The following is a 72,089-nucleotide window of genomic DNA, read 5'->3' as shown; positions in this document are numbered from 1 at the left end:
AGTTCATGTTTGTTACAAAAAAAAAAAATCAAGCAATGCTTTATACTGCACAGCACGAGCAAGGAGGTGGCACCTCGCTTCCAATTTTCTTTGTCTATTTGAATAGAACCATCATATGCATCATTTATAAATTTGTTGTACTGTTCTTGCGTCATCTCTATTCTCAAAATGTACATTCTGAATTTTCTTTGTTTTGGAAATTTTGGGTATACAGTGTTTTTATTTCGTAACTTGATAAGACAGATGCTTGGGCTAGTTGGTGATAGGGAATCAACATATTTGTACAGCGCAAGACTACGAGTAGTTACGACGTAACTACAGAAGACGAGACAAGGACAGAAAGAGCGCTGACTTCAACTGAAATTCTACTAACGAAAATGCTGGAAATATATACTCATGACGGAACACCACAGCGCAATGTATTGCATCACAGCAAGACAATCATTTCCTTATATGGTTACAACGCCACAGCTCAGCACAAGTTCGTAATCAATTTTGTCAAAGCCAGAAACTCGCTTTCTTTTTTAGTCGGAGCAAGCGAAGGCAGGCTGATACATGGATCACCCAGCATTTGCATTTCATTGGCCTCCATAATCTCTCGTGTTAGCTGCTGACAGTGTTTGGCTACAACAGTGCACTTTTGAAGTGTTGGAGGGCCCTATTAAATTTAAAAGCTTGTTATATGGGCCAAGTAGGAAACCTTTAAACAGAAATATTTTACTGAGTACAACTTGCAATGTAGTCATATTGAAATCACACATTTAATAGACATTTGCTTCCACTTTGCTCAACCCAAGAAAGCTTAAGTCAGAAAAACTTGTGGAGCTTGCTCAGACTCGGACTTAACAAACATTTTTGGGAGCCGTACTCACTATCATGAAAACTTGTTCAACGGGACTCGCTCGGACTCACTGTTTTTTTCGACCACAATGCCAGTACTCTTCAACACCGAAATTTCACGTAATCAATGCTCTTCTTGGCACCTTTTCATATGGTGCTTTCGAATACGAGTTATGAGTGCTCGTAAACCAATAAGGTCATTTTCCTTGAGAGATGACAGCGTAATATATATTCATCACCAACTTCCGTTAGTTGTCAGTGGTAAGGGAAAGGTCAAAGCCTTCCACCATGTAATTCATGCCACTGATCAATAAATATTCAAATGGTATATAAAAGACACTGCTTTGAAATATGAGCATTGACGCAAGTATGAACGCTGATCTAGGTAAAGCAGATAGTAATGCTGAAGACGAGTAGATATGACCATAGCTTGGCAAACATACATCAAACTTAGATTTTCTCAGGAAATGTATCTTGCACTTTAGACTCGCCCGGACTCAGAATCGCCAAAATTTTCCAGAGACACTCATTTGGACGCACACTCACAGAAATGTTAAACTGGACTCTCTCATTCTGAGACTAGCACCTCGATCCGAGTTAGAGTGAGTAGACTATGAAGTGAGTTCGCTGATATCTACAAGAAAGAGACATTCCAGTTATAAGAGGAGAAAAGGACACTGTAAACAAAGCAAGTTGTGGCTGCGGGTTACGTATGGGAATGCCCCGTTTAAGGCACACCATTAGGTGCTGCTCGCCGTGTGAAAAATAAGGCGGCGTGCCCTGCGCTCAATACTACACGCCGCTCAGACACGTTTCCGCACCACGTAAGTTGGGCACCGTTAGCACCAAAACCGGAGAACGAGAAGAGGCCTCATGTAAGTAATAAGTGGAAGGCTGGGATAGAGCGGGAGGGGGGGGGGGGGCGCAAGTTGCGGCGCAGAAAAGGAAAAGCGGGGATGGGGGGCAAGTTGATAAGGTATTAAAAGGGCGACCAGCTTGCCATCCCTCACGAAAAAAAATCTGGTGTGCCAACAGCGAAGCAACGTTTTATTCGCCGCTATCTTCAAGTTCCTCGGAAAGGTGCGCCCACAGCAACCTCCTGATTTGGCTCATAGCGGGGTACGCCGCCCTCACAGGTTTCCTCTTCGCTTCGGCTAGTGATCGCCGTTGCCAGATCACGAAGAGGGTGATGGCGAAGACGAGTTTCGCGAAGGGACCGCTTGTGGTGAGGAGGGGGGCGAATGCCAAAGGAGTGCTCGGTCATGCGCCACACGGGTCGCGCAGCCACGCAGTCAAACAGCGCGTGGTTCAGGGTCTCTGGTTCCTGGCAGTTCGGGCAACGGGCGTTAGGGACGGTGCCGAGGCGGTGTAGCCTCTGCCGTGTGGGGAGGACATGCCATGCCCGTTTCCAGATGAAGTCTTGTCCTTCACGGGGGCATCACGGCCGAGTGCGGCATTCTTCGCTCGTTTCGCGCAGCGCCTGTCTTCTTCTTGGAACCCCGCAGGGGCGCCTGTGAAAGCAGGCGTTTGGTGTGTAGCGACACCACGTACCCGAGCTAACGGGGGAGTTTCTACTCCCTCCCACGCCTAGCCGTTTGTGGCTTTGCCTTGTCCGGGAAAAGGGAATCCTGGGGGTTGAGTTGACGCTGGGTGATTGGACCTTTGAGGCCCCCCCGGCAGAGGCAACACACCCCTTTGGCCCCGGCTTCACGTAGACGGCACCCCTGGGCTGACCCACCCAAGGGAAATCGGCAGTCGCCTTTTCCTATCTCTCTCTCTCTCCCTACATCTTCGTCTTTATCTCTCATTTTTATCTATTCTGTTTTCTAGTCTCTTCCGTTTACTTCCGAACTTCCTGGCGGCTAGGGTTAACCTTGTGAAGTTACCCAACCTTGGGTAGTTATATCTGGTTATAGCGGCGATGTATGACTGGCGCCTTCCAGTGTTCTACCTTGTAGCGTCCCCCTGTTGGGCTCGGTGGTGGGTAGTCACCATCGCCGCCAAACATGAAATGCACCACATGGCAAAATCTTTCCCCCTTCTAAATGATCGGTCCCTGAAAAGGAACCGCACCGATGAAAGCTCCAAACGAACTGGAAGCGATTGTGACCACTTCCCACGCTTTCTAGTCATACACTCTCTGGCAGATAACCTCTCTTTTGCAGGACTGTCGGTTTTCCTGATAGCTAAAACCCTTGCTAACCTAGTAGGCAAAAAGTACGATGCGAAGAAACTGATCCGGTGATCTTCTTGTTGAAGTAAGCCAGAAACAGCATGCAAACACTCTCCCTAAACAGAAGCAGTTCGCCCACCTGGACGTGTCTATCGCCCCCCATCGCAGCCTTAACACTGTTCAAGGCGTCATTTCACAACGTGATCTGATGCGAGAAACTGAAGCAGACCTCCTTGAAGGCTTTTGAGAGCAAGGCGTAGTAGCTATCCGTCGGATAACCATCAGGCGAAACAATGAAGAAGTGGTGACGCGTCATATAGTACTAACATTCAACCGCTCCACCCTGCTAGAATCCGTGAAAGCTGCGTTCCTTCACTGCAAAGTCCGCCCCTACATACCCAACCCTAGAAGGTGCTACAAATGTCAGAAATATGGACATGGGTCGAATACCTGTCGCGGAAAACAAACATGTGCAAAATGTGGTGATCATGAGCACCCAACAGAGAGCTGTACTTCCACGCAAACAGAGTGCCCTAACTGTCACGGGCCGCACGCAGCGTACTCGCGGACATGTGAAATTTTCAAGAAGGAAAAGGAAATTATCCAGATAAAACTAATGGAAAACATCACATTCTCTGAAGCCCGGAAGAAGGCGTCGCTCTTCTCCGAAAGAATGTACGCTGACGCAGCGCGCCAGGGGGCCGGGCGGCGTCTAGTGACGGTGGGCACGCAATACAGCTTTGCTGATGTGTGCACATCTTTGCCCCACACCAAGCAGCCACAGGCTGCGCCAACCTTTCACGTCCCGGAAGTCGAACTTCATCAGACCCCAGGGACCACACAGGCAACTGAGACACCTGTCTCTTCTCACAAACCTCCATTAGCTTCTGAGGGTCCACCGGAGGCAATGGAAGTGACACCAGGATCCTCAGCGTCTAAGATGCTGACAGAATCCCCCCAAGTGAGGCGGGGCTCCATAGATCGCCTCAGAGGGAAAAGACACCCGCCAGTGAAGCCTCCTAATAGAGGCAGCGAAGTATGAATTAGTCGCGCTTTATTTCTCATTCATAAAAATGGCTGCCAAAAATATCATCCAATGGAATTGCCGAGGCTTACTTAAGAACTTAGACGACATCTATGAAATATTTGCACAACACCAACCAAACATACTTTGCTTACAGGAAACACACCTAAAACCTACACACACTAGCCTTTTGAAAAGATATGTGGTATACCAAAAGGACAGACAGGGCACTGCCCATTCATCTGGTGGTGTCGCTATCGTGGTGCAAAAAGCACTTCCGTCTCAAAGCCTCACTCTGGTTACTGACTTAGAAGCAGTGGCAATACGAACCCTAATTTTTGGACGAGTAACAACAGTTGAACAAGGTATCTCAATGATCAAGGAGAATGGCTTTATACTCAACGCGCAAAAGAGCACTTGTGTCTTGTTCAGCCGAAAGAGGGGCCTCCATCCTGACCCCGACATTGACCTGCATGGTTAACCTCTGTCAGTGAAGACCGAGCACAAGTTTTTCGTTCTCATATTAGACACTAAGCTAACCTTCATCCCACACATCAAGTATTTGAGGGAGAGGTGCTTAAAAACAATGAACATTTTGAAAGTGTGTTCACGCACTACATGGGGTAGTAACAGGAAATGTTAATTAACTTATTTAAAAGCCTTGTACGCACACGCCTAGATTACGGTGCTATAATGTATCAGTCGGCAATACCATCAGCCTTGAAAATTCTCGACCCTGTCCACCATCTAGGCATTCCCCTCTCTACGGGTGCTTTCCGCACCAGCTTTGTGGAGAGCCTGTACGTGGATTCAAATGAATGGTCGCTCCACCTACAAAGATGTTCCCTGTCCTTTTTGTACCTTTCGAAGGTGAAAGCAGACAAGAAACACCCTTCCCATTTCACAATTAATGATTTGTCTTGTTCTGGCTTGTTCGAGAACCGTCCTTCGTTTAGGCAGACCTGTGCGCTGTGTGTAAGGAGCCTGGCCTAAGAAACAGGTGTGCCTCTTGAACACAGTTTGATGGCTCCTGCAACATATCTGCCACCGTGGCAGTGGCAGCTTATAGACTGTGATGTTTCTTTTGTTGATGTCACAAAGCACGCACCACTTGCACACATACATACATACTTTTTAGAACTACAACATAAATACACATGCCCTGAGTTCTTTACTGATGCGTCAAAGTCAAACACTTCTGTGTCATATGCAGCAATAGGCCATCCTTTTCCGAGGCCGGCGTTCTTCATCCTAATGCAAGCATCTTCACAGGAGAAGCTTACGCAATACTGGCGGTCGTAAAACACAGTAAACAGATAAAATTACAAAAGGCGGTAATATACACAGATTCCCTAAGCGTGGTGAAAGCCGTGAAAACTCCTAAAAAACTCAAGAACCCCATGCTCGTGTCGCTCTTCTCACTTCTGTGCACACTCTACACATCAAAACAGCATGTCGTCTGCTGGGTTCCAGGGCACCGTAAATACGAGGGAACGTTTTTGCCGACAATCTGGCTGCTTGCGCCAATGTCACTACTACCAATGCATCAACACCAGGCCCTGCACTTGACTTAAAACCTTTTATAAAACGAAAGCTCAGGGGGTATTGGGAGAGCATGTGGCATAAACACACAGATAATAAACTCCATGCTATTAAGCCACAACTAAGTTATTGGCTGCCACTATCAAAATCGCGACACACAGAAGTAATACTAACAAGGCTTAGAACAGGACACACACATTCTACACATTCATTTCTTCTGTCTACCGGTGATCCACCATATTGTGAGAGATGTGGAGAGCCCCTTACGGTTCTCCACATTCTCGTCCAGTGCAATGAGATAGATGCTCTAACAAAAAAGCACTTTTTACTGCCCTACCGACAGCAGCTCCCTCTACACCCTGGGATGCTCATAGGTAGGGATCCGCTTTTTAAACTGCAAACACTTTTTACGTTTTTAAAAGATGTGCAAAGCTTTCACCCGATATTTCAAGGTCATCCGTAGCACGATCTCTTAGAGTGGTCGTGGCTGCGGTGACTAGATCTTCATCCTGGTTTTATTATCATGACATTTTGCCATCAGCTATCACCACACGTCACGCCACTGTCATGATTTTATTACGCACGCAGTTTTAACGCACGTTAGAGCGAGGAATTTTAAGGCCCCTTTACAGCCACGCACCATATCATTGTTCATATCTGTAGTCAATTGAAATGGCGCTCTTTGGCCATCAATTGGCCCTTGCGCCACTAAAAACTACTCATCATGCTGCAGTCGCATGATGATGACCGGAGTCCCGCGCCGAGGTTTCTGAGGAGGGGGTGGTGCCGGGAAGCCAGAAGGGGCAGAAGTGTGGCGCCGCCTGGCACGACGACCCCTTGCGGAACTCGTGCGGGCAGGATCCATGTCGGCGGGTCCGGCGGGCAGCAGGGCCGGGCGGTGGGCGACGACGGCGATGTGGTCACGACGGTTACCGTGGCCCGATGACGTCGTCAGCAGGCGGTGACGACCGGGCCGGGCATGCAGCAGGCGGCAAGCGAAGAGCCAGGCAAAGAAACGATTGGTTGACTCTCACCGACCGCCTTCCAGCACCCGGAGGTCGCCAGGGCTAGCCAGGACGTCCAAGGCCTCCAGGGTCAGCAGGGTCGCCACTCGAAATGTCCAGGAACGGGTAGCGCCACCGGTCAGCAGCAGCAGCAGGTGCCCCTCCGCAAGGGCAGGCGCAGCCAGGAACGTCGCCTTCCCAAGGTGGCCAGGTCTCCGGGAGGGAACCCTTCTCGACCGTGGTCCAGCGGATCAAAGTGTCTCAGCTAATTAAGCTGATAAGAACAGACTTTTTATTCAAAAATACGTACACAAAAACATCATAACGGTTAGAAAAGATCTCAAATACAAAACTAGGTATAAGTGTATAAGTTAAAATCCGATAACGAAAGGGCTAAAAGTGTTAGTACAAATAAGTTAAAAATGGTAAAACTGTAAAGGTGTATGAATCTAAAAACACGAAAAAATCGCTTCTCTTAAAAACTTGGCTTTATACAATCACTGCACTCCGATGTGGTGGCGGTAAATGTCCGTGGAAGCCGCGATTGTGTCACTGACGCACAAGCGTTTCATTGTTCGCAGATAGTTCCTAGAACACAGTCTGCGGGTGACACGATCGTTCGCCGGATCCCACGACCCCAGGCAGCCGACGACGACAGCTTCGACAGAGACGCGCTGGAACCGTTGGAGGAGATGTCGCTGTAAGGGGGCGTACTTCTCCTCAAGCCTCCGGGCTTCCTGGAACGCCTGCAGTCTGTTGTCGAAAGGGCAGCAGACGTCCAGGATCAAGGCTTCCTCGCCTCGTGCCAGGACCAGGTCAGGCCGCAGGCCGGGAAGTTCGACCTGTTGGTTCTCCCCGATGACGGTGAACCTCCCTGGGGCAGCCTTCTTGATGCGTGCGACGATGGCGTTGTGGCGCTCCATCATTGCCCGGCTCTGCCGCATACAATGACAGAGTACGTGCGGCAGCGTCTCCTCCCTGTACCCGCAGCGTCGGCACCGTTTATCTGCTGCAGGTACCCAGATACGTGTGCCATTAAGGGGGAGGAGATTAAGCCGGGCTCGGTGGATGAAGCGCCACTCCTTGAACCTGGTGTAGCGGCCGGTCCGCATGAAGTGGGAGTTGGCGGGGTCTGCCGCTACACATGCCATTGCCTTGCCCTGGTTTGGCTTCGCCTCGAGGGACCAGTCCCGGCTCTGGCTGAGGATGGCCCGGAGAGTTTTCACAAGCTTGTTTCGGTTCCGCACGGACACCGTGGCCTCCCCACAGGTGATGCGGGCGCCCTGGTCTTGCAGCTCCCAGGCGACAGTTAGGCGACGGGAGGCTTTGCGGGCCTCCGTCCAGACAGACTAAAGTTGAGTCGGGGTCTGTCTGAAGTCGCCTTTCGTGTCACCGGGGAGGTAGGCCTCGATGTCCTCGTCGTCAGCGTCGCGTCGGAGCCGCTTGGAGACCACCTGGTGCAGCGCCTCCCTTGCTCGCTCCCGGTCCTCCGAGTCCGTCGACATCAGGAGCTTGAAGGCCCCATCCAACCAGCAGATGTCGCTCAGCTCCGCCGCCAAAGGGATTCCTGCAGTGCCGGCCCGTGCACTCCCGTACACGTAGTCGTTAGATGCCCTGACTGGCACGTACAGGGTCTTCTTGGTGAGGGGGCGGAGCTCGTCATCTAGGCGCTGCCACTCTCCCTTGCTTACGAGGCCCACCCGCATGGCGAAGTTTAGAGCTGGATATAAGAAAGTTTTAATAGCATCCAGCCTCTGCCACGGGGTGAGCATTGAGGAGAGTAGCTTCCTGCCCAGGTGGATGGCCTCGTCGACGGTTGTTTGGTCCGCAGGAGCACCCGAAAGCCCACAGGTCGCCCCAGGAAACCGTGCCCCTCGTAGGCCGCCAGTGCCGGAACCGGGACTGGCGGCCTACGAGGGATCCCGGCGAACTGGCGGCCTACGAGCAGGCGGGAGCAGAGGGCAACCAGGCAGCCCCGGGCGGTAGCGACGAGCAAGCGCCGCTGGGCAGGCGGCGAGCAGGCAGCAGGCAGGACCAAGCAGCGAAGCGCGCAGCGAGGCCCGCCACGAACGAGCGCCGCCTGGCAGGCGGCGAGGTGGAGAGCGGAACCAGGCAGCAGGCCGCGGAGCGAGCGGCAGGACCAGGCGAGTTGGACCGGGCGGCGACGGCAGCAAAGTACCAGGCAGGCAGGAACCAATCCAGGCAGCAGTAGGCAGCAGGCACCCAAAGCAGTGGTAGCCGTGAATAGGGCAGGGTGAGGGAAGGGAAAAAAGACGCCGCTGTAACCGGGCGGGTTCCGGTTGCTTCCACGAAGATCAAAAAGTGCAGGACGGTCAAGCCACATGACTACAAAGAGAATTTTATTAGTCTCTTAACAAATTCGGGAATACACTGATGCTTGATGCTCAACATAATACTCAGCCGACAATTCGGCTGGTTACAGGGGTGAGATAAAGCGAACATAAATAAACGGCTTTATAATTACAAAAGATGGATACGTACAACACTGGAGAACATCATCAGTAAACAAGGGAGTACTCAATTTCTTTTTTGTTAACAAACTTTTTTTTTAAATAAATTTAAAAACAAAGGCGTATACGAGCATACATATGTGCAATACATAGAACAAAAAATATACATTGATATATACAAACAACTATATACATATATACATGACAAATTTCGCCCGCACGGTGGCATTTAAAGTGGCCGCGGTTAAGAATACGCTGTCAGGCGCTGCGTATCATGTAACATGCGACACGCCCCAAGCTACGTGTTATGCACCTCTGCGGCACACCTACGCGCCGCGTGGGTAGAGTGCTCGTAGGCACTAAACAACGGGAACGAGAGGTGGCTACATAATGCCGGGGGGGGGGGGGGGCAGAAGGGGGCGGGGCCGCGAGCTGTGGCACAAAACTAACGAGACGGGGTGGGGCCCGTTAGTAAGGAATTATTGGGGCGACCGTTTGCCGTCCCTCAGGAAAAAAGTCTGGTGTGCCAACGGCGGAGGAACATTTCCTCGCCACTGGCTTCAAGTTTCTCGGAAAGGTGCGCCCACAGCATTCTCCTGATTCGGCTCATAGCGGGGTACGCCGCCCTCACAGGTTTCTTCTTCGCTTCGGCTAGTGATCGCCGTTGCCAGATCACGAAGAGGGTGATGGCAAAGACGACATTCGCGAAGGTGCCTCTATTGCGCCTGTGATCGGGAGGGGGGCGAATGCCAAAGGAGTGCGCGGTCATGCGCCACACGGGTCGCGCGGCCACGCAGTCGAACAGCGCGTGGTTCAAGGTCTCCGGTTCCTGGCAGTTCGGGCAACGGGCGTCGGGAACGATGCCGAGGCGGTGTAGTCTCTGCCGTGTGGGAAGGACGTCCTATGCCCGTTTACAGATCAAGTGTTGCACTTCACGGGGGGCGTCGTGGCCGAGTGCGGCAATTTGCCGTTTCGCTCGCTTCGCTCGGCGCCTGTCTTCATCGTGGAGCTGGTTGGCTGTGAAGGTCTCGATCAGTCTGGCTGGCGGGTCTGAGTCTATCTCACAGCCAGGAGCTTCCCGGGTGAGCATACGCATTGTCGCTGTTGCCGCCTTGTAAATGGGGGAGGGTGACTCAGCGAACAGACCGCGGTGACTGCCTGCGTCAAGCCAGCTGTTACGAATGCTTGCCCAATAAACGAGCAGATTCCTGCTGGCATACGCGCTTGCCTTTGCCAAACTTCAGGCGGTCTTGAGAGCAAGGATTTTGCCAGCGGTCTGAGCGTGGGGAAGGCTGAGTCCACCATCGCTTGTTGAGAGTTGCAGGATGTGACGCCTGACGGGTGGGGGCTTGCCTTCCCACATGAACGCGGCTATGCGGGAAACGTGGGAGGCGAGGGCGCAAACGCTCGTCCTGACCCCAATGGCTTTGTCTCGCAAGGTGAACTCATGGAGTTTGGCTCGCTCTATGAGGAGCTGTGCCCTGCTCAGCACTCTCGACCACGTGGATGCCGCCACTCCCTTGCAGGTGAAAAAGACCCCCAGCACCTTCACCGTTGAGACTGCCTCAATCGGCTCGATGACCTCGGCAGGAAAGGGGCCGAAGAGTAAGGCCTTGCTCTTCGCTTCGTTTAGTTCTGCTCCAGATGCCGCGGTGTAGGCACTAAATACCTGGCGGAATCGCGCGAGGCTGCGTGCATCTCTGAGAACGAGAGATATCGTCTGCAAAGGCAAGGATTTTAAGCTCTTCCTGGCCTGTTAGAGGCAGGCTCTTAATGAGGCCGTCACAGGCGACTGATGTGATCAGTGGCTCGATTGAGCAGATGAATAGGGTTGGGCTTAGGGGGCACCCTTGCCTAATTCCTCTTGTGTTAACCACTTCGCAGCACTGCAGGTCTGTGTATAATTGCTCTATGACCGCGACAAAGTCCAGTGGAAGACCGAACTCGCGTAGTGCGTCTAGCAGGTACGAGTGTCTCACCCTATCAAAGGCCTTCGCCTGATCGAGGGACAGGAAGGCCTTCGCGATGCCTTTACAGGAGGCGAACTCCAATATGTCTCTTGTCAGGGTCAGATTGGCGTACATTGAGCACCCTGGGACAGCGCAGGACTGGTGCGGGGCGATCATATCCGGCAGGAAGATTTTCAGTCTGGAGTTCAAGATGGACGCCACGATCTTGTAGTCCACGTTTAGTAGAGTGATCGGGCGTCATGTTGACGGGTTGTTTGAGAGCGCACCGTCTTTCAGGATCAGGACGATGCGCCCCGCACCGAAGGAGGCTGGCTTGACTCGCTTCCCAATTACTGTGTTGACGATGTTGAAGAGAGGGTCTCCCAGGATGTCAGAAAAGGTCATGTAGAACCCCGCAGTCAGGCCGTCTGTGCCCGGCGCTTCCTTTGGGGGCATCAACGCGATTGCTTGTCGGACTTCTTCGAGCGATGCTGGGGCGCACAGGGTGACACACTCATCAGCCTCCAGACGTTGCAGGTTTCAGCAAAGGTCCGGGTCTGCACGCGGTTCCGCCGGGTCAGGTTCGCTGAACACTAGCCTGAAGTGGTCGAGAAATGTGGCTTCTATCTCGGCTGGGTCTGACGTAGTTGTGCCGTCAGAGCGGAGCGCTTCCGTGATGCACAGGGACCCGTTCCCGTTGATCTCGGGCAGGTCGACCTCCGATAGGTTTCCTGAGGCGGCGCGTACTGTACGGGCTTCCCGGCCGGCCGGTCGTTCTGAGGATTCTGTCGTGCTGGACCTGAAGAGAGTGAAGGTAGTCTAGGGTGCAAGCACTGAGGGTGTCGGCACTTTGACTATACACATTCTTCGTAGGATTTCGTTCAAGCGAGCTGTGTTGCGTTTTTTTCTTGCGCTACCTTCTTTCTGCAGGAGGTTTTCCACGTCGACTTCAGGTCATCCCATGCCTCCGGGGACTCGCAGGGGGAAGCTGAGAGTGTCGCCTCCAGGCGGACCTTCAAGCTGGTGACGCTTTCATTGTCTTCTATGATCGCCCGGTCGAGGCGCCACGCGGTGTCCCGCCGTCAAGGTCCCGGCTGCGCCCTCACTGTTATAACCACAGGGGCGTTATCGACAATTCTTTCAGGCTGGCCGGTAAGGCAATTACCTCGCACGAGACAAGTGCAGGGAGCAGTGCGTCGAGGAGGTAGATGCGGTCCAGCCGACTTCCCGTGCCTCTCGAGGTCCTCGTCGGCACGAAGTCGTCCCCATTAAGGCGAACCCAGGCGTCCGACAGCTTGAGGTGGAGGAGGATCTTTAGTAGCTCCCTAGCGTGGTATGCTGACCCGCACCGGGCCTCTGAGGTCCCTCGTAGTGTCGATGACGCCGTTGAAATCACCGAGGACTACGTGGGGAAGGTGTTCAAGCAGGTATTCATGCAATTCCCGAAAGAAACGGTTAGTGTCATTGCGCGTCACGGGTGCGTAGAGATTGACAACGCGGAACTTCCGTCCGTCGATGAAGATGTCGAGGAGGAGGATGCGCCCGTCCGCTCCAAAGACGCAATGCGCCTTTTCAGGGCACCGGCCAAAAATGAACACGACGCCGTCGCCACACGACTTTGCGTTCGTTGAAGAAAATAACCCTTTCACCTGGCAGGTGCGGCGGAATCGGGACACGTCAAGTGGAATCCGAAAGTTTGCCTCTTGGACGAATAGCAGGTCGATGCCCTGGGTTTTCGCGTATGAAGCCACTGTGCTTTGCTTGACGCGATCGCGAAAGCCCCGCACGTTACATGTGGCGATGCGGAGGGGGGGGCATCAGATATCGCGGCCGGGCACGAGTGCAAGGGTAATGGTGCGGGCGAGGGCACAAGCGTTAGCAGCTACACAGGTAAGGGGGAGCATTAGCAACGAGAGGAGAGCGAGGAGGAAAGGCGCATAGAAAAACTGGAGGGGGGAGGGGAGCTGCGCAGCCAGCGAGGGCGCGGAGCAGCGCATACAAAGAACTTGAAGGCGGCAGGTTTGGCTAAAGACGAGGAGCAGACGACGCCACCAGTGTGAGCTGCGTCGCAACAAAAAAACAGAATAAAGGGAGCCAGAAGGAATGTGACAAACTAAGCAGGAGCAGACGACGCGAGTTGCGTCGCCGTAAAACACGAAGGGGACCCAGGTGGATCCAGTGAAAGGGAAAAAACCACGCCCGGCACAGAGGACGTGAACAGCGTCTGCTCACTCCAGGCGCAAAGGCGCGCGACCAAACCCCCCCACTGCCACCCCCGCCCCGGCACCGCATGGCGCCGAGGCGCCAGCAGCCTACTCGATTGTTTCACCACCATCCGCGGGGGCGTCGCCCTTGGTAACGGCGTTCTTACCCAACCTCGGGGTCTTCGCCCTCGGTGGGGCGTCGCTGTCGCTGCTGCTGACTTGAAGCCCGGTCCGCTGCTGCCTCGCCTCACGAGTGGGGGAACCCTCACGGGAGTAGCGCTGCGGCTCGTCTCCTTGACGACGACGCGAGCGAGACCTCGGCTCGCGGCCCGTGTCGCGACTTGAGGCCCGCGCGCCCCAATCGCGACCAGCCCCGTCTCTGCGGCGATGACGCTAGCGCGAGCGAGATCTCGGTTCGCGGCCAGACACCGGGTGAACCACGGGCGGGTCCGGTCGCTGGCCCTTGTGGGGCACAACCCGCTCGCGGGAAGGGTCTGACGAAGCGCGGTCGTCGACTTCAGGCAGGGCGTAGTGCCCGCGGCTCACGATGGGCCTGTCATCCCGGGCCGGGGCCTGCGGAAGCCCTCCCAAATCCTGTGCCGTGACAGGGGCCAGCACGTTGGCCGGCGCGTTGGAGACGGGGTGGCTTGTCTCCTCTTGCTCAGGAGGCGCCGGGGACGCGTCTTCTGAGGTAGTCAAACGCGGCCAGTCCTCGGCGCCCGATGGGCTTGCGGGTGACGTAAGGGACGCTGATCGCGTGGGGCCCATCTCGATATTGGTTGTATCTGCGCCAGAAGACGCCGAAGCAACGGAGGCAGATGCTCCGCGCGTCTCTTCCTTGACACATGAAGACGCCGCGCTGCTGCCTGAGCTCGAGTCTGAGTCCCCGTCGCGACGTCTAGAAGGGAGTCCCTTTGCTGTCGTGTGGGGCGAGGTCTTAGGCGCGAGGACCTGAAGATGCAAAGAGGTCTCGCCCGACCTCGGCGAAGGGGCGCCGGATGACTGGCTAGGTGCTGCGTTAGTGACTGGCAGCGCTGATGAACCGCGGGCAGCGGCCGCGTAGGAACGCCTGCGGAAACACTCGCGCGTCCCATGACGGCCCAAGCAACGCGTGCACTCGGCTGTGCAGCCCTCTGTGTCGTGGTCGAAGACCTCACAACGCTTGCAAAATGCGGTCGTGCGCGCGGTCGCCATGTGCCCGATCTTGCCGCAGCGCACGCACACACGGCGCATCCCGTGGTACTCGAACATCACTCGGTGGCCCGCGATGGTAACGAAGTGTGGCACCGGTCGACTCATCTCTACTTTCACGACTCGGACGCCGCTAAGCTTGTTAAAACGCGTGGTTACAGGGGCAAAAGAAGTACCCTTAATTTTATCGTACTGCGCAAGGGCGTTGCCAAGCGTCTCGTCGGACATGTACACAGGATACCTGTACACGTTTACAAACGTGACCGGCGGCCCGACGGCCTCCACCGGCACGTGCTGGTCGTTCACGCGGAAACCCTCCTCAACCATTGACTTCGTCGCCTGGTTGGCGTTCCGGGTGCAAAGAAGAAACTTGGCACCGCCCATATGCTGCAGCACATAAGCACTGTCGTCACCTGTGGTCAACTCAATGGCATCAATCAAATTATCTATGCTTACATTGCCTTCCGGCGCGGTGAACAAGAAACAGTTCTCCCGGGCTGGGAGCTCCGTTGAAGTCGCCATTGTGAAGGACGCTGGTCCCAGGAGGGCGTGACTTGAAGAAACTTGTAACGTGCAGACGGGCTGCACTCTAGTAGGATGTGCGGCTCAGCCGAGACGAGGACCGCTCAGTACAGGTAGGCGCCGGGAAGACGGCAGGGGGACTCCGGGGTGGCAGGCGTTGTCCAGGTCCTGGCGGCTGAAGGCATCAGGGGGCACCAGGCGGGAGCCGGGAACCCAGCAGCAGCAGGCGCGCATGGGCAGAGCGGAGCGGGGCTGCCACGGGGCGTCTTCTTTCTTCGGTCTTCAGAGGGGCCGGGGGCCGACGTCAGCGTGACGTGACCCCAGGTCTCGCAGAGTGACTCGTAGAGAACAGCTAGCTCGACCTATGATCTTAGCCAAAAGGCCGAGAAGCGATGCAATTCATTAGCACGTAATTAAAATCCATCCTTTCACACCTCGTACTTAGTTCTGGCCAAAAGCTGGGCAAACAGTAGCAAAGCGATTCCGACGTCCACCCATGCACAACCACAATTGTGCACCGACAGCGGCAGCGCTGGCTTCACGGCATTGCTTTTGTCCCTAGTCCGCTTGAAGTTTCTTGTTTCGCTTACAAACATGTTAAAACTGAAACCTTTTTCCCAGAGGTCGAAGCCACGCGTGCTTGCTTGCACGTGTACTCTCGAATGCGCCCATGACGTTACACCAAATGCTTGCCGGCGAACATTATCAGGCATGTCGCGAGGGATGCTACAGCACTTGTTTTAAAAACTGATGCATAGTGTACATGTCCAACTCGAGCACCAAAGCCTGGAAGGAAAAAAGAAAAAAAAATGACTGTGCAAAATGTGACTACGTCACCCATCCAATATGGCTTCTACGCTGGCTGCCCAAGCAACGCCTCTGCAAAGACGCCCACAATCATCGACAAAAAGGTGGTGCCTTTGACAGCTCCAGCGCGCTCAACGTATGCCTTGCAAGTTCCGACGTCGCGGAACACCGCACCGAAGTCGATGAAGGTCCTGCCGTGAAAGGCAGACCCGGGGAAGGCGTGCGAAACGTCTACAGCGTGCGTTGTGATGCCGCTGAATGAAGGGTCATGTGGCAGAGAGTGACAGAACGCGAGTTTGCGACATGCCGCTGCGATGTCGTTCAGGCGTTCAACAGGCCGGCAGGCTCTGCCTGTCGTGGTCGAAAACGTCCAAGTTTTGCTGATTCCGAGGGGTAGGAGTGCTATGGTGGCTGTACGAGGCGCTGGCGCGGCGCTCCTTTGATCGTGCCGGACATGAGGTGGCAGAAGGCGGTCGTCAAGTGGTCGCGGAAATCAGTGGAGAAGTGCTCGCCTGCGCTTTTCGTCGAATTCCGCTGAGTAAGGTGCGAGAAGACTCGCGACAGACGGTCTTCGGGAGACGGGTGGTTGCAGAAATGCGACCGTGCGTCAACGTGCAGCCATATTCGTGGATTATCGCTCGCTGGTGTTGCTTGTTTTTGTTGATCAACCTTCACTTGTGGCTCACACCCACTGTGGGGGATTGGCCAGTCTGTTGTCCTGCTTCTTCGACTTCTACATATTCGGCTTAGTGAAGCTGTGAAGAGTGATGAGTGGTTACAGAGGCAAAGCACAGGAAAGCGCGCCCGGGTGTGATCTCGCGCGTCCTAGGTTCCACAGTGCTTCAGGTACGTGCGTGGTGCGTCCGTACGTCTAGTGCGCAATTTTTTTAGAACTTCCAGCAACTGGCAATTCCATTCAGGTGAGCGTGTGAGGATGTTTGTTGTAATTAAGGAGAGCCAACGGCGGATGAGCTGGTATGAGATGGTGTCCAGAAATGTGTGTGATCAACAAGGTGATGCCCGCCGTGGTGGTCTAGTGGCTATAAGGTACTCGGCTGCTGACCCGCAGGTGGTGGGATCGAATCCCGGCTGCGGCGGCTGCATTTCCCTGTGCTCAGATTAGGGTGCAGGTTAAGGGACACCAGGTGGTCGAAATTTCCGGAGCCCTCCATTACGGCGTCTCTCATAATCATACGGTGGTTTTGGGACGTCAAACCCCACGTATCGTCGTATCGCCATCAACAAAGCGATGGCTGAGGGCGCCAGCGAGGTAGCTAACCGCGTGGCAACAAATTACAGCTACCGCTGGCAGAAGCTGGGACCCTGGTTAGTGGACACAGGAAAAGCACATCGGGGCTTTGCCGCTCCACCGTACAGCAGGTGTGTGCGGGGTGGGTCCTGTGGCATTCTTTGTGATTTTAATTTATGATGGGGAATAGTGAAGATGCATAGACCTGGCGAGAGCACGCGTCTTCAGGTTAAGACGTCGCGTGAAGATGTGAAATAAAAATGTTTTGGCTTGTCACTGCAACAGTAAACAGAAACACCAACACCCATTTTCTAGAGGCTGTTGTATTTTTTTTCTGAAATGGGTGAATTCGAAAAGCGGAAATAGCTTGGCACATACACACTTCAAGCTTTCCCTTGAAAGAGTAATAATAAATTACTCAAGAGTTTTAATAATATGAGTAGGGATGTTTTAAAAAAAAGTTGGAGTTATGTACATGTGAACATAACAAAAAAAGAAGGGGCTTTCCAATTAAGAAATTTCCACAAACATTTAGTTTCCCAGAGCAATCGTAAGTGAATGAACACAGCGCACTCCCGGCATGCGAATACCGAGCCGCCGCGAATACCGCGTCAGCCGGGGTGGCGTGACGCCAACGTTTTGGACACTCGCCGCACCCACGCCGTTTACCCCGATATCAGTAGTAAATCCGAACACTGTTTCTTTCATTGCATTTAATGTCGATCTCATTCCCGCAGGGGTGAGTGGGCCAATCTCGGAGATAGTGCAATACCGGGCCAACCCGTGGCGGAGGTGAAGCAAGCTTCAAGCACTCCGCCGCATCACAGAAATAAGTTTAATATCTTGGATCCAAATAGGATCCGTATCAGATATTAAGCTGATAAGAACAGACTGGAATTTTGTTATGTTTAAGACAATGCTTAGAATGTCTTGAGTTTGCCGGACGACTTGGTTGTGTTCCCGTACATGGCACCGGGATAGCCAGATGAAGCCGGACACGGATGGTCGCACTAAAGTCACCAGAGTATTGAACATCGCAGGACGCGCCGGAACAGCAGCGGGTTAGCCAGGGCAGGTGGCAGGCGACGTGGCGACGTAGCAGGGCAGGTCTTGTCTAGGTCAGCATTTCTCTAGCTGCGTCCAAAGGGAATGTTTATTGGCGAGTACCTCTTTGTATGATTACATCAGTCGAGGTCACCTGGACACCTCGAAACTCATATATAAACTAACAGAGTGCCCGTTAGAGGGGCAATTAAACGAGGAACAGAGACTGCGCCAGAAGGCTCTCGCGTCATCATTATAGACTATCATTGTGCATGATTTAACGATTGAAAATGAAAAGATTGACGAGCGGAGATCCAGTGAACCCAGACTGCGCCGAAAAAAGGCGCTCGCGACATCATTATACAGAGTTATATTATCACTAGAGAATAAAGCAAGAAAGAATATCTAGGGAGCGGAAATCCGTGTGTCAGAAGGGGGAGACCGGGGTTTGTATGTAGCCTGCCCTGCCGCATCAAAAAGAACCGTGTGTGCCAGTGGTGGAGAAACTTCTCGCCGCTGCACTCAAGTTGTTCCGAGGGATGTCGCCAGACCATCTCTCGGACGCGAGACACCGTTGGGTAGGCCGCTCTCGTTGGTTTCCTCCTCGCCTCTGCTAGGCAGCGGCGTTTCCAGATGGCAAGCAAAGTACACATAACAACTAACTTTGCGAACGCACCCTTGCTTCTGTTCAGTGCCAGAGGAGGACGGATTTTGAAGTCCCTTGCTACGAGTCGCCATACGGGCTTGGCCGCGGTGCACTCCGTGAGGGTGTGCGCCTGCGTTTGGTCGACTCGACAGTTCGGGCAGCGCGGCGAGGGAACTATACCATGCCTGTGAAGCCGCTGATGGGTTGGTAAGACCCCCCAGTTTTTGCGCCATGCAAAGTCCTGCGCTGTTCGGGGTGTTTCTCGCGCATTCTTGGACGCCTTCTTTTTCCACTTATGGGTTATTAGTAGCTCGTCGTCACTTATCTGGTGTACCGCGACGTCCTCCGCGATTCGGGCTGGTGGGACATCGTCCACGTCACAGTCAGGGGCCACCCTCTGAAGCATCCGCGTCGTGCTGGCGGCTGCCTTGTAAAATGGCGAGGGCACCTCCGCGAGGGGGCCAAGCGGTCGGTCCGCCTCAAGGAAGGCCGCGCTTGTGCTGCTCCAATAGCGCATAAGACCTCTCCCCACATAATCGCTGGAGCGAAAGAGGGCTCTAGCCGTTTTTAGAGCAAGAATTTTGGTTACTGTCACTGCGTGAGTGAGGCCGAGGCCCCCCTCACTCACTGGGAGCTGCAGGAGAGTGCGTCGCACGGGCCCTGGCTTGTTCTCCCATAAAAATGACCCGAGCATTTTTGACAACTGTGTGGCCGTTTTGGTGGGCATGACTGCCACCCTGCTCGCATAGTAGGCAAAGGCGTAGATGGTGGTCTTCGCGGCCACGGCCTTCTCACGAAGTGTGAGGTCTTTGGAGCTGAGACTAGTAATCGCCGCCCATGCTCGTTCCAGCGCCCGCTGCCACGTTGTCTCTGCGACGCCGGCACAGCAGAAGTAGATGCCCAGCACTTTAACCGATTCGAGGACTTGGAGATCGCCGAGGGCTCCGCGAGGAAACTTGCCAAACAGCAGTGCCTTGCATTTTTCCCGGTTCAGTTCCGCGCCCGAGAGCTCCGCATATGATGCGAACACCGTCCGGAACTTCTGGAGACCTCTGGGTCTCTGAGGAACAAAGAAACGTCATTCGCATACGCCATTACTTTGATCTCCTCCTCACCAGTCAGGGGAAAGCCTCTAATCTGTTTGTTTAGCGCCAAGTTCCTTATGAGTGGTTCGAGTAAGAGAATGAAGAGGGTGGGCCCTAGCGGGCACCCCTGTAGGATCCCTCTCTCGTAGGCAAATGTGTCAGTTGGAGTGCCGTTCACAATGACGTGACACGTCAAGTCGCTGTATAGAGCAGAAATGGTATCAACAAAGCTTGCCGGAAACCCAAAGTGGCGTAAAACTTTGAACATGTATTGGTGCCTGACCCGGTCGAAGGCCTTCGCCTGGTCTAGGGAAACGAAGGTGCCCGACAGGGACTTCGCTCTCATGTACTCGAAGACATCCCTTGTCACAGTCAGGTTCACGAAGATAGTGCGGCCTGGAACCGCGCAAGCCTGCTGTAGAGTGATGATGGTTGGCAGAAGGAGCTTCAGGCGTGTGTTCAGCGAGGAAGCTACAATCTTGTAGTCGACGTTTAGCAAAGAAATGGGCCGCCACGCCGACGGCTCCTCCTGTGGAGCTCCTTCTTTCAGGAGGAGTGCAATCTTCCCCTCTCCGAATGACTTAGGCTTAGCTTTGCGCGTGACCACCTTGTTGACAATTTCTGTGAGAGGGCGCTCGATAACATCAAAAAAGGTAACATAAAAGTAGGCGGTTAGGCCGTCTGTGCCAGGGGCGGAGTTTGGGCGCATGCTTCTGATGGCGGTGAGTACTTCCTCAACGGGTACCGCGCTGTCAAGCAGCGCAGCATCCTCCTTGCTTACGCGAATGAGATTCTGACAGAGCTCTTCTGTGAAACGCACGTCACCCGGTCCACGGCTGGGTTCCGTGCTTCGGAATGCGGCCTCGTAGTGATCTCTAAGGATCTCGGCGATCTCGTCGGGATCGGTTGTGACTGAGCCGTCTGGGCGTTTTAAACGAGAGATGCACACACCGCCGTTCCCGTGTACCTCGTTATGGTTCTCATCCGCTAGGCTGGGTGCCTCGGCCCACCCGGCAGGTGGTCTAGCCGCTCGCTGTTGCAATAGTCGGGTATATTCGGGTTCCAGCGTGGTCAGGTAATTGTGCATGCACAGCGTAAGTGTCTCGGCCCCTTTGACGATTCTGATTCTACGTAACGGCTCATTGATCCTGGCTGTAATACGCCGCTTTCTCTCTCTGCCTTCCTGCCTTCGTCTTGTAGTTGCCTTCCACTCAATTTTTAATGCGTCCCAGGTGCATGGGGTCATGCTCGGTGCAGTCGCCACAGATGCACGCAGTCGGTTTCTAATGCGCTCGACGCTTTCCTGATCTTGTAACAAAGCTGCATCGAGGCGCCAGCCTTGGTCGATTCTGCGGTCACCGGGGGAACCGCTCAAGGTGGTGGCGAGCGGGAGGTGGTCGGATTTCCTTGCCAGATCGGCGGGGGGAGAGAGGACCTCGCACGCAACTACCCAGAAAAGGAGGAAGTCGGGCAGGTAGGTGCGGTCCAATCTGCTCGCCGATAGCTGCGAGGTGCGTGTCGGGACGAAAAGATTGCCGCGCGTGTACAGCCAGGCGTCTGTCAGGCTGAGGTGCATCAAGAGCTTTCTGAGTTCTCTGGCGTGATAAGTGAACCCGCCTTGGCCCGGCCCCCTCACGTCCCGCTGGGAGTCGATGTCGCAGTTGAAATCGCCCAGTAGTACGTGCGGGTGCGGCTCCGTGAGGTATGGGCGTAACGCTTGAAAAAAGGAGCTGGTGTCAGACCTCTTAGCCGGTGCATAAATATTCACAAAGCGGTACCGCTTCCCGTTCATGAAGAGGTCTGGTAGAAGTATTCTGCCATTCGCGCCGAAGGTGCAGAACGCCTTGTGGCGGAAGCGGCCTGAAACAAAGATGGCCCCCACGCCGCAGGCCCTCGCGTTCGCCAGGGAGAAGACAGCAACCTGAAACTCCCTCTTGAAGACGGCAACGTCGAGCGGCGACCCGAAGTTTGACTCTTGGATGAAGAGGACGTCGATCCCCTGAGCTTGAGCGAACGCTAGGACACTTTCCTGTTTTGCTCTGTCCCGGAAGCCCCTGACGTTCGAAGAGGCGATTTTAAGATGAGGCATAACCTAATAATGATAGTGCTGAGATTGAGAAAGTGGGCCATGGCGTGATGGCAACAGGGCGCAAGAACTGAAAAACGCATGCCTTAATCGAAGGGCATGCAGTCTTGTGCAGCCTTAACTGGGAGTCACAGAGTGTAGCACGGGAGGGAACGACCGAGTGAAGCCAGAGCGGGCAGAGCAGACCGGGGAGGGGGCGAGGCCGCCGGAGCGAGCAGACGCGCCGTAGCACCCGTCCCGCATCAGGATGGCTCATCAGCCAAGTGTGAATGGAAGGGTGCGAAAGAGCAGGCCGTGCCTCTGGGAGAGGAGGTGGCGAAGCCCGGAAGGGAACGACTAAGAGAAGCGAGAGTGAACAGAGTAGGCAGGAGGGCTGCGAAGCCGACGGAGCGAGCAGACGCGTTGCGGCGTTTGTTGGCGTCTCTGGCCATGGGCGGACCGCTTTGCCTTGAGAGACGCGTTGTGCGTTTGTCGGCGTCTCAGGGCGTGGGGGGTGGTTCCCCCTTGCCCCCTCCATCTTCCTCGAGCTTCTGGGCCTTAACGTGCGGCGGAGCGTCGCTATCGCTGCTTTGACCAATGGGCCCGGGTCTGCGCTGCCGTGCGTCCCTGTTGGTGCCCGCTCCCCCCGGCCGGCTCCCGTTTGTCGACGCGTCTCCGTGAGCGCGAGCGTGATCTCTGCTCGAGGCCTGTGGCTGTCTGTCTCGGTCTCACGTCCGACTTCCGGCTTAGTCATGCCAGGTGGGGTGCCGGGAAAGATGACGGGGTTCCGTCCGTAGTCCTCACCATATTTGGGGGGGGGGGGGGGGGACGTAGTGCCCTTCTCTCCATATGGTGGGGTCGACGCTGGCGGCGTCTTGGACACGGACCTCCAGGTCCTGGGTGGTCACGGGGGCCAAGACGTTGGCGGGTGCGTCGGTGGGGGACGTGTGTCTTACTCGTGACTCGTTGGTGTCGACAGCCGTTTCGGCTGTGGATGACGGAATCAGGCCATCATCCTGACCTGACCCGAGTGCGGCGGGCAATGGAGGTGGCGATTGCGCCGAGGCCGCCTCATTGTCACTCGGCTCGGTTTCGGTTGACATGGTGGTGGTGTCGTCCACCCTTTCTGCCCCCTCGTTGGCAGACGAGGCTTCAGTGTCGCTACTTGTGGGCGCACCAGTGTCAGATCCGCGGTCTCCCGAAACGGACGCCCCCTCTGATGTGCGGGGTGCGGACCTAGGTGTAAGAACCTGCAGACGCAGTGAAATGGCAGCCCTGGCAGAGGCGGGTCCACTTGACTGGTGGTGAGGCACTGCGGTTCCGGAAAGTGAGGGGAAGCCGCGAGCAGCTGAAGCGTACGAACGCTTACGGACGCACTCGCGCGTCCCGTGGTGTCCCCCTCAGCGTTTGCAGTCGGCTGAACAGCCCTCAGTGTCGTGGCCGAATGTGCTGCATCGTTTACAGTACGCCGCGGTGCACGCTGTCGCCATATGCCCGGTCTCACCGCAACGCTCACACACCCGACGCATACCTCTATACTCGCACATTACTTTGTGCCTCGCAATCGTCATGAAGTTGGGGACAGGGCGACACATCTCAATTTTCACGAGATGCACCCCGTTCAAATTGGTCTGACGAGTGGCTAGGGTGGCGAACGAAATGCCCTTCACCTTACCAAACTGGGCTAAGGCATTACTAAGGGTCTCATCCGACAGAAAAGCGGAGTAGCGGTAGACGTTCACATACGTAACCGGCGGCCCGACTGCCTCTACCGGCACGTTCACCCCGTTAACCCTAAAGCCTTCTGCAACCATTAGCTTCGTCGCCTGACCAACGTTGCGGGTGCATACAAGAAATTTTGCTCCCCCCATGTGTTTTAGCACCAATACACTATCATCTCCGGCTGTTTCTTCTACAGCGTCTATTAAATCGTCCACAGAAGCGTCGCCTTCGGGTGCTGAAAACATAAAACAATTCTCCCTCACCGGGAGTTTAACTGGCATGGCCATACTGGTGGGTAGATTGCGCAAGCCGCGGGGTCGGGCGAGGCTTGACGGTGACTCGTTACGTGCAGGCGAGCTGCACACTGGTGGAACGCGGCTCAGCCGAGGCGGGGGCCACGCAGAACTAGGTAGTGCCCGGTGGACCGCAAGGGGGCTCCGGGACGGCAGGCTTGGGCCGGGGACGTTCCTCCACCAGGCATGGGGCGAGCGGGTACCAGGCAGGAGCCGGAAACCTGAGACGGCAGGCGCGCGCGCAGAGCGGCGCTGCCACAGAAACGACTGCTGGCACGAACTTCACAGGAACCGGGGGCCGACGCCAACGTGACGTGACCCCAGGTCTCGCAGGGAGGCTTGAAATGACGTCCACTCGAATTTCTTGATCTTAGCCAAGAAGCGATGCAATTCATTAGCACGTAATTAAAATTCATTCTTTCACACCTCGTACTTAGTTCTGGCCAAAAGCTGGGCAAACAGTAGCAAAGCAATTCCGACGTCCACCCATGCACAACCAGAATTGTGCACCGACAGCGGCAGCGCTGGCTTCACGGCATTGCTTTTATCCCTAGTCCGCTTGAAGTTTCTTGTTTCGCTTACAAACATGTTAAAACTGAAAGCTTCTTTTTCCCAGAGGTCGTCATGGGCACATTCGAGAGTACCACTTCACGACCGCAGAAGGCGGGCGTCAAGTAGTATTCCCGAATGCGTCCATGACGTCACACCAAATGCTTGCCAGCGAACATTATCAGGCATGTCGCGAGGGATACTACAGCACTTGTTTTAAAAAATGATGCATAGTGTACGTGTCCAACTCGAGCACCAAAGCCTGGAAGGAAAAAATAAAAAAAAAATGACTGTGCAAAATGTGACTACGTCACCCATCTAACATTGCTTCTACGCTGGCTGCCCAAGCATTGCCTCTGCAACGACGCCCACAATCATCGATAAAAAGGTGGTGCCTTTGGCTGCATCAGCGCGCTCAACGTATGCCTTGCAAGTTCCGACGCCCCGCAGGGGCGCCTGTTAAAGCAGGCGTTTGGTGTGTAGCGACACCACGGACCCGAGCTAACGGGGGAGTTTCTACTCCCTCCCACGCCTAGCCGTGCGTGGCTTTGCCGTGTCCGGGGAAAAGGGGATCCTGGGGGTTGAGCTGACGCTGGGTGATTGGACCTTTAAGGCCCCCCGGCAGAGGCAACACACCCCTTTGGCCCCGGCTTCACGTAGACGGCACCCCTGGGCTGACCCACCCAGGGGAAATCGGCAGTCGCCTTTTCCTATCTCTCTCTCTCCCTACATCTTCGTCTTTATCTCTTACTATTTATCTGTCCTGTCCTCTACTCCCTTCCGTTTACTTCCAAACTTCCTGGCGGCTAGGGTTAACCCTGTGCAAATAGCCTACCTAGGTCTAGGCGCATTGGGTTATAGTAGCGTTGTACGGCTGGCGTCTGCAGTTTTCAGCACCTGTAAACTTGTAGCGTCCCCTCGTTGGGCTCCGTGGTGGGTGGCCGCCAACGCTGCTGAACAAAAATAAGAAAGGCATGCATGGAGCATCCCCCCTAATGTCTGATCGTACCGGCTTAAAGCGGGTACGCACCGATGCTATAAATTTTTTCAACCAGCCAAAAGAAACATATCCTCACTTTCATGTTATCCATTGTGAAAAAACTGAAAAGCAAGCCAGGACCGTCTCTCCTTTCCTAGTTTCTAGATGTCTCACCGAAACTCTTGGCACGGGATACAAGGTAACCAAAATGGCTAGTGGAGACCTTCTCCTCGAAATCCGCGACAAAGAACAATTTGAAAAGCTAGACCGTCTTTCAGATTTCGGTGGCATACCAATAACCATAACACCACATAGGTCAATGAACACAACCCGCGGAGTGGTATCTGACATGGACTTAATTGACTTGACTGAGACTGAACTTTTGGAGGGGTGGAAGAGCCAAAATGTCACTAATGTACAGAGAATCATCATCAGAAGAGACAATAAGGAAACACCGACAAAACACTTGATACTCACGTTTGCATCCAGTAAACTACCGGATTCCATTCAAACAGGGCACACGAAAACATCTATCAGGCCGTATATACCAAATCCTCGTCGTTGCTTCCAATGCCAGAAGTATGGCCATGGCTCTAAGACGTGTCGTGGTCGCCAGACTTGTGCACAATGTGGAGTCCTAGGCCACGTGTCCGAGAACTGCAAAGAACCGGCACACTGTGTGAACTGCGAAGGAAACCATGCCGCATATTCACGCTCCTGCACATACTGGAAAAAAGAAAAAGAAATAATTACATTGAAGGTGAAGGAGAACATTACGTTTAAGGAAGCACGGTGAAGAGTCGCCCCATTCTATGGACCTACATACGCTGATGCGGCGCGTCAGGGGGCACCGCCGCACCAGCCCTCGCCACCCCTTCGGCCAGCGCAGAGCGAGCCGTCGGCTGTGGCACCTGCCCCCAAGGCGGCTGTAGCCCAGGCTACACCGCCTACTCTCAAACAGAGACCGGAGACTCCAGAGTCTTCGGGTCTCAAGGCCTCCCCTCACCAGGCGAGGCCCAAAATCCAAACTAACAGCCCGCACGTGCGGGCATCCAGTGCCTCCGAAGAGGCAATGGATACGTCGGCACCCTTGGTGCCGAAAGAGCGGCGTGGCTCCTTGGAGCGCGCCAAGAAAACAAAAAAGCAAATAACAGGGCCTGGTGATGGCCCTGTTAAGTGAACTCAAACTCCCCGTCTAAACAGCCACTTGTTTTTCGTACACACAGCATTATTTTACATTCACCATGAACACTCAAATTATACAATGGAACGTCAGGGGCCTTCTCAGAAACCTTGACGACATCCAAGAACTCCTACACGAACACTCACCAAAAGTGCTGTGTGTACAAGAAACACACCTTAATTCAAAACACACAAATTTTCTTCGCAAATACGTTATTTTTCGAAAGGACCGTGATGATGCCATGACATCATCCGGAGGTGTTGCCATCATAGTGAATCAAGAAATTGCATGCACACACTTACAACTCCAAACATCCCTTGAGGCAGTGGCTGTTCGAGCGGTTCTTTTTGATAAACTGATCACAATCTGCACGATTTACATTCCTCCTAGTTATCAGCTACAAAAACGTGATTTACACTCTTTAATTGATGAACTTCCGGAACCTTATGTTCTCCTTGGAGACTTTAATGCGCATAGCAGGCTATGGGGAGACTCTCGGTATGACGCGCGAGGTCGACTGATCGAACAGTTCCTTCTCTCGTCGAGCGCGTGTCTCCTAAACCGAAAAGAACCAACCTATTATAATCTCGCCAATAACACCTACTCCTCCATAGACCTGAGCATAGTATCTCCATCTCTTGTGCCTCTACTCCAGTGGAAAGTCGTCAGTAATCCGTACGGAAGTGACCACTTCCCCGTAGTTTTGAGCACGACAGTAACTGAGTGTCCATCACGTGTTCCCAAGTGGCTCATAAACAGAGCCGACTGGGAACAGTTTTATACTATTGCTAGTCTAGGTTGGAATGACATCCGTACTTTGAACATTGATGTTGCGGTGAACTACTTCACAGCGTTTTTGATCGATGCTGCAACAAAATGCATCCCACAAACAAATGGACACCCTGGAAAACGACGTGTGCCATGGTGGAACTCTGAATGCCGAAACGCGCGCAAACAGCAAAACAGAGCTTGGAGGCTGCTTCGGAACTCGCCGACAGCCGAAAATCTTGAAACCTTCAAGAAAATAAAGTCTCAAGGCAGAAGAACGCGTCGGCAGGCCAGAAGAGAAAGCTGGCAGAAGTTTTTATCAGGGGTTAATTCATACACACAGGAGGCTAAAGTCTGGGACATGGTCCATAGGATAGCAGGAAAACAAGTACACACACTTCCACTCGTAAACACTCAGGGTGATACCTTGGAAGATCAGGCAAACTTCCTCGGTGCACACTTCGAACAGGTATCCAGCTCGTCCCACTATACTGACACTTTCCAAAAATACAGAACAAGAATAGAAAAGCAGAAACTTGAACACAAATCCACTAGATACGAGGGATATAACCAAGCTTTCAGTCTTGCTGAGCTCCGAACATCTCTGAACTCCTGCAGTACTTCTGCCCCAGGTTCTGACCGTGTGATGTATGAAATGTTGAAGAACCTACCAAACGAAACCCGAAAAACCTTACTTTGTTTGTACAATGCTATTTGGTCTTCTGGCACTATTCCTACCTCCTGGAAAGAGGCTATTGTTATTCCCATTTTGAAAGAGGGCAGGGACCCTTCTTTAGCTTCGAGTTATAGGCCTATTGCACTTACAAGCTGCTTGTGCAAAGTCTTCGAAAAAATGATAAACTGCCGACTTGTACACTTTCTTGAAACAAACAATTTGCTCGACCCATTTCAGTGCGGGTTTCGAGAGAGTAGATCCACGACAGACCACCTTGTTCGTATCGAGGCACAGATCAGAGACGCCTTCGTCCATAAACAATATTTTCTCTCCGTGTTCCTCGACATCGAAAAGGCTTATGATACAACATGGCGTTTTGGAATTCTAAGAGACCTATCCAACCTTGGCGTGCGCGGAAGAATGTTTCACATAATCAAAAGTTACCTGTCAAACCGGACATTCCGTGTCCGAGTGGGGACGGTTCATTCTCAAACATTTGTCCAGGAAACAGGCGTTCCACAAGGTGGTGTACTTAGCTGCACACTTTTTCTCATAAAAATGAATTCCTTGCGCTTGACCATCCCTTGCAATATGTTTTATTGTACATATGTGGATGACGTCCAGCTTGGCTTTAGGTCTTGCAATCTGGCAATGTGTGAGCGGCAGGTTCAGTTAGGTTTAAACAAGCTCTCAAAATGGGCAGAGGAAAACGGATTCCGACTGAACCCACAAAAAAGCACCTGTGTCCTGTTCTCCAGAAAGAGAGGCATGCACTCAGAACCCGACATTGAACTGAACGGTCAGTGTCTGCCTGTTAATACGGAGCATAAATTCTTAGGATTAATCTTGGACAACAAGTTGACCTTCGTACCACACATCAAGTATCTAAAAACAAAATGTTTAAAAGCCATGAATGTTTTAAAAGTGTTGTCACGTACTAGGTGGGGTAGTGACAGGCAATGTCTCATGAACCTATATAGAAGCCTCATTCGCACCCGCTTAGATTATGGGGCCGTTGTTTATCAGTCTGCGACTCAAAGTGCTTTGAAGATGCTGGACCCCGTGCACCATTTGGGCATCCGCCTTTCTACGGGTGCTTTTCGCACCAGCCCCGTAGAAAGCCTTTATCTTGAGTCAAATGAGTGGTCGCTTCATCTGCAGAGAACTTACATGTCCTTTGTTTATTACCTTAAGGTGAAAGCAGACAAGAAGCACCCCTCATACTCTACTATTAATGATTTGTCGAGCTCAATTTTGTTTCAAAACAGGCCTTCGATGAGGCAGCCCTTCTCTATTCGCCTGAAGAGTCTAGCTGAGGAAACTGGAATCTCACTAGAACACAGTTTAATGGCTCCTGTAGCATATCCGCCACCGTGGCAATGGCAGACTATAGACTGCGATGTGTCTTTCCTAGAAGTTACAAAACATGCACCTGTTGCCCATATCCGAACATACTTTTTGGAACTTCAACACAAATACACATGTCCTGAGTTCTTCACAGATGCCTCCAAGACTAACTCCTCTGTGTCCTACGCTGCTGTAGGCCCATCCTTTTCGGATGCTGGTCCACTACATCCACGCACAAGTATCTTCACAGCGGAAGCGTACGCGATACTTGTGGCAGCTAAACACATCAAACAATTACAAATACAAAAAGCAGTAATTTATACAGACTCCCTAAGTGTGGTAACGGCTCTGCACAGTCTTAAAAAACAAAAAAACCCAGTCCTTGTCTCACTTTACTCTATTTTATGCACACTTTACACACTCAAACAACATGTTGTAGTGTGCTGGGTGCCAGGGCACCGTGAGATTCAAGGCAACGTGAGGGCGGATCAGCTCGCTGCATCTGTGCACAAAAGCACTGCCCCTACACCCATATCAATCCCGGCCCTCGATCTTAAACCATCCCTCAAACGAAACCTCAGAGTATACTGGCAGAGCAAGTGGGATACACACACACAAAACAAACTACACGTTATTAAGCCACACCTTGGTCATTGGCCGCCCGTATCGAAATCGCGTTATACAGAGGTGATACTAACGAGACTCAGGATAGGACACACATACACGACACACACACACCTTTTGTCCGGTGGCGATCCACCATTGTGTGACTGATGTGGTGAAGCATTGACAGTCCTTCACATTTTAATTGAGTGCAAACAATTGGACACTGTAAGAAAACAACACTTTCCATTACCCTACCGACAACATATACCTTTACACCCTGCAATGTTTGTCGGTAGGGAACCGCTTTTTAGTTATAAATCATTGTTAGCGTTTTTAAAAGAAATTCATAGCTTTCATGTCATATACCCGGGCATACCGTAGCATGACCTCTCCAGAGAGGTTTTTGCTGCGGTGGCTACACAAGAAAGCACATGCCTCACGGCCCTTGGACGCAAGGGTATGAACGAGTGAGGCACTTGTGCTAATGCCATACATATGCACCATCGTCTTTTATTATCACCAACTTTTGTCATCTATACACATCACACACACCTTTCACCGCATGGTCATGATTTTATTACTTGTATGTTTTTACCCGCCTTACTGCGAGGAATTTTATGGCCCTTATACAGCCGCTTATCACAATCATTGTCCATAATTTTAGTAAGATGAACTGGCGCTATTTGGCCGTGAAATGGCCCTTGCGCCATAAAACATCAAACATCAAGCAAGTTCCGACGTGGCGGAACACCGCACCAAAGTCGACGAAGGTCTTGCCGTGAAAGGCAGACCTGGGGAATGCGTGCGAAACGTCTACAGCGTGCGTTGTAATGCCGGTGAATGAAGGGACATGTGGCAGAGTGTGACGGAACGTGAGTGTGCGACATGCCGCTGCGGTGTCGTTCAAGCGTTCAACGGGCCGGCAGGCTCTGCCTGTCGTGGTCTAAAACGTCCAAGTTTTGCTGATTCCGAGGGGTAGGAGTACTATGGTGGCGTGTACGAGGCGCTGGCTCGGCGCTCCGTCGATCGTGCCGGACATGAGGCGGCAGAAGGCGGTCGTCAAGTGGTCGCGAAAATCAGTGAAGAAGTACTGGCCTACGCTTTTAGTCTAATTCCGCTGAGTAAGGTGCGAGAAGACTTGCGACAGACGGTCTTCGGGAGACGGGTGGTTGCACAAATGCGACCGTGCGTCAACGTTCAGCCATATTCTAGATTATTTCGTTCCACTATGATAGCTTCGTCACTGCGCTCGCTGGTGTTGCTTGTTTTTGTTGATCGACCTTCCCTTGTTGCTCGCACCCACTGTGGGGGATTGGTCAGTTTGTTGTCCTGCTTCTTCAACTTCTACATATTCGGCTTAGTGAAGCTGTGAAAAGTGATGAGTGGGTACAGAGGCAAAGCACAGCAAAGCGCGCCCGGGTGTGATCTCGCGCGTCCTAGGTTCCACAGCGCTTCAGGTACATGCGTGGTGCGTCCGTACGTCTAGTGCGCAATTTTCTTGGAACTTCCAGCAACTGGCAAATTCATTCAGGTGAGCATGCGAGGATGTTTGTTGTAATTAACGAGAGCCAACGGCGGATGAGCTGGTATGAGATCCTGTCCAGAAATGGGTGTGATCAACAAAGCAATGCCCGCCGTAGTGGTCTAGTGGCTATAAGGTACTCGGCTGCTGACCCGCAGGTGGTGGGATCGAATCCCGGCTGCGGCGGCTGCATTTCCCTGTGCTCAGATTAGGGTGCTGACCGCGTGGAAACAAATTACAGCTACCGCTGGCGGAAGCTGGGACCCAGGTCAGTGGACACAGGAAAAGCACATCGGGGCTTTGCCGCTCCACCGTACAGCAGGTGTGTGCGGGGTGGGTCCTGTGGCGTTCTTTGCGATTTTAATTTAGGATGGGGAATAGTGAAGATGCGTAGACGTGGTGAGAGCACGCGTCTTCAGGTTAAGACGTCGCGTGGAGATGTGAAATAAAAATGTTTTCGCTTGTCTCTGCAACTGTAAACAGAAACACCAACACCCATTTTCTAGAGGCTGTTTTATTTTTTTTCTGAAATGGGTGAATTCGAAAAGCGGAAATAGCTTGGCACATACACACTTCAAGCTTTCCTCTGAAAGAGTAATAATAAATTACTCAAGAGTTTTATTAATATGAGTAGGGATGTTTAAAAAAAATACTTCGAGTTATGTACGTGTGAACATAACAAAAAAAGAAGGGGCTTTCCAATTAAGAAATTTGCACAAACATTTATTTCTCCAGAGCAATCGTAAGTGAATGAACACGGCTAGCGCACTCCCCGCACGCGAATACCGAGCCGCCGCGAATACCGCGTCAGCCGGGGTGGCGTGACGCCAACGTTTCGGACACTCGCCGCACCCACGCCGTTTACCCCGATATCAGTAGTAAATCCGAACACTGTTTCTTTCATTGAATTTAATGTCGGTCTCACCCCCGCAGGGGTGAGTGAGCCGATCCCGGAGATAGTGCAATACCGGGCCAACCAGTGGCAGAGGTGAAGCAAGCTTCAAGCACTCCGCCGCATCACAAAAATAAGTTTAATATCTTGGATCCAAATAGGATCCGTATCAGATATTAAGCTGATAAAAACAGATACTACACAAAGAGAAGTTTATTGAACTTCAAACTGAAACGACAGGTACATTGATATGCGTTTTACAAGATAAACAAGCGGGGGGCACATTGAATATATACAAGTGTACACTTACACAAGCAAATAGAAAAGAGCGCATTATCTATATACATATTTACAAACATGAAGGTAAACGAATCGGAAAAAATAGGCACAAACACATTTCTTCTGGTATGTTTTACAAAAGTAATATGCAGGGGTGGGGGGGGGTTGTGTTGTATATACATATTTACAGTCCTGTGTACATGCACGGAAATACATACTAATGGGAGGAACATAGCATATGTACTTATATGCTTTCACGAAAGTGTCAGGAAAAACAGGCGAGAGACGCTATATACATATGTACAATGACCAACGACCCCTTGGTGCCAACAGGCAGGGCCAGCGGCGCAACACGGTGTTAAGAAACTCTCTTCACCAGAATGCAGTTTTCTACACGCGCACAGGCTCTACAGTGGTGTGTCTGGGGAGAGGAGCGAGGGGGGTCACCTTGTTAAGAATCTAGGCATGTTTCTCTCCTGAGTTGGTCGACTCTCCGGAAACAGAAAACGGTTAGCAATGTAAAATTGGAGTGACCAACTTGCCTTCTCTAAGGAAGAATTTCGTGTGCCAGCGGCAGAGAAACATCTCCTCTCCGCTGGCCTCGAGTCCCCGAGTTAGGAGCTCCCACACCAGCCTTTTAATACGCGTAACAGCAGGTGGCGCCGCCCGAACTGCCCGTCGTCGCGCTTCCGCAAGCGAGCGGCGCTGCCACACAACAAAAAGCGTACAGGCGGTCACAAGCCGTGCGAACGCGCCCTTGTTGCGTCTGTGACCTGGTGGGGGGCCGATACCAAAGGTATGCGCTACCATGCGCCAGACAGGCCGCGCGGCCGAACACTCGAGCAAGGCATGCTTATGGGTTTCGGGTTCCCGGCAGTTTGGACAGCGGTCGTCGGGCACAATGCCTAGTTTCTTCAAGCGATGCCTAGTGGGGAGGACCTCCCACGCCCTCTTCCAGAGAAAATCCTGTATTTCACAGGGTAGCAGGCTATGCAACAGGGAGAGGTCGTGTGTAGCTTGCTGCGCTCTTTGCTTGTCCTCGTCGCTGAGCTGGCTTGCCGTGAGTGCCTCCGCTGTGCGGGCCGGCTGCCCCGCGTCGGGGTCGCAATCTGGCGCTTCCTTGCGCAGCATGAGTGCCGTCGCCGCTGCTATCTCGAGCGAGGGTGATTCAGCGTGGGGGCCGGAGTGTCGACCGGCATCCAGCCAACTGTTCGACGGGCCGCTCCAATAGAGCAGCAGGCCTCTCCCGACATAGTTGTCTGCTTGCGCCACCTTGCAAGCCGTTTTCAAGGCGAGCAGTTTGCTCAAGGTGAGTGCATTCGGGAGGCCGAGCCCCCCCTCCTTAACTTCCAACTGGAGGAGCATTCGTTTGACTGGGGGTGGCGTCCGGCCCCATAGCAGTTCATTTGCTATCATGCCGAGTCGAGTGGCCACCCGTGCCGGCATCACTGCTACCCTGCTCACGTAAGAGGCCAAGGCTAGCACGCTGGTTTTCATTGCTACCGCCTTTTCGCGCAGGGTCAAGTTTAACAGCGCTGCGCGCTCGGCTAGCCATGCAGCCCTGTCGACGATCCGCACCCATGCAGAAACGTCCACTCCTTCACGGGAAAAGTATACTCCGAGAACCTTGACCCTGCAGACCGGTTCTATGTCGCCAATCGCTTTTGTGGGAAACGTGCCGAAAAGCAGTGCTCGGCTCTTCCTCTCATTCAGTTTGGCTCCTGATGCCTCAGCGTATAGCTGGAATACGCCGCGGAAGTGGTCGAAGCTTCGCGCGTCCTTGAGAAAGAGCGACATGTCGTCGGCAAACGCCAGGACTCTGATCTCTTCGGTACCGGTCGTTGGCAGGCCCCGGATGCACTCGTCGCTGGCCAGAGTTGTCAGCAGGGGCTCAATGGAAAGTACAAACAAGGTTGGTCCCAAAGGGCACCCTTGCCTGATGCCTCTCGTGTACCGAAAAAAGGCTGTAGTCCGGCCGTTCACCGCGACACAGCTTCGCAGGTTGGAGTACAGGAGCTCGATGACAGCCACAAACTCCTGCGGGAGCCCGAATCCGCGGAGCGCTACGAAGAGATACATGTGTCTGACCCTGTTGAACGCCATTTCTTGGTCAAGGGACAGGAAGGCACCCGTGACTCTTTTCTGCGTCGCGTATTCGAAGACGTCTCGTGTGGCTGTGAGGTTGGCGAACATGGACCGGCCAGGCACAGCGCAAGCTTGATGGGGAGCGATCAAGTCCGGCAAAAAGGTCCTCAACCTGGAGTTGAGTATGGACACCACGATCTTGTTGTATACATTGAGTAGAGAGATCGGGCGCCTTGACGACAGTTCGCGCGGGGATGCGCCGTCCTTGAGAATGAGGGCGATGCGCCCTTCGCTGAATGAATCAGGTTTCAAGTGCTTCTGGAGGACCAGGTTGACCATGACCAGGAGCGGGGCACGCAGAACTTTAAAGAAAGTCGCGTAAAAGCCAGCTGTCAGGCCATCAGTGCCCGGAGCCGAGTTCGGCGGCATGGATTGAATGGCAGCGCGAAGTTCTTCTGTTACTGCGCCGTACAAGACTATGCACTCGTCTTCGGCGAGTCGAGGCAGGCGCGAAAACAGACTGGCCATGAGAGTTGCCTCTGGGGGGGGGGGGGGGGGCACAAGAGTCCGGCTCCTGAAAAACGGCCTCAAAGTAGTCGTGGAACTCCACTTCGATCTTGGTGGGGTTGGTGATTAGGCTGCCTTCAGGCCGTTGCACCTCTGAGATTCGAAGGGAACCGCTACCTCGCGCCTCATTCAAGTCTAGGTCTGGTGCGCCCCCCGCAGCGACTCGTGCATCACGTGCGTGTCGCGCGTTTTCCCGGAAGAGGCGGTCGTGCTGAACTTGCAGCGAGTGGAGATAGTCGCGCGTACAGGTCGTGAGCTGGTCCGCGCTCTGTACAATCCGCATCTGGCGGAGTAGCTCGTTCATCTCTTTTGTAATGCGCTTCTTCCTCATGCTGCCTTCTTCTTGCAGGAACGCTCTCCATCTCGCCTTCAAGTCGTCCCATACCGCGGGGCTGGTACAGGGGGTGGCCTCAATCGTCTCCTCCAGGAACGCGGATATTCTCATGGCGCTCGTGCGGTCTTTGATGAGCGCCGGGTCGAGGTGCCAAGCTTCGTTTCTCGGATGAGGGCTGGGCATCCCCTTCACCGTTGTAACCAACAGGAGATGGTCGGTTCTGTCCGCCAGCCCATCGGGGAGGGTTAGGACTTCGCACGACGCAATAGAGCCGACGAGGCGCTTGGGGACATAGGCTCGGTCAAGCCTGCTGGCCGTTGTCCGTGAGGTTCGGGTGGGGGCGAACTTGTTTCCGTGCATGTGAACCCACGCGTCCGTGAGCCGCAGATGTCAGAGGATCTTCACCAGCCCTTTGGCGTGGTAGGTTGAGCCGCCTTGACCCGGGCCCCGGACGTCTCTTGTGGAGTCCACGACGCAGTTGAAGTCCCCGAGAACCACGTGGGGAACGGGCTCCACCAGATAGCCGTGCAGCTCCTTAAAGTAGATGTTGGTGTCCGACCTCGTCACTGGTGCATGAACGTTAACGAAGCGCACCTTGGACCCGTCAACGAAGACGTCGAGCACAAGCGTACGCCCGTTCGCGCCGAACACACAATGGGACTTCTGTCGGAACCTGCTCGTCACAAATACGACACCTACGCCGCAAGCCCTAGCACATGTTAGCGAAAAAAAACCTTCGGCTTGGCAGTTGTGCCTAAAGCGAATCACGTTGAGCGGGGACCAAAAGTTTGTCTCCTGCAGAAAGAGGAGATCGATAGCTTTGTAATGGGCAAACGACACTACGGCTGCTTGTATGCCCCTATCGCGAAAGCCGCGAATATTTAGCGTGGCAAACCGCAGCGTAGCCATGATCCGCCAGTTGAAGCGTCGTGCCTGGCTTGGGGGGAGAAGGAAAGAACGGAGGCGAGATAGCTACCTGAGTTAGGCATCATAAGCGCGAGGGTGAAGGGTAAGCGAGGAGGGAGCTGGGCCAAAGGGAAAGGGTCCCAGCGAAAGGCGAGGGGAGAAAAGCGGAGGGCAACGGAGCCGTCGGAGCAAGTGCACCGCTTCTTTCTTTTTTTTCCCTAAAACTTCTCAGGGCTGGGGTGGCGGCTCCCGTTTGCCCCCACCGGCTTGTTCAAGCTTCTGGGACTTCGCGTGGGGCGGAGCGTCGCTGTCGCTGCTTTGGCCTACCAGTCCTGTTCTGCGCTGCCGGGCGTCCTTGCTAGCGGTCCTCTCGTCTACGTCGTGCTTGTCGTCGCCAGGGCGTCTTCGCGAGCGTGAGCGTGCCCGCTGCTCGAGGCCGTGAGGCGACTGGCCCGCCTTCGCATCAGACTTTCGGCTTAGCCGTGCCGGTGGGGCGGGAGAGGGACAAGTCGGGGTTCGGGTCTTGCGCTCGCCATCCACGGGTAGCACGTAGTACCCTTCGCTCTTGATGGGCATTTCGTCCTGAGCGCGGTCTCGGGGACTGGCCTCCAGGTCTTCGGAGGTAACTAGCGCTGGCACGTTGGCCGGCGTTGGCGGGATGGAGGGGAGGGCCCTTCCCAGTTCAGTGACGTCGTCGGCAGGCGCCTTTGTTACCAGTGACGAAGTTGGACGGTCTGCCTGGTCCGCCGGGAGTGCCAGCGGTGAAGGGGGGCGGACTGCGCGGAAACAGTATCCGAGAAACTGGGTTCTGTTTCAGAAGGCGCGGCGGTAACCTCCTCGCTCGTCTCGCTCTTCTCTTTCCCGCTGGCAGGTGAATCCGCCTCGCTGCTGCTAGTAGGCGAGACTGTGTTTATGGCGTCACTTCACTCCCTCGCTGCCGTGCTGGGCTTGGTCTTAGGCGCAAGCACCTGGAGGTGCGATGGTGGCTTATCTGACCGGGGCGATAGTGAGCCACTAGGTGGGGCTGAGTTAGACGCGTGGTTTGAAGTCCGGGGGAACCCGCGGGCGACCGAGGAGTAGTATCGCCTTCAAAAACATTCCCTCGTCCCGTGGTGACCCCCACAATGCTTACATTCACTAATACAGCCCTCGGTGTCATGCCCGAAGGTTCCGCATCGTTTGCAAAAAAGAGCGGAGCATGCCGTCGTCATGTGGCCCACTTCGCCGCATCGTGCACGAACTCGCCTCATGCCGCGATACTCGAACATTACGCAGTGCCCTGCGATGGTCGCGAAGTTTGGCACCAGTTTGCTCATCTCGATCTTAACGACCCTTACGCCGTTGAGCTTGTTTTGGCGAGTGGCCACGGTGGCGAACGATATGCCCCTCACTTTGCCGTACTGAGCTAGGGCGTTGCTAAGTACCTCGTCGGACAAGTAGGCGGGGTACCGGTAGGCATTTACGTACGTGATCGGCGGCCCTACGGCCTCAACCGGTACGTTTTCACCGTTAACCCGGAAGCCTTCCGCCATCATTAACCTTGTCGCCTGACTGCCATTACGCGTACAGACGAGGAGCCTAGCCCCGCCCATGTGCAGAAGGACAAGTACACTGTCATCCCCAGATACTAGCTCTATCGCGTCGATTAAGTCATCGATCGATACGTCGCCTTCGGGCGCTGTGAACATGAAACAGTTCTCCCTCACCGGGAGGTTGGACGTCGACGCCATTCTGGTGCGCGTTGCCGCTGGCTGCCAGGAAGGCGTTGCTGGTAGAAACTTGTCTCGTGAGGGCTAGCTGCTCACTGGTAGGACTGCGGCTCAGCCGAGGTGGACGCCGCACGGGTACAGGAGATGCCGGGTGGGTTGCAGGAGGACTCCGCGATGGCAGGCCTAGACCGGGGGCCTTGCTTCACCAGGCATGGGACGGGTAGGTGCCGGACAGGGAGGTCCGAGGCCCAGGGCGGCGGTCGCGCGTGCGGGACGGCGGTGCCGCGTAGGCTGTCTTTGGCGACTTCAACCCCGGGGTCGACGTCAGCGTGACGTGACCCTGGGTCTCGCGCGATAGCGCAATGAAACGGCTAGCTCGACAATTGGTCTAGCCAAAAGGCCGAGAAGTGATGCAATTCATTAGCACGTAAATAAAATCCATTCTTTCACACTTCGTACTTAGTTCTGGCCAAAAGCCGGCCAAACAGTAGCAAAGCAATTCCGACGTCCACCCATGCACAACCAGAATTGTGCACCGACAGCAGCAGCGCTGTCTTCACGGCATTGCTTTTATTCCTAGTCCGCTTGAAGTTTCTTGTTTCGCTTACAAACATGTTAAAACTGAAAGCTTCTTTTTCTCAGAGGTCAAAGCCACGCGTGCTTGCTTGCACGTGTACTCTCGAATGCGCCCATGGCGTCACACCAAATGCTTGCTGGCGAACATTATCAGGCATGTCGCGAGGGATGCTACAGCACTTGTTTTAAAAACTGATGCATAGTGTACATGTCCAACTCTAGCACCAAAGCCTGGAAGGAAAAAAGAAAAAAAATGACTGTGCAAAATGTGACTATGTCACCCATTCAACAAGGCTTCTACGCTGGCTGCCCAAGCAACGCCTCTGCAACGACGCCCACAATCATCGGCAAAAAGGTGGTGCCTTTGGCTGCTTCAGCGCGCTCAACGTATTCCTTGCAAGTTCCGACGTGGCGGAACACCGCACCGAAGTCGACGAAGATCCTGCCGTGAAAGGCAGACCCGGGGAATGCGTGCGAAACGTCTACAGCATGCGTTGTGATGCCGGTGAATGAAGGGTCATGTGGCAGAGGGTGACGGAACGTGAGTGTGCGACATGCCGCTTCGATGTCGTTCAAGCGTTCAACGGGCCGGCAGGCTCTGCCTGTCGTGGTCGAAAACGTCCAAGTTATGCTGATTCCGGGGGGTAGGAGTGCTATGGTGGCGTGTACGAGGCGCTGGCGCGGCGCTCCGTCGATCGTGCCGGACATGAGGCGGCAGTAGGTGGTCGTCAAGTGGTCGCGGAAATCAGTGGAGAAGCACTCACCTGCGCTTTTCGTCGAATTCCGCTGAGTAAGGTGCGAGAAGACTCGCGACAGACGGTCTTCGGGAGACGGGTGGCTGCACAAATGCTACCGTGCGTCAACGTGCAGCCACATTTGTGCATTATTTCGTTCCCCTATGACAGCTTCGTCACTGCGCTCGCTGGTGTTGCTTGTTTTTGTTGATCGACCTTCACTTGTGGCTCACACCCACTGTGGGGGATTGGCCGGATTGTTGTTCTGCTTCAACTTCTACATATTCGGCTTAGTGAAGCTGTGAAAAGTGATGAGTGGGTACAGAGGCAAAGCACAGCAAAGCGCGCCCGGGTGTGATCTCGCGCGTCCTAGGTTCCACATTGCTCAGGTACGTGCGTGGTGCGTCCGTACGTCTAGTGCGCAATTTTCTTGGAACTTCCAGCAACTGGCAATTCCATTCAGGTGAGCGTGCGAGGATGTTTGTTGTAATTAACGAGAGCCAACGGTGAATGAGCTGGTATGAGATGGTGTCCAGAAATGTGTGTGATCAACAAGGTGATGCCCGCCGTGGTGGTCTAGTGACTATAAAGTACTCGGCTGCTGACCCGCAGGTGGTATGATCGAATCCCGGCTGCGGTGGCTGCATATCCCTGTGCACAGAGTAGGGTGCACGTTAAGGAACCCCAGGTTGTCGAAATTTTTGGAGCCCTCCATTACGGCGTGTCTCATAATCATACGGTAGTTTTGGGACGTCAAACCCCACATATCGTCGTACTGCCATCAACAAAGCGATGGCTGAGGGCGCCAGCGAGGTAGCTGACCGCGTGGCAACAAATTACAGCTACCACTGGCGGAAGCTGGGACCAGGTCAGTGAACACAGGAAAAGCACATCGGGGCTTTGCCGCTCCACCGTACAGCAGGTGTGTGCGGGGTGTGTCCTGTGACGTTCTTTGTGATTTTAATTTAGGATGGGGAATAGTGAAGATGCGTAGACGTGGTGAGAGCAGGCGTCTTCAGGTTAAGACGTCGCGTGAAGATGTGAAATAAAAATGTTTTCGCTTGTCTCTGCAACTGTAAACAGAAACACCAACGCCCATTTTCTAGAGGCTGTTTTATTTTTTGTTCCGAAATGGGTGAATTCGAAAAGCGGAAATAGCTTAGCACATACACACTTCAAGCTTTCCTCTGAAAAAGTAATAATAAATTACTCAAGAGTTTTAATAATATGAACTTGCATGTCCTTTGTTTATTTCCTTAAGGTGAAAGCAGACAGGAATCACCCCTCCTACTCCACCTCTAATGATTTTTCGTGCTCTATTCTGTTTCAAAACAGGCCTTCGATGAGGCAGCTCTTCTCAGTTCGCCTGAAGTGTCTAGCTGAAGAAACTGCAGTTTCACTTGAACACAGTTTAATGGCTCCTGTAGCATACCCGCCACCACCGTGGCAGTGGCAGGCTATAGATTGCGATGTGTCTTTCCTAGAAGTTGCAAAACATGCACCTATTGCCCATATCCGAACATACTTTTTGGAACTTCAACACAAATACACACGTCCTGAGTTCTTCACAGATGCCTCCAAGACTAACTCCTCTGTGTCGTACGCTGCTGTTGGCCCATCCTTTTCGGATTCTGGCCCTCTACATCCATGCACAAGTATCTTCACAGCAGAAGCTTACGCGGTACTTGTGGCGGCTAAACACATCAAGCAATCACAATTACTAAAAGCAGTAATTTATACGGACCCCCTCAGTGTGGTTACGGCTCTGCACAATCTTAAAAAACAAAAAAAACCCTGTCCTCATCGCACGTTACTCTATTTTATGCACACTCTACACACTCAAACAACATGTTGTAGTGTGCTGGGTGCCAGGGCACCGTGAGATCCAAGGCAACGTAATGGCGGATCAGCTTGCTGCATTCGTCCACAAAATCAGTTCCACTACACCCATATCGATCCCACCCCTTGATCTTAAGCCGTCTCTCAAACGAACGCTCAGGGACTACTGGCAGAGCAAGTGGGATAGACACACACAAAACAAGCTACACGTTATCCAGCCACACCTTGGCCATTGGAGACCAGTATCAAAATCACGTCTAACAGAGGTAACACTAACAAGGCTCAGGATAGAACACACATACACGACACACACATATCTTTTGTCTCGTGGCGATCCACCATTGTGTCACAGTAGTGGTGAAGCATTAACGGTCCTACACATGTTAATCCAGTGTAAATAGTTAGAAACTCCAAGAAAACAACACTTTCAATTATCCTACCGACAACATATACCTTTACACCCTGCAATGTTCGTCGGTAGAGAACCGCTTTTTAGTCATAAATCATTGTTAGCGTTTTTAAAAGAAATTCATAGTTTCATATCATATACCCGGGCATCCCGTAGCACGACCTCTGCAGAGAGGTTTTCGCTGCAGTGGCTACACAACAAAGCACTTGCCTCGCAGCCCTTGGACACGAGGGCGCTAATGAGGCACTTGTGCTAGTTCTAATTATTTTTACACGTTTGTATTATCAAAACCTTTGTCACCCTTTTCAGTATGCATATCACGTCACTGTCATGTTTTTAATACTTATGTTTTTACCCGCATTATCGCGAGGAATTTTAAGGCCCCTATACAGTCACGCAACATATCATTGTCCACATCGCTATACTCATAGAAATGGCGCTGTTTGGCCATCAATTGGCCCTTGCGCCATAAAGCGCCACACATCATCATCATCATCATCATCAACGTGTCCTTCCAAAAGGCGCATAAGCGTTTTGCAGTACACAGCCTCTTGTATTCTCCTATGCCAATGTGATACGTCAAGGCGCGGCGCCACATGTTTCCGCACCCGGTTATGTTGTGGCCGCGGTCGCGCCACCAGTGCCCCTGACTAGAGCACCCTGTTGCCCTCCGCCACCTGACAAATAGGGTCGACAGACCCCCATGTCTGCTGGAGCTCGGACCACTGCAAGTGCAGTTAGGTCCGAAAGTTCTGTGAACATGCCTGCCGAGCAGGCACCATCCACCACCTCACAAGAGGGAACGAATAGGGAAGTCCCAATCCTCCGGCGCCTTTTGTACACACAGCACCACACAACACTCAAATGACACGAATATTGCAGTGGAACATCAGAAGACTGCTGAGGAACGTCAACGATATCCAGAAACATTTACACTAACATACATCAAAAGTGCTGTGTGTGCAAGAAACACAATTAGAAACGAAACACTACCTTTCTACACAGTTACGTTATCTTTCGAAATGGCAGAGATGATGCTGTCGCCTCATCCGGTGGTGTTGTCATTATAGCTAGTCAATAAACAGCCTGCACACATTTACCACTTCAAACATCTCTTGAAGCAGTTGCTGTCCGAGCTATCGTTTTCAACAAACTGATAACAATTTGCAGTATTTACATACCTCCAGACCATCTACTTACCAAACACTAATTCCAGTCACCAATCAATGAACGTCCGGAACCGTATCTTGTCCTAGGGGACTTTAATGCACGTAGTAGCTTATGAGGTCCCTACTGAAGCGTTCCTAATGTGCGGATTGATTGACATGTGTGGTTTATTGTCCCGAAACTGCTATATGATCTTGAGAGACACCCTAGTGGAGAGGATCCAGAAATTTGGACCACCTGGGGTTCTTTAACATGCATTCAAATCTGAGCACACGGGCCTACAACATTTCCGCCAGCCGAGCTAGCGGGGGAGTTTTGACTCCCTCCCACGCCTAGCCGTGCGTGGCTTTGCCGTGTCCGGGGAAAAGGGGATCCTGGGGGTTGAGCCGACGCTGGGTGATTGGAACTTTAAGGCCCCCTGGCAGAGGCAACACACCCCTTTGGCCCCGGCTTCATGTAGACGGCACCTCTGGGCTGACCCACCCAGGGGAAATCGGCAGTCGCCTTTTCCTATCTCTCTCTCCCTATATCTTCGTCTTTTGTTCTCACTTTACATCTTTCTTGTCTTCTCCTCACTGTCCCTTCTGGCTAACAAGGTTAACCCTTCTGGCGGCAAGGGTTAACCTTGTGTGGCTATCTAAACTAGGGTAAACCATATTGGGTTATAGTAACTGCGTACTGCTGGCGTTGCGCAGACATGCCCACATGCTCTGCCACGTCTCCTTGTTGGACTGCGTGGTGGGTGGTAGGCGCCGTTACCGAAAAATACACATTTTCGCATGGGATCCTCGACCCCCTCTCTAACTGATCGTGCCTCGAAAAGGGTACGCACCGACGCAACTTCACTACTTTGGTCGAAAAAGAGAGAAACTTTCCCAAAATAATAAGTCCTCCACTGCGAACAATCATCTACAAAAGCTAGAGCAATCTCACCCTTCCTTGTGGCCAAGTGCTTGAGAGAGACCATTGGAACTGGTTATAAGGCCACGAAGATGGCAAAAGGAGATCTGCTTCTAGAATTAAAAGACAAGGAACAACAGTACAATAAACTCTCGCACCTCGTAGCCTTTGGTAACATCCCCGTCTCTGTGAGTGCACATCGTACAATGAATACAGTGAAGGGCGGGGTGTCGGACGAAGATTTGATGACACTGAGCGAAGAAGAGCTTCTTGATGGATGGAAGGACCAAGTTGTAATACATGTCCAGCGCATCATAATCAGACGCAACAACAACGAAATAGCAACAAAGCACTTAATACTCACCTTCAACTCAACCACTTTACCTGAGACTCTCGAAACTGGCTATATAAAACTCCATGTCCGACCCTTCATTGCAAACCCGAGGCGTTGTTTCAAATGCCAGCGATTTGGTCATGCATCCCAGAGCTGCCTAGGGCAGCTGATCTGTGCTAAGTGTGGCACAACCGGCCACAGTGCTGATGAATGATGTAGTCATGATGAGGTCCTCTCTGCTAACTGCGAAGGTAGTCACCCCGCATACTCCAGAGCGTGCCCAGCCTGGAAAAAAGAAAAAGAAATAACTATAAAAGTAAAGGAAAATATCACATTCAGGGAAGCAAGACAACGGGTCTCACTAACATTGGCACTAAAAACACCTTTCGCCGAAGTGGTGCAACGAGGGGCGGCACCACGAAGGCCCTTGGCATTTGCCCGGACCTCGCCTAGCGTGCCGAGGCCAATGCCACAAGCCCCTATGGCGGGAGCAGCTAGCGCTGCCCTGCCCACTTTCAGCCTGTCCACACCAGCGACCTCGACAAGCTCTAACGGCAGCCAGGGCAATCACGAGGCCAAGGGGGCTTTATCGACCCCCAGCTCAGTGGGGACAAAGACTTCGTTGATCGAGGCGAAGTCTAAGCGACGCACAGATCGCTCTGTAGAGCGGGCGTCCAGTGTCTCGCAAGAGGCTATGGACACCAGTTCATGCCAAACGGCGCAGGGAGCGCCGAAGGAGCGGTGAGCTTCTCGCGACCGCCCCAAAAAAGACAGAACGCCGATTACAGGGCCTGACAAAGGTCCTGTAAAATGAGCTAATTTCCGTCTTTTCTGCACACAGCACTTTTTCCCTTTTTTTCCGCTATGGACAAAATCATACAGTGGAACGTAAGGGGAATACTTAGAAATTTAGATGACGTCCAAGAACTTCTGAGTTAGTTTAACGCGAAAGTGCTATGTGTGCAAGAAACGCACTTAACTCCTAAGCACAAGGACTTTCTACGGCAATATATTATTTTCCGAAAAGACCGGGCCATCTAGTGGTGTGGCCATTATAGCTGATTGAAGTATAACATGCCAGCACTTGAAGCTCCAAACAGCCCTTGAGGCAGTGGCCATTCGAGCTTTACTTTTTATAAACTCATTACCATAGGTTCTGTGTACATATCACCCCATCAACAGCTACACAGACGTGATCTAGAATCAATATTAAATGAACTCCCAGAGGATTTTCTGGTTCTAGGTGATTTTAATGCATACAATGTCCTGTGGGGCGATGCTCACTGTGATGCGCGAGGACGTCTCATTGAGCAGCTCTTTTTCTCTTCTAGTTTGTTTTTTAAATATAAAGGAGCCTACGTATTTTAGCCTTGCAAACAACACGTACTCCTCCATAGATGTTAGCATTTCATCACCGTCCCTTTTACCTGTTTTTAAGTGGAACGTCCTTAAAAACCCTTATGAGAGTGACAACTTCCCAATCATCCTGAGTGCGCCGAACAAAGATCAACTAACCCCGCAGGTTCCTCGATGGAAGATTGACTCAGCTGATTGGGAAGGGTATAGAACTCTTACACACATGACATGGACTGAGCTGTCCGCACTGACCATTGATGACGCTGTCACGTATTTTACAGCTTTTATACTTGATGCCACATCTAAATGTATTGCCAAAACGAGCGGCATGTCTTCTAAACGGCGAGTCCTGTGGTGGAACGACGCATGCAGGAAAGCACGGACCACTCAGAACAAAGCATGGGCGTTGCTTCGCGATTCCCCTACAGCTGAAAACCTGGAAACATTCAAGCGGGTCAAATCGCAGGCTAGGAAAACGCGTCAACAAGCTGGGCGAGAGAGCTGGACAAAGTTTATATCAAGTATCGACTCATACACAGATGAGGGAAAAGTGTGGAATCATGTAAAGAAAATGAAGGGCCAACAAACGTAATGCCTTCCACTAGTAAATAGCCTCGGGGAAAGCTTGGAGGATCAAGCCAACTTTCTTGGCACACATTTCGAACACATATCGAGCTCCTCACACTACTCCGAATCCTTTCAGAATTACAAGGCACGAATACAAAAACAAAAGTTAGAAAGGAAATCCACAAGAAATGAGGCATATAATGAACCATTCTGCTTAGCAGAACTGCGAACGGCACTCAGCTGCTGTAATACATCTACCCCAGGTTCTGGCAATGTAATGTACGCGATGCTGAAGGAACTACACTCGTAAACTAAGAAACCCTCCTCTCTCTTTATAATTGCATATGGTTTTCAGGTGTGATCCCCTTCTCCTGGAAGGAGGCTGTTATAATTCCAATTTTGAAGCAGGGAAAGGATCCCTCTACTGTATCCAGTTACAGACCTATAGCGTTAACAAGCTGCCTCTGCAAACTATTTGAAAAAATGATCAATTGCCGCTTACTCCATTACTTAGAAACAAACAAATTGCTCGACCCATACCAATGCGGGTTTAGAGAGGGCCGATCTACCACCGACCATCTTATACGTATCGAGACACACATACGTGAGGCTTTTGTTCATAATCAGTTTTTCTTATCTGTGTTTCTCGACATGGAGAAGGCCTACGATACTACATGGAGGTTTGGAATATTGAGAGACCTCTCACACTTAGGTATACACGGTAATATGTTCAGTGTCATTGAAAGCTATCTGTCTGATTATACCTTCCTCGTTAGAGTGAGCAATGTTCTGTCCCGAACATTTGTACAGGAAACCGGAGTGCCACAGGGTGGGGTGCTCAGTTGTACGCTCTTTATTATAAAGATGAATTCTCTTCGTCTGTACATCCCACGAAATATCTTTTATTCAACATATGTCGACGATGTGCAGATAGGTTTTCAATCGTGTTCTCTTGGGATCTGTGAGCGACAGGTTCAGCTCGCCCTTAACAAGATATCCAAATGGGCTGATGAAAACGGGTTCAAACTGAACCCACAGAAAAGCACCTGTGTCCTTTTTTCACGAAAAAGAGGCTTGCACCCTGATCCTGAACTGGTCCTTAAGGGTGAGCATCTACCCGTAAACACAGAACATAAGTTCCTAGGTATAATTTCAGATGCGAAGTTAACATTGTACTGCACATAAAACATCTTAAAAATAAATGCTTGAAAACAATGAATATCCTAAAGGTGCTGTCACGAACAACGTGAGGCAGCGACAGAAAGTGCCTCATGAATCTGTATAGAAGCCTTATATGCTCACGCCTTGAGTATGGGGCAATAGTCTATCACTGCCACGCCAAGTGCTCTGAAAATGTTGGACCCTGTTCATCATCTGGGCATCCGCCTGTCCACAGGCGCCTTTAGAAGAAGCCCAGTTGAAAGCGTTTATGTGGAATTGGAGGACGAGTGGTCACTCCATCTGCAGAGAACATATTCTTCCTTTATATATTTCCTTTAAGTAAATGCGAACAGTGAGCAACCCGCATATTCCACCATCAACGACCTGTCTAGCTCTCAACTTTTTTGCAATCGGCCCGCAATGGCACGCCCTTTCTCGCTGCGTGTTAGAGACCTAGCTGAAGAAACAGATGTCCCACTGCTTGAATACCACCTCAGCCCCCCAGCTCTGTGACTCCCGCCATGGCAGTGGCAGGTTATAGACTGTGACACATCTTTCGTAGCTGTGACAAAGCATGCCTTTCCTATACACATTCGGATGTATTCTTAGAGCTGCAACATAAATATTACTGTCCAGAATATTATACTGATGCATCCATTCCCATACTGGCGTGTCCTATGCGGCAGTCGGCCCATCCTTCTCGGATGCCGGCGTTCTGTCCACCAGCACAAGCATTTTTACAGCCGAGGCTTACGCGTTATTCGTAGCCGTTAAACACATCAAAAAATTGAATACGCCAAGGGTAGTTATATACACCGACTCCCTGAGTGTCGTAAAAGCGTTGAAAAATCTTTAAAAAAACACAAAAACCCTATAATTATATCCCTCTATTCGGTACTCTGCGCGGCCTATACTTCCAAGCAACATATCGTCGTGTGCTGAGTGCCAGGACATCGTGAGATCGAAGGAAATGTGTTGGCCGACCAGCTCGCCACGTCAATTAACGGAAGCTTCGCCAACTCTTCAGTTGCTGTCCCTATAATGGACCTAAAACCAAACATACGAAAAAAGCTCAGGGCTTACTGGCAGAAGTTATGGGATCAACAAACTCATAACAAGTTACACTTGATTAAACCATACCTTGGTAACTGGCCACCCACGTCGAAAACACGCCGCACAGAGGTCAGTCTCTGTCGGCTTAGAATAGGACACACACACAGCACGCACACACACCTTTTGTCTGGTGGTGACCCACCCAGCTGTCACAGATGTGGCCGTCCACTTACCGTACTTCACATACTCCTTGAATGCTCTGAGCTAGAGGCTTACAGGAAAAAACATTTTACACTAGCGTACAAGGAACACATAACCCTTCACCCAGCTATGTTTTTTGGTCGCGAACCTCTTTTTAAGTATAATGCATTGAATGCATTCTTAAAGGAAGTAAATACTTTCCATGTTATTTACTCAAGTGATGGGTAGCACGGCCTCTGAAAAAAAGGCTGCTGCTGCGGATGCTACATCCAAAAGAGCACCTGTCTCCCGGCCCTTGGGACCAAGGGCGCTGGCGAAACATCGGTGCTAATTATAACGCTCCTATTTTATGATGTCATGACAACTAAAGACCCATTCTCGCCAGGCATGCTTCACTTCACTTTCATGATTTTAATAAATATGTCTTGCGCATCTTTAGAGCGCAGAACTTTAGGCCCTTTTACAGCCATTTATCATAACCATTGCTCTCATCCGATATCATTTCCTGCGCTCTTTGGCCATCAGTGGCCCTTGCGCCATTAAACAACATATATTATTATTACAACATTTCCGCCTTTATCGGAACTGCAGCCGCCGCAGTAGGGATTCGATCCCACGACCTGCGGTTGAGCAGCCGATACTTTAGCCAATAGATCAGGCGGGGCCCTTATGTGTGGAAACCGCCGGTATGGAATTATTGGAATATGTAAGTCATATGGTGCAGAAATCATGCGGCACTCTGCATTTTATGAAAAGATGTATCATGGGGAAAGCCACATAAATCCGCATTGTGCCGAAATTTAAAAAATATGTGCATCTTACGGAACACAGCATCGTGCTTAAATTATATGGACGCTTGCATCGTGTGGAAGGCGTCATGATGTGGCAATTGAACGGACATTTACGCTGTGTGTAAGATGATCAAGTTTAAATCGTCTGAATATTGCACAAATTAGGAGGAAATAAATAGTGGCATTTATGATGTGACAAACTGTAGTTTCCAAAGAAACAAATGTGTTATGACTATACTGAATTATCACCTGGGTGTCACATCCTGCATGTTCAAGTATTGCAACGAAATAATGCAGTGTTATAAAGTAATACATACAAATCACTTACAGCACATCAAGGACAGTCCTGCTACGAATATGTTTTATATGTTTATTGTTTCAATATTTGGTACGTTCGTTGAGCTATGTCAATTGCCATTTCTCAATGTTCACAACACTGTAATAAGGTGGCCCTACGCCATCATTTCAGGAGTTATTTGGATCAGAGGGGAACAGGAATCTAAAGAAAATGAGAACTTTATAAATAAGTGAGAATGCAGGATTTGTGCTTTTGTCTGATTACTTCTTGAGCACCTTCAGAAGCTCGGCAAGATGTATGTTCAAATTGGGGCGACGCTTCAAATCCAGCACCTGACTTGTGTGTGCCCAAAGGTGCTCTTCATAGGCATCTCTATACAAGAAATAATAAATGCATGTTATTTCACATGCACATGTAAGCAACTCAGTTCATATACGGGTGAAACAATACAGAGTGATGCTGGAAAAGAAATGCATGTATTGCCCTGTTTTGTGAGCGAGTACAAGAAATGAAAGTGTATAATTACTTCTGCCGCAGAGAAAAAAAGATAAATGCATCCCTATCACATAGAAAATAACTAAGTGCTCCCAACTATTTTGAACGGTATGTACATCTAATGAAATATTGTAACACAAAGAAATGTTTAGTGGATACTAGCTGAAAATTTAAGAAGTGCCAGTAAAAACAATAAATGTAGTATTTCGTACTGTGCATGCGCACATTTACCACCATTAAATTTACTGTTTGTCTTCAGTTATGGCATCTTGCACAAATTTGTACCATGACTACCTAATTCTTTACGAAGGCTTGGGGAAGAGCTGTGGAAGGCTGCAATGCTGAGCTAAAATTCCATACTTCAGCAGGCCACCCCGAGCTGTTATAGTTGCTTCACCTGGTTGCAACCCCTTTCCCTTAAGATAAGATAAATGAAGTTGTTTCTCTTTCTTGTTGACACTGCGACTTATGCAGCTTCATTAGCATGCAGGTGCTAATGAAGCTGCATGGAACCAAAAAGAAAGCGAACAATTGGCAAGTTTTAGAATCGATTGCATCGTGCCATAAAATATTGAACTCTCAGAAGAATGAAATTCAATTACTATCACCACGAATCTTTTTTTAGCGTGTTCAGAATAACAAAGGTGCATCTTCTACAAAAGCATTATTACAGCATCATAAACAGACAAATAATTAGCATATATTCAAGGCCAGTGGAATGGCATAGTGCGCCCCCCACCGTTTCTCCCTGGAACAAATTGCAGCCTATGTCCTTGTTCAAAACATAATAGAAAGTGTGAAGAGCATATAGTAAATTGAATGCTTTCCACTACAAAAAAAACAATTTTTAATGTGATCTTTGGCAACTGGAATAAAATTGTGATATTTATCAGTTTCGGACACTCAAAACAATAAAAAGTATGTGCATTCATTACGAACATTCATGATATATCCAATAAAAAAAGGTGACTATAGCAATAATAAATTACTTATTCAAACGTATTTCCACACAACTATACCCAATCAGCATTGATGACATAGCAGTGAAAAATAGCAGGAACACAATTTTCAAAACTACCATCTTAACAAATTTTGAAAACAAAATGATTTTATAAGACGCTATCTCCATGCTGGACTCGGAGCCTACCCCGCAGGGGCGCCTGCACAAGTAGGCGTTTGGTGTGTAGCGACACCACGGACCCGAGCTAACGGGGGAGTTTCTACTCCCTCCCACGCCTAGCCGTGCGTGGCTTTGCCGTGTCCGGGGAAAAGGGGATCCTGGGGGTTGAGCCGACGCTGGGTGATTGGACCGTTAAGGCCCCCCGGCAGAGGCAACACACCCCTTTGGCCCCGGCTTCACGTAGACGGCACCCCTGGGCTGACCCACCCAGGGGAAATCGGCAGTCGCCTTTTCCTATCTCTGTCTCCCTACATCTTCGTCTTTATCTCTTACTGTTTATCTGTCCTGTCTTCTACTCTCTTCTGTTTACTTCCAAACTTCCTGGCGGCGAGGGTTAACCCTGTGCAAATAGCCTACCTTGGTCTAGGCGCATTGGGTTATAGTTGCGTTGTACGGCTGGCGTCTGCAGGTTTTAGCATCCACAAACTTGTAGCGTCCCCTTGTTGGGCTCCGTGGTGGGTGGCCGCCAACGCTTCTGAAGAAAATTAAACTGGCATGCATAAAGCATTTCCCCTATTAAGTGATCGTGCCTCCTCAAAGCGGGTACGCACCGAAGATATCAATTTTTTCCTCCGGCCAAGACAAACCTTTCCTCATTTCCACGTTATACACTGCGAAAAAACTAACAAGCAAGCCAGAACAGTATCCCCCTTCGTAGTGGCTAGGTCCTTAACCGAAACTCTCGGTGCCGGGTACAAGGTTACCAAAATGGCCAGTGGAGATCTACTCCTCGAAGTACGTGACAAAGACCAATTTGATAAACTGAACACCCTCACAACGTTTGGAGACACACCCATCAGTATTACGCCACACAGGTCTATGAACTCATCTCGCGGGGTCGTTTCGGACGCAGATTTGCTTGACCTGACCGAAGCTGAACTTCTTGAAGGATGGAAGAGCGAGAACGTGACAAACGTACAGCGCATTAAGATAAGAAGAGATCAAAAGGAAATACCAACAAAACACTTAGTACTGACCTTTGCTTCGAGCGATTTGCCGGAAACAATTCAGACTGGGTACACAAAAACATCTGTGAGGCCATATATTCCCAACCCCCGCCGTTGCTTCCATTGTCAGAGATATGGCCACGGCTCGCAAAGCTGTCGTGGCCAGAAAACTTGTGCTATGTGTGGAGTCGTGGGCCATGCATCCGACAACTGCGAAGCACCTGCACACTGTGTAAACTGTGGCGGTAATCATGCCGCGTACTCACGTTCTTGTTCTTTCTGGAAAAAAGAAAAAGAAATCATCACTTTAAAGATAAAAGAAAACATTACATTTAAAGAAGCAAGAAAAAGAGTCTCGCCATTTTATGGCCCTACATATGCTGATGCGGCGCGCCAGGGGGCAGTGTCGCACCAGCCCTCGCCACTCCTTCGGCCTGCGCAGAGCGAGCCATTGGCTGTGGCGCCTGCCCCCAAGGCGGCAGTAGATGAGTCTACTCCGCCTACTATTGAACAGAGACCAGGGACTCCAGGGTCCTCGGGTCTCAAGGCCTCACCTCGCCAGGCGAGGCCCAAGCTTCGAAAAACCAGCTCGCATGAGCGGGCATCCAGTGCCTCCGAGGAGGCAATGGATACGGCGGCACCTCTGGTGCCAAAAGAGCGGCGCGGCTCTCTGGAGCGCGCCAAGAAAACTAAAAAGCTCATAACAGGGCCTGATAATAGCCCTGCTACTTGAGCTCGACCTTTCAGTTTAAACAAGTCACTCCCTTAACGTACACACAGCACTACTTTACTTCCAATATGGAAACACAAATTATACATTGGAACGTCAGAGGCCTGCTTAAAAACCTCGACGACGTCCAAGAGCTTTTATACAAACACTCACCTCAAGTGCTGTGTGTACAGGAAACACATCTTAAATCCTCCAATACAAATTTTTTACGTGCTTACGTCATATACCGAAAGGACCGAGATGATGCTGTGGCGTCATCCGGTGGCGTAGCCATTATTATTAACCAAGGAGTAGCGTGTACACATTTACCACTCCAGACATCCCTTGAGGCGGTGGCTGTTCGAGCGGTACTCTTAAACAAACTCGTCACCATCTGCTCTTTGTATGTACCTCCCCACCAACGTCTTGAAAAACGTGAATTTCAGTCCCTAATAGACGAACTACCGGAACCTTATTTGCTTCTTGGTGACCTAAATGCACATAGTGGACTGTGGGGCGATTCTCGCTGTGATGCACGAGGTCGTCTCATTGAACAATTTCTCTTCTCTTCCGGCGCCTGTTTGTTGAATAGGAAAGAGCCAACCTACTATAACGTTGCCAACAAAACTTACTCGTCTATAGACCTCAGTATCGTATCACCTTCACTTCTACCCCTATTGAAATGGAAAATCATAAACAATCCATATGGAAGTGACCATTTTCCTGTAGTGTTGAGTTCACAAACAACATATGAATGTCCTCTACATGTTCCCAAATGGCTGATAAACAAAGCAGACTGGGAACAGTTCCACAACACTACACGTTTGAGTTGGACAGACATATGTAGGTTAAACATAGATGAAGCTGTGAAGTACTTCACAGCTTTTCTAACTGACGCAGCAGCCAGGTGCATACCGCAAACATCTGGAATGCCCGGCAAACGACACGTCCCATGGTGTAACACGGAGTATCGTAATGCGCGAAAGGAACAGAACAGGGCATGGAGATTGCTGCGCAACTTGCCAACAGCGGAAAATCTTGACACATTCAAGAAAATAAAGTCTCAAGGAAGGAGAACGCGTCGGCAGGCCAGAAGAGAAAGCTGGCAGAAGTTTTTGTCAGGGATTAATTCATACACACAGGAGGCAAAAGTCTGGAACATGGTCGGTAGGATAGCAGGGAAACAAGTACACACACTTCCACTCGTAAACACTCAAGGTGATACCTTGGAAGATCAGGCAAACTTCCTCGGAGCACACTTTGAACGGGTATCCAGCTCGTCCCACTATACTGACACTTTCCAAAAATACAGAACAAGAATAGAAAAGCAGAAACTCGAACACAAATGCACTAGATCCGAGGCATATAACCAAGCTTTCAGTCTAGCTGAGCTGCAAATGTCTCTAAACTCCTGCAGTACTTCTGCCCCAGGTTCTGACCGTGTGATGTATGAAATGTTAAAAAACCTACCAAACGAAACCCGTAAAACGTTACTTTGTTTGTACAATGCTATTTGGTCTTCTGGCACTATTCCTACCTCCTGGAAAGAGGCTATTGTTATTCCCATTTTGAAAGAGGGCAAGGACCCTTCTTTACCCTCGAGTTATAGGCCTATAGCACTTACAAGCTGCTTGTGCAAAGTCTTCGAAAAAATGATAAACTGCCGACTTGTACATTTCCTTGAAACAAATAATTTGCTCGACCCATTTCAGTGCGGGTTTCGAGAAGGTAGATCCACCACAGACCACCTTGTTCGTATCGAGGCACAGATCAGAGACGCCTTCGTCCATAAACAATATTTTCTCTCTGTGTTCCTCGATATCGAAAAGGCGTATGATACAACATGGCGGTTCGGCATTCTAAGAGACCTGTCTCACCTTGGTGTGCGCGGAAGAATGTTTCATATAATCGAAAGTTACCTGTCAAAGCGGACTTTCCGTGTCCGTCTGGGCAGTGTGCTTTCCCAAACATTTGTCCAGGAAACAGGCGTGCCACAAGGTGGCGTGCTTAGTTGCACACTTTTTATTATCAAAATGAACTCTTTGCACTTGTCCATTCCCCGCAATATGTTCTATTGTACATATGTCGACGACGTTCAGCTTGGCTTCAAGTCATGCAACTTGGCCATATGTGAGCGGCAGGTTCAGCTGGGTTTAAATAAGATCTCCAAATGGGCAGATGAAAACGGATTTCGACTTAACCCACAAAAAAGCACGTGTGTTTTGTTCTCTCGAAAGAGAGGCATGCACTCGGAACCTGACATTCGACTGAACGGGCAACGTCTGTCCGTCAAAGCCGAGCCTAAATTCTTAGGCCTAATCTTGGACAACAAGTTGACCTTCGTGCCGTACATCAAGCATCTAAAAACAAAATGTTTAAAAGCCATGAATGTTTTAAAAGTGTTGTCACGTACTACTTGGGGTAGTGATAGGCAATGCCTCATGAACCTCTATAGAAGCCTCATTCGCACCCGCTTAGATTATGGGGCCGTTGTCTATCAGTCTGCTACTCAAAGTGCCTTGAAGATGCTGGACCCCGTGCACCATTTGGGCATCCGCCTTTCTACGGGTGCTTTTCGCACCAGCCCCGTAGAAAGCCTTTACGTTGAGTCAAATGAGTGGTCGCTTCACCTGCAAAGAACCTACATGTCCTTTGTTTATTTCCTTAAGGTGAAAGCAGACAAGAGGCACCCCTCATACTCTACTATAAATGACTTGTCGAGCTCCATTCTTTTTCAAAACAGGCCTTCAATGAGGCAGCCCTTCTCAGTTCGCCTGAAGGGTCTAGCCGAGGACACTGGAGTGTCACTCGAACACAATTTAATGGCTCCTGTAGCATACCCGCCACCGTGGCAGTGGCAGACTATAGATTGCGATGTGTCTTTTTTAGAAGTTACTAAACATGCGCCTATTGCCCATATTCGAACATACTTCTTGGAACTTCAACACAAATACACACGTCCTGAGTTTTTTACAGATGCCTCTAAGTCTAACTCCTCTGTGTCCTACGCTGCTGTTGGCCCTTCCTTTTCGGATGCTGGCCCTCTACATCCAGACACAAGTATCTTCACGGCGGAAGCTTACGCGATACTTGTGGCAGCTAAACACATCAAACAATTACAAATACAAAAAGCAGTAATTTATACAGACTCCCTTAGTGTGGTAACGGCTCTGCACAGTCTTAAAAAACAAAAAAACCCTGTCCTCATCTCACTTTACTCTATTTTGTGCACACTTTACACACTCAACCAACATGTTGTAGTGTGCTGGGTGCCAGGGCATCGTGAAATTCAAGGCAACGTGATGGCGGATCAGCTTGCTGCATCCGTCCACGAGGGCACCGCCACTACACCCATATTAATCCCGGCCCTTGATCTTAAGCCGTCTCTCAAACGAAACATCAGAGACTTCTGGCAGAGCAAGTGGAATACACACACACAAAACAAACTACACATTATTAAGCCACACCTTGGTCATTGGCTGCCAGTATCAAAATCGCGTTATACAGAGGTAATACTAACGAGACTCAGGATAGGACACACATACGCAACACACACACATCTTTTGTCTAGTGACGATCCACCATTGTGCGACAAATGTGGTGAAACATTAACAGTCCTTCACATACTAATCCAGTGTAAACATTTAGAAACTCTAAGAAAACAACATTTTCCATTACTCTACCGACAACATATACCTTCACACCCTGCAATGTTTGTCGGTAGGGAACCACTTTTTAGTCATAAATCATTGTTAGCGTTTTTAAAAGAAATTCACAGCTTTGATGTCATATACCCGGGCATACCGTAGCATGACCTCTCCAGAGAGGTTTTTGCTGCGGTGGCTACACAAGAAAGCACATGCCTCACGTCCCTTGGACGCAAGGGTTTGAACGAGTGAGGCACTTGTGCTAATGCCATACATATCCACCATCGTCTTTTATTATCACCAACTTTTGTCATCTATTCACACCACACACACCTTTCACGGCATGGTCATCATTTTATTACTTGTATGTTTTTACCCGCCTTACTGCGAGGAATTTTATGGCCCTTATACAGCCACTTATCACAATCATTGTCCATATTTTTAGTAAGATGAACTGGCGCTCTTTGGCCGTGAATCGGCCCTTGCGCCATAAAACATCAAACATCATCATCACTCGGAGCCTATTGAAAGCGAGCAATTTATTCATAGCAAAGAATTTGGACACACTTTTTCAATTCAGTACCTCTTGGGTGGCATCACTATTCATCCTACCCAAATAATACATAAGCATGACCAATAGTGTTGAATGTTGTACAGTGTGCCATTTGATTTTTCCCTGAATGGCTGCACAATCAATTGCAATGTTGAATGTCATGGTAAGTTCAGTGATGTCTGCATGTTTCCAAACAGCCAGCATTTATACCTGCTAGTAACGACTGAATAGCTGGTGCCGAAATCAATGCACTAGCAATGATGGCATCCGTGTGGTAGCAGCCAATCAAATGTCAAGCCATCGTCAGCTGCATGGAATAAATGTAGTATTTAGGATTTTGGATCTCTGACCAGCTATCTTTCAGTTGTTTCTGCCTAATACATTGCAAAATATTTCAGTCTTTCTACTGTAACACTGCATTAAAATTCAGTCAACTTCCCCTGAAGCTTGTTTGTTGTATAACATTGGTACATAACCATACACTACATAAGATTATCACAAAAGCCCAAATGGCTCTACACAGACCGCAGACATTGGCTGCATTAACATTTCACTGCTACTCAGCTACTCTTTCGCGAAAATTAGCGCACATCATGTCACAAGTTAGGAGCGAAGTGCGTTGTTGGTATGCTGCTGAATTTACTGCTTAGAAAGGTCAAGTTGAGCTATACAAAATATTGCGAGTTACTACTTTATTCCAATACTAACACATTTTAATATCGTAATTTCTGTCATTATGAATTACACGCAGCTAACAGTTTTTTACAACATAAAAACTACAAAAAAGGCTTACTCTTTAGGGCACCCAACTTCCTTGGGGTGAGTACCAGCTTATCCACACTCGAAAGACCTCCCACCTGATGAAGAAAACGGTGACATGGGGTGCCCATTAAACTCACATTGTAAAGGTTCTGGACACCCCATATCGCCTTTGCAGCTTCCCTCACAAAGAAGGAATCCTTCAGCAGGGCCATCAGGTGTTGCCACTTTCCTGTTGCATAGTAACACCATGGCCTAGGTTTTTCTGCATAAACAAATAAACAGTGCCCTAATGCTGATAATTATGAAGGCAGCGTTGGGGATGCCAGATCAATTCAATGTTGATTGAAAAACTGAGCTTCTTGCCAAAAATATTTTTCAAAAAAAGGATAAAATTAAATGTTACATGCATGAAAACCTGGAAATGTTTTATTCCGAAACTGTGTAATAACAAAGTGTCATAATTTTTAAACAGTTCAGTAAAAGGTACCTATAACAGGCCAGAGGCAACCTTCATACCCTCTTGCCCCGCCGCGGTGTGGTCTAGTGGCTAAGGTACTCGGCTGCTGACCCGCAGGTCGCGGGTTCGATTCCCGGCTGCGGCGGCTGCGTTTCCGATAGAGGCGGAAATGTTGTAGGCCAGTGTACTCAGATTTGGGTGCACGTTAAAGAACCCCAGGTGGTCAAAATTTCCGGAGCCCTCCACTACGGCGTCTCTCATAATCAAATGGTGGTTTTGGGACGTTAAACCCCACAAATCAATCTATCAACCTTCATACCCTCAGCAGAAAGAGAGGAAGTAGGACAATCGGGTAAGGAGGTAATCACATTAAGCGCAATGATACAATGGGTGCAGAAGTGCAATGATTAAAAATGCTTTTGGATTTAGCCACTACTGATGCCCCAGCAATTTTCATGTCTTAGATCAGTAATTAAGCTGGCATCATTGAGCGAAACTTCTAGCAATGAACGCTTGATTGACGGGCCTTTTCAGCATCGCACTGTTGCTGTAGGCTATGCATTTCCTACCTCAGCCATCTTAGTCTGATTTGAAAGAGCCACGATTTTTCTAAAATATCCTCCCGCATTTGTTTTATTCCACTCAGGAATTACACCATGCAGATGAACTCATCAACACCGAGGCCACCCAGAATTTCATTCACAATGGCAACCATCATCAAGAGTGCCTACTAAGTATTTGTCCCGTACAGGTGCTAAGTAAGGAGGGGGTGCTGCGACTACCGCCCCCCTCCCAAACGGGAGCCCTGCGCCCGCCTCTGATAACAGTGCTCTCTGCATGGTCATTCAGAATAAGTTTTTCACCCTGCCAGACATTCATTGAGTCTTGTTTCTGTTACAAGTCATAATTGGCAGAGAATGGCTGATGTGCTTTTTTTGTTGATATCTATAACAAAAATTTTATCAGTGATGCAGATGGCAAGGCACTGCTGGCGGCCAGAAATACAAAACGAGTTTTACTGCATGCCACTGGAAGGATTACACAAGGTGACGGTCTATGCAGCATGTGGTGTAGTGGTCGTTTTCCGCTTGACCAGCTCACCGGTTACAGAAACTCATTCACTAACTTGCTTGCAACATTTTATAAGAGGTAAGAGTTGCCTATCATTTATTCGAATATTCTCGTGGGACAGTCACCCATCTCATTGAAGCACAGGGGGGTCAAAACTCTCGCAACGCTCGCATAGGAATACATGGGATAGCAGCCTGGAAACTTTTGACCCCACTCGCTTCTGTAATAATATGAACTTACAACGAAAAATTCATATGCTCCATCAATTTTTAGACTGCGGCTGTCTGATATAATGTGATCTTTCATGCTATGACAAGCACTCAGCGACGCTTACGATACAGTGTAGCTGACTCTTGAAACTTATCAGGCACTGCCAAAAAGCCAAAATAACTGAGTCGGGAAAAAAAGTATTAAGAAAAAACACCTTGTCCAGCTCAGCTTTCGGAAAATCTTGTCCATTTATATCTGTACACACGCACGCTTTGCACAAGTCTGCCTTTATTTTCAGCCAGTGTTTGGCGATTCCTATAGACACTGTTACAACCTGCACTGTAGATGTGGAGTGCACAGCACATCATCATCATAGTCAACGTCCACCTACGCAAGTTTAGGTACTTGCGGGCTGACCTTGTTTTCAAATTGTCGAAAACTCCCGAACAACTTTTGATTTAGGTAAACTGTCTTCCACTTGGCAAGTAATTGTTGCTTTTTTTTGAAAACAACATCGTCACAATCCCCGCAGGGGCGCCTGCGAAAGTAGGCGTTTGGTGTGTAGCGACACCACGGACCCGAGCTAACGGGGGAGTTTCTACTCCCTCCCACGCCTAGCCGTGCGTGGCTTTGCAGTGCCCGGGGAAAAGGGGATCCTGGGGGTTGAGCCGACGCTGGGTGATTGGACCTTTAGGCCCCCCCCGGCAGAGGCAACACACCCCTTTGGCCCCGGCTTCACGTAGACGGCACCCCTGGGCTGACCCACCCAGGGGAAATCGGCAGTCGCCTTTTCCTGTCTCCCCCTCACATCTTCGTCTTTTCTCTTACTTTAAATCTTTCCTGTCCTCTACTCTCTTCCGTTGACTTCCGTGTTTCCTGGCGGCAAGGGTTAACCCTGTGTGGCTATCCTACCTTGGATACACCATATTCGGTTATAGTGGTGGTGTACAGCTGGCGTCTGCAGGGCCTGTGCTTTCAGACTCTGCAGCGTCCCCTTGTAGGACTCCATGGTGGGTGGCTGGCACCGCTGCCGAAAAGAAACCTTTTCTTATGGCTAGTTCCTTCCCCCCACTCCCTGATCGCCCTCAGAAAAGAGGGCGCACCGATGAAGTCTTCCAGTTTTATGGTCACCAGAGAGTATCCTTTCCTCGATTTCACGTTGTCCACGCTGACACACCCGGCAAACCAGTGAGAACAATTTCACCGTTTCTTGTTTCGAAGTCTTTGACAGAAATCTTTGGCCCAGGTTATAAAGCATCGAGAATGGCAAGTGGTGACCTCCTGTTGGAGCTCCGCGACCAGAAACAAAATGAAAAATTGTCTAATCTAGTGAAATTTGGAGATACCAAATTAATAGTAACCCCACATCGAACCATGAACACCACCCGTGGCGTTGTCTCAGATGATGACCTGTTGAGGCCGACGGAGGCTGAACTCCTGGAGGGTTTTAGCGAACAGAATGTCATCAACGTGAAACGAATTAGGATGAGGCGTGATGGCAAAGAAATCCAGACTAAGCACCTGATACTTACTTTTAATTCAAGTGTACTGCCCGACTCCGTTGAGGCTGGGTACATCAAGCTCCGAGTGAGGCCATATATACCGAACCCTCTCTGATGTTTTAAATGCCAGCGATTCGGCCACAGTTCTCAGAATTGCCGAGGCCGCCTAACTTGTGCGAAATGCAGTGCTGACGAACACACATCTGATGCCTGTGAAAACTCTCCTCACTGTGCGAATTGTAACGGGGAACATGCCGCATACTCACGGTCATGCCCAAGCTGGAAGAAAGAAAAGGAAATTGTCACGATTAAGGTAACACAAAACATTTCATTTAGGGAGGCACGAAGGCAGGTGTCCTACCTGCCAGAAACCAGCTTTGCCGAAGTGGCGCGTCAGGGGGCAGCGCCACGACGGCCCCCGGCGCCTGTCTGGCACACGCGTAGTGCGCCGGCGGTGACGCCTTCTGCCCCCTCGGCGGTTGCAGCCAGTGCTGCTCCGCCATTGAAGAAGGACCCACCAGCCTCCGGGCTGGGGGCCGCGAAGGCCTTGTCTTTAGAGGCGAGGCCCTCAAAACAAATGCAGCGCTCGCAAGAGCGCGTGTCCAGCGCCTCGCAAGAGGCAATGGACACAACACCGAGCGTGAGGGCGCAGCCAGCGCCTAGGGATCGGCGCGACTCTGTCGACCGATCCAAAAAAGAAAAATCTCGTGTCACGGCCCCTGGAAAGGGTCCGTGAGCTCACTTTCCATCCTTGAGCACAGAACACAAAATACACCTAAAATGGACACACAAATACTACAGTGGAATGCCAGAGGCCTATTTAAAAACCTAGATGATATCAAAGACTTGCTTAATGACTATCAGCCAAAAGTGTTCTGTGTTCAAGAAACTCATTTAAAGTCGACTCATGTGAATTTCTTGAATCAATATGTGGTTTTTCGTAAAGATCGAAATGGTGGCAATTTCTCTTCTGGAGGTGTGGCCATCATTGCTCAAAGAAGAGTAGCATGCCAGCACATTGTGCTACAAAGCTCTCTTGAGGTTGTGGCTGTTCGCGCTATTCTATTCAACCGTCTTATATCTATCTGCTCGATCTACATAGCCCCTGACGAACCATTCAATAAAACAGAGTTCGAAAAGCTTATTGATCAGCTTCCAGAACCATATGTGTTAATTGGAGATTTTAATGCTCACAGTTTGCTATGGGGTGATACCAAATGTGATGTGAGAGGTCGTGCAATAGAAAACTTTCTTCTCGCATCCGGAGCCTGCATGCTCAATAAGGCAGAGCCAACATACTGCAGTACAACACACAATACATATTCATGCATAGATTTAGCCATTGGGTCACCATCACTCCTGCCTTACTTAGATTGGAAAGTTATTAATAATCCATATGGAAGTGACCATTTTCCAACTCTTTTAGCAACAAAACAACGGGATGACCGGCCGTCTTATCCCAAAAAGTGGAACTTTCATGTTGCAAACTGGGTGAAATTCAGAGAGCTATGTACATTACACCTCGAAGAGGTAGACCATTTGGAAGTAGAAGAGATGGCCAACTATATTTTGGAATATGTTCTTACTTGTGCAAAAAAGTGCATACCGCAGTCCAGGAATGATAAGGTTAACGCAAAGCCATGGTGGAATCGGGAGTGTGAAATTGCTAAAAAACGGCAAAACAAAGCATGGAGGGTTTTTTCTCGCTACCCAACAGCAGAAAACTTGATAACCTTTAAACGTTGCAAAGCGAATGGCAGGCGTGTTCGCCGTATAGCCAAACGGGAAAGCTGGACACGCTATATATCCTCAATAAACTCCTACACAGACGCCAGCAAGGTTTATAATAGGGTGCATAAACACAAAGGACAAGGCCTAAATCCATTCCCTTTGGTGAATGACTGCGGTGATACAATAGAAGAACAGGCAAACGCTCTTGGCGTACACTTCGAGAAAATGTCAAGCTCAGAAAACTATACCACTAAGTTCTTACGCCACAAAAGCATAGCTGAAAGTGTACCTCTGTGCCGGAACAAGCCTCGATCAGACGGATACAATAAACCACTAACAGTATATGAACTGAAGCTCGCCCTTGGTTCCTGTGGGAGTTCTGCTCCTGGTTCTGATACAATTACTTATGAAATGATCAGAAATCTCCCTGATGAAACCCTAAACTGCCTTTTAGCTCTTTACAACAAGATTTTCAGTACCGGCAAAATACCCTCTGCTTGGAAAGAGGCAATAGTACTACCAATCTTTAAACAGGGCAAAGATCCCTCTTCGGTAAATAGTTACAGGCCTATCGCCCTCACAAGCTGCCTACTCAAAGTGTTTGAGAAAATAATTAACTGCCGCTTGGTCTATTACTTGGAGTACAATGGCATATTGGACCCGTGCCAGTCTGGTTTCCGTACAGCTAGATCCACAACCGACAATCTCGACCTCCTCGAGTCGTATATACGTGACGCGTTTGTACACAATCAATACTGTCTGTCTGTTTTTTTCGATCTTGAGAAGGCATATGATACTGCCTGGCGATATGGAATCTTGCAAGATCTTCTGTCTTTCGGAATATGTGGCAGGTTGTTTACCATCTTAAAAGATTACCTGTCTGAAAGGAAGTTCCGTGTAAGAATAGGTACTGTGTTATCGCGCACATTTCTTCAAGAAAATGGAGTGCCGCAGGGAGGAGTATTAAGCTGCACACTATTTATAGTTAAAATGAACTCTCTTCGCTCTGTTATTCCACCTGCGATATCGTACTCTCTATACGTGGACGACATTCAAATTAGTTTCAAATCGTGTAACTTGACTGTATGCGAACTCCAGATACAGTTAGGTGTTAACCGACTTGCAAAATGGGCTGACGAGAATGGTTTTAAGTTTAACACTGACAAGACTACTAGTGTGCTGTTCTCGAGACGACGAGGTGTGCATCCTGACCCCTGCATACTAATGAATGGACAAAACATAGTCATCACGAAAGAACAAAAATTCCTCGGTGTAATTTTCGATTCCAAACTCACCTTCATCCAGCACATAAAACAGCTGAAGTTAAAATGTCTCAAGACCATGAACCTTTTAAAGATTTTATCGCATCAGTCGTGGGGGACAGACAGGCACTGTCTCATATCTCTGTTTCGAAGCCTGGTTCTGTCACGCATAGACTATGGATGCATAGTATATCAGTCAGCTTCAAGGACAGCACTGAAAATGTTGGACCCTGTATACCACCTAGGTATCCGTCTGGCACTTGGTGCCTTCCGTACCAGCCCTATTCAAAGCCTTTATGCAGAGTCAGATCAGTGGCCACTAGACTATCAGCGCACGTATCTAGGAGTCAACTATGCAGTTAAGATCATGTCTCTGAAGCAGCACCCATGTAAAACACTTATGAACGATGTGTCTACTACCCAGTTATACTTAAACCGTCCTTCTATCGCCCCACCGTTTCCATTGGCAATAAGACCTGCAGTAGAAAAACTTGCAATTTTCTTCAATGACTTGGCGGAAAGTGACCATGTCGAACACATCCCTCCCTGGCAGCAATGTCCAGTCACTTGTGACTGGTCTTTCAAAGACATCATAAAAGAAAATTGTCCAAGTGCACTTATTCAGCAACATTTCTTGGCCCTTGAACACAAATATCGTTCAACCGCGTTCTTCTCTGATGGCTCAAAATCTCAAACATCTGTATCTTGTGCAGCCTATGGACAAAAGTTCTCGGACACCAGAACCATGCATACACATACCAGCATTTTTACAGCGGAAGCCTATGGTATCCTGCTTATTATACAACACATTAAACAACACAAGATACAAAAGTCTATAGTGTACACAGATTCTTTAAGTGTTGTCAGGGCCCTGTCTTGTGGCAAGTACAGCAAGAACCCTACTTTTAACAAGCTCCTTAACGAAATCTATGCAGCCTACAACTTAAAACTTTCTATTGTTATTTGCTGGGTTCCAGGTCATTCTGGAATTGCGGGCAATGAAATAGTGGACAAGAATGCACGAGAAGCCGCTGGTCGGCAAACCATAGATATAACCTCTGTTCCGGGTGTAGATCTAAAACCTGTTGTACGTAGAGGTCTACGCAACCACTGGCAAGCTGAATGGGACAGAGAAGTCGACAACAAACTCCACCTTGTAAAACCCCAGCTGAGGAAAGTTATCCCCCAAAAACTCAACAGGTTCGCTGAAGTCACTCTAACACGGCTCAGAATAGGCCACACTTATGCCACACATAAACACCTTTTGACAGGCACTGATCCACCTACATGTATACACTGTGGAGAGAGTCTAACCGTTGTGCATGTTCTCATACAATGTCCTGTGCTTCACCAAGTACGACTGACCCATTTCAGGGAGCTCTATCGACATCATATCCCACTTCATCCAGCGCTGTTTTTATCACTTGATGCAGTGGTCGACCTTAAGAGACTTCTTCATTATCTTGCAAAAGTGAAATTTTTAACAATGATATCATTCCATCCTAGGCACCAGCTGCGCCTCAAGTGTGAGGTACTGCCTGGTGCATAAAAAGTATGTCTTAGCCTTCGCAGTTCTTGCTCAGGCAAGGACTTCAGCTGCGAGGGTCTTGGGCCTTGCAGACTAATTTGTCAGTACAGATTTCAGCCAACAAAATGAAGGTTTTAGCAAAGTGACATTCCTTTTTAAACAAAGTGACATTCTTTTAAATATACTGCATTTTAAATGGTTCGTAGATAATTGTTTTAATATTTAATCGTGTTTTAATCATTTGTTTTAATTTTTAAACCAATAACCGAATTGAAACAACACTTGTACTGGCGCTCTTTGGCCTTAGATGCCCTTGCGCCAATAAAACTTAACGTAATAATAACATCGTCACAATGTTGTAGTTGCCACTGCTTTTCGTTAGTATCAATGACGCTGATAGAACGAGGGCCACGAGAGCTACTTCAGCTGATCGGGTCTTGTACCGCAAGTAAGAGGTGTGAAACTACGACACAGTGCGATACGCAAATGAGGCCTGGCCATAGAAAACTGACAATGCAAACCCTGAAATGCGGAGCAAAGACATTGGGCTTTAAGGGTTTGTTCAAATTTTTGCCATTTTGTGTAGCATTGAAATGTGTTCGCCGTGTTACCGCTGACTCTTGCCTCTTTTTCAATCCAACCCTTCGCAAGCGCTTCCGAAGTAAAATCGTGACAAGCTAATACTCATGACAGCTTGAGTGCACTTCGGGCGAGAGTACTTACGCTCACAAAGTGAAATTTTGGCAGTTTACTGCTACTTGAGAAAGCGAGGTGTACTTTGGAAATGATGGCAGATACAATTGACCGATTTGTAATGTAACATATATTTGTTATTTTTACACCCGTGTCTCATCTTAGGACTCATCTTAGGACCGTGTTGTCTTCCTGGGAGTAGCACCAGTGGCACACACCATCGTAAATGACTACAGAACAACTCACCGACACATGTGAAAGCATGCCTGGAAGTAAACACACGACAGACTCTGCCATTTGTGCTGCCGCATCCCCCTAGCAGACTTGTCTAATCTGCCTGAGGGTGAGAGTAGGAAGGGTTTTTGTTGTATCATGCCTTGTTTTATTAGATAAAAGTATTCCTTATGACGATAACAATGCTTTAAAATAGTATGAACACTGCTTCAGGCAACAGCGTATTTCAGTACAAGACCATGGTACCGACGCTACACACTTTGTCACAGCCTTCGAAACAAACTAAGGTTGGAGGACACACTTGCTTGCAAGTGTACTTTGCAGCGAGTGAGACTTAACTTTCTCATGTAACAGTGCGCAAATAACACTCATGGCGAAGTATACTCACTTCAAGTACATATAAGTTGCCATGTGCGACAGAGGTACGAGCCAAATCTGCATTTCACACTTCATGTCTCACTCTCTTGTTTGTTGCTTGGCATGAGGGCTCATCTGCTGAAATGACTCTGATGGCACCTATTTTATCTGTGCTATCGAGACTAATGAAGAAACGGGGAAAGTACTCGACACTGATTATAGCGAAAAAAGCGCTGATTATAGCCAAGACAAGCAGGCCGACCTCAATTTGGAGTTTTCGTCGAGTTGGGCAATGGGATCATCCATCAGGTACTCAACCACTGCAAGTGAACCACTGCGATTGTGTCATGCCGCTCACACCAACACTCACATGCAGATTTAGAGCAGGTGGCATCAGTAGTAATATTGATTTACTTGGACGGCCAAGCACAGGCTGAAATACTGGCAGACTTGGTGGTCAATAAGCATGTGTGCCAGACACACGTGAGTGCAGTGACAAGTTTCTCCGATCAGTGGGCCACTGAATGTATAGCTAGGGTGTCAATATAAGATATAGTTGGTATTTTATTGCGATGTACGAAAATGTCTTTCCTCATCATCTACTTTCTTACCAGTTTCATACATGAGCACTACACCCAAACCTCTAATAAAGGTGCTTTTTTCGGTGATTTTTTTTGAACACTTGATTAAGCTTGATGATTCTCTCCTCCAACTTCAGTTGGCGGCAGTAATGTCCCATGCGGCTGCACAGTATGTAGCGTTTATGTTTGCAGAGTTCTATGCAACGGCTATAAGCAAAGAAAGATTACAGGCAGTCGTCTTTGATAAGTGGTTATGTTGTGTGAGCTGCATACTAGCCATCTGTAAAGATTTAAGGTGGTAGGCCACTCAAAAACAAACTTTTTTTTAAAGGCAGGCAAGGTTGAAATAACTGTTTCCTCATAACCAGTATGTCTTATTTAGTTTACCTAGCTATTTACAGCGCAAAATATTGAATACTTATTTATTGGGAGGTAATCTTTGTCAAAAATTGCATTAAAAGTGCTAGCCACGCTAGCTGTGATAAGTGACTAATGGGTGGCTTTATTCAGTAAAGCTGACATTTGTGTAACTAATGGCTGGAGCTATGCAGTGAACTAGAATAAATATTATGCAGTGAATATGAAGGAAGTAATGCTAAAAAACGGTAAAATAGCCAATATAGACAACCTGTTGGAGAATTCAGCTGTGAACTGAAAAATATTCGCTAGATTTCTTTTATTCTAGTTCACTGCACAGATATATGTGTTGTAAATTATTGTGCGAAATTTCAGTTCAAAGTATACGCTAAGAAATACGTTATGAAAGTTTGCGTCGCAACAATTGGAGCAAATTGTTATTTTCAGAAAACGTAAATGAAAATTTCTGAGCTTGTAAAAGGGTCACAATCTTCGCATGCAGGCCTAAAATGCGCAAGATTCATAGCTGGGTCCTTCTGCGGAAGCATTATTGTCTCCTTCTGTTCGAGTGGCTGCTCGTCTTTCCTTCCTGTCCTGTTTTGTCCCATCCACTGACTTGCGTTTAGCAGTCTGCATGCGCAGGTGATTCCTGGCGATGCAAGCTTTCGTCGTGTGGTACCCTGGTTCTATGCCAGCTTGCCTCAGATTATCTAAGGTGCTTACACTGCCATTAATAAAGTGTGCGAGAGCATCATGCAAGGCAAACATTACTGTAGGCAAGCTTACGTAGACCTTTTTGGGTGCCCGCTGCCATATTAGACCATTGAAACACTCATAAGCATTTTGAGTCTTTCCATGAAGGCACTTCATTAGAAGTTCATCAGAGCACAGATCACTGTGGACAGTTTTAACTTTGTTGAGCTCATCATTTAGAAGTCCTCCTTTGTGTACGTATTTCCCTTGGCCATGAGCTTCAACCCTTTGGTATCCGCACCAGCTTCTCGGTCCAAGTGGACGCAGGCCATGGCTCGGCGGCTTGTCGGTAGAGCTGCAATTAAAAAGACTGGCAAGGGTAGCCTTTTTCATTGCAGAAAGGTGCCCCACATTAGCTCTTATGGCGATGCGATAATAGTTTTGCAGGCGGTATATAAGGGCATCAGTGAGCTTTCCCTTACCACCGAGTCCACGCACTGTCTTCAGTTTTCTGAGGCAGCAGCCAACACACTTCCGGACATGCCCAATGCATTCCAGTTTCTGCTCACTGTCCTTTCCATACATGTCTTTGACAGCAGCATAGCTCTTGGAATAACCATCGCCGTAGTACTGCAGGTATTTCAAATGTCTTTTGGCTCATTTATTTATTTATTTATTCAGATACCTACAGCGGTCAACTGGGCATTATTGTAGGGGGGAAACAAACAGGAAAAGATACAGGTAGTATATACAACATGAAAAGCAACAAACACTATGTAGGAATAAGGATATTATTAACACTCTACACATAAATAACATCATAAAAAGACTAAACATCGCGTTACTAAGAGGTTGAAAGAGGTTGTACAATACGAAAAAGCAACACAACATGATATTAAAGTAAAACTTTTAAACATAAGTTAGCTTTATAGATACATAACCTCATAAGAAAGACAGTAGAAAACACAACTAGGCAGAAGCTGTAAATTGTGAGCTAAAGCTCAAAATATCCCATATATGTCATGTAAAACGTAGTTAAACAAACATTCCGCGAAGGCTTCATCAAAGGAAGTCGGCAATGATAGTACAACTTCATTCGGGAGACTATTCCAGTCATGGACTGTCCACGGAAAAAAAGAATGTTTGTACAGGTTGATCCGACAACTATATTCCCTAACCTTCAGGGAATGGTCTACGCGGGCAGATCTATAGGTAGGATCAAGTATGTAGGTTTCATTCCTTAAGCCTGTTGCACCTATAAAAATTTTGTGGAACAGTTTCAGGCGCATGTACTCCCGCCTGTCTTGCAAAGACGGCACTCCAAGATTGTCCCGTACATCGGAAGAGCTTTTTCTGAAATCATAGTTTGATGATACAAACCGTGCTGCACGCTTTTGGATGCGCTCTAATTCGTCAATACATGTCTTTGTAACGGGGTCCCAAGCGGAACATCCATATTCTAATATAGTGCGAACATTTGAAAAGTAAAGCAATTTCTTTTAACTTAGGAGGAGCTTGCTTGAAGTTACGCCTTAGGAAGTTGAGGACCCGACTAGCCTCACTGCTACGTAATCAATATGGTCATTCCAGGAAAAGTCATTTTTGTATAAAACCCCTAAATCTTTGTAGCTAAGTGCAATTGTGAGGCTTTCGCCATTAGTGAGTATTTTGTATGTAAATTATGACGTTTTGTAGAAAACTGGACAATGTTACATTTAGAAAAATTTAGCGTCATATTCCACGTATTGCACCAGAGTAGTATCTTGTCGAGGTCACTTTGTAGTTGTACACTGTCATTCAAACTATTAAGTTCACGGTAAAGACAACAGTCATCGGCAAACAATCTTGACACGGCTGGATACTCCTTCGCCTATATCATTGATAAATATCAAAAGAAGAAGAGGCCCGAGTACAGATCCCTGAGGAACATCTGACAAGACTGTTTTATGTGATGAGGTCATTCCGTTAAGAACAACACACTGTTTTCGGTCAGTAAGGTAAGCCTCAATCCACTAGAAAAGTGCCGTGGGAATATTAAGTGCAGACAGTTTTACAAGTAATAAATTGTGTGCTGCCGAGTCGAAGGCCTTTTGGAAGTCTAAGAAAATACAGTTCACCTGTTCCCCGCTGGGGCACCTGCGCAAGTAGGCGTTTGGTGCGTAGCGACCCCACGGACCCGAGCTAACGGGGGAGTTTCTACTCCCCCCCACGCATAGCCGTGCGTGGCTTTGCCGTGTCCGGGAAAAGGGGATCCTGGGGGTTGAGCCGACGCTGGGTGAATGGACCTTTAAGGCCCCCCGGCAGAGGCAACACACCCCTTTGGCCCCGGCTTCACGTAGACTGCACCCCTGGGCTGACCGACCCAGGGGAAATCGGCAGTCGCCTTTTCCTGTCTCTCTCTCCCTACATCTTCGTCTTTATCTCTCACTATTTATTTTTCCTGTCTTCTACTCTCTTCTGCCTGCTTCCAAACCTCCTGGCGGCTAGGGTTAACCCTGTGCAAATAGCCTACCTTTGGCTAGGCGCATTAGGTTATAGTAGCGTTGTACGGCTGGCGTCTCCAGGTTTTAGCATCCGCTAACTTGTAGCGTCCCCTCGTTGTGCTCCGTGGTGGGTGGCCGCCAACACTTCTGAAGAAAATTAAACTGGAATGCATAGAGCGTTTCCCTTGTTAAGTGATCGTACCGCCTTAAAGCGCGTACGCACCGAAGACTTAGGCTTTTTCAATCGATCAAAAGAGAGCTTTCCCCATTTTCATGTTACACATAGTGAGATAAGCAGCAAGCAAGCCAGAACTGTATCCCCCTTTGTAGTAGCCAGATGTCTCACAGAAACTCTTGCAGCCGGGTACAAAGTTACCAAAATGGCCAGCGGAGACCTCCTCCTTGAAGTTCGTGAAAAGGAGCAGTTTGAGAAGCTACAGAATCTTTCAACTTTTGGTGACACTACGATCACTGTAAGCCCGCAGAGGCGCCTGCGCAAGTAGGCGTTTGGTGTGTAGCGACACCACGCACCCGAGCTAACGGGGGAGTTTCTACTCCCTCCCACGCCTAGCCGTGCGTGGCTTTGCCGTGTCCGGGGAAAAGGGAATCCTGGGGGTTGAGCCGACGCTGGGTGATTGGACCTTTAAGGCCCCCCGGCAGAGGCAACACACCCCTTTGGCCCCGGCTTCACGTAGACGGCACCCCTGGGCTGACCCACCCAGGGGAAATCGGCAGTCGCCTTTTCCAATCTCTCTCTCCCTGCGTCTTCGTCTTTATCTCTCACTATCTATCTGTCCTGTCTTCTACTCTCTTCTGTTTACTTCCATTTTTCCTGGCGGCAAGGGTTAACCCTGTGCAAATAGCCTACCTTGGTCTAGGCGCATTGGGTTATAGTGGCGTTGTAGAGCTGGCGTCTGCATGTTTCAGCATCCGTAAACTTGCAGCGTCCCCTCGTTGGGCTCCGTGGTGGGTGGCCGCCAATGCTACTGAACAACATACAATTAGCATGCACAAATCA

The 72,089-nt window shown here is 50.0% G+C and overlaps 1 protein-coding gene, 1 non-coding gene and 1 pseudogene across 2 annotated transcripts; all 3 read right to left on the bottom strand.

Moving 5' to 3' along the window:
- Positions 1-7,080: 7,080 nt before the first annotated feature.
- LOC142765869 (uncharacterized) lies at positions 7,081-8,289 on the bottom strand. The gene is made up of 2 exons (XM_075867675.1): positions 7,977-8,289; positions 7,081-7,907 (listed from the first exon to the last, which is right to left on the bottom strand). The coding sequence occupies exons 1-2, from the start codon at positions 8,287-8,289 to the stop codon at positions 7,081-7,083; spliced, it is 1,140 nt and encodes a 379-aa protein (XP_075723790.1).
- Positions 8,290-17,714: 9,425 nt separating this feature from the next.
- LOC142766498 (U2 spliceosomal RNA) lies at positions 17,715-17,882 on the bottom strand (annotated as a pseudogene).
- Positions 17,883-32,395: 14,513 nt separating this feature from the next.
- On the bottom strand, positions 32,396-32,586 carry LOC142766304 (U2 spliceosomal RNA). The gene has a single exon (XR_012884482.1). It is a non-coding gene; the product is annotated as a U2 spliceosomal RNA (small nuclear RNA).
- Positions 32,587-72,089: the final 39,503 nt, after the last annotated feature.

Source organism: Rhipicephalus microplus, chromosome 6 (genome assembly GCF_043290135.1).
Source record: "Rhipicephalus microplus isolate Deutch F79 chromosome 6, USDA_Rmic, whole genome shotgun sequence".
Classification (NCBI taxonomy): Eukaryota; Metazoa; Arthropoda; class Arachnida; order Ixodida; family Ixodidae; genus Rhipicephalus; species Rhipicephalus microplus.
This window is presented reverse-complemented; position numbering and strand designations above follow the sequence as displayed.

Excerpts from the sequence above, each read along its gene's own strand:
- LOC142765869 (XM_075867675.1), bottom strand. The coding sequence starts at position 8,289 with ATGCGGGTGGGCCTCGTAAGCAAGGGAGAGTGGCAGCGCCTAGATGAC. Across the intron at positions 7,908-7,976 it reads CATCGAGGCCTACCTCCCCG|CCTCCCGTCGCCTAACTGTC; the intron begins GTGACACGAAAG and ends AGGCCCGCAAAG.